The sequence below is a fragment of the Ovis canadensis genome, chromosome 20 (genome assembly GCF_042477335.2).
Source record: "Ovis canadensis isolate MfBH-ARS-UI-01 breed Bighorn chromosome 20, ARS-UI_OviCan_v2, whole genome shotgun sequence".
Classification (NCBI taxonomy): Eukaryota; Metazoa; Chordata; class Mammalia; order Artiodactyla; family Bovidae; genus Ovis; species Ovis canadensis.
In genome coordinates this window covers 63,070,458-63,142,546 of record NC_091264.1, presented here as the reverse complement: position 1 = coordinate 63,142,546, position 72,089 = coordinate 63,070,458, and the positions used below count along the sequence as shown (strand labels likewise).

At 46.2% G+C, this 72,089-nt stretch overlaps 2 non-coding genes across 2 annotated transcripts; both read left to right on the top strand.

Annotated features, from left to right (window-relative positions):
• Positions 1-46,261: 46,261 nt before the first annotated feature.
• Positions 46,262-46,333, top strand: TRNAC-GCA (transfer RNA cysteine (anticodon GCA)). The gene has a single exon. It is a non-coding gene; the product is annotated as a tRNA-Cys (tRNA).
• Positions 46,334-69,014: 22,681 nt separating this feature from the next.
• TRNAY-GUA (transfer RNA tyrosine (anticodon GUA)) lies at positions 69,015-69,087 on the top strand. The gene has a single exon. It is a non-coding gene; the product is annotated as a tRNA-Tyr (tRNA).
• The last annotated feature ends 3,002 nt before the right edge of the window (positions 69,088-72,089 follow it).

The following is a 72,089-nucleotide window of genomic DNA, read 5'->3' as shown; positions in this document are numbered from 1 at the left end:
AAAGACAGATACATAAATAAATACATAAATAAACAAACCCCTTGCAAACACATGGATGTATGTCACGTCCAAGCATGTGGCCATCCAGGAACTTTAGTTTAGCCCCTCTGACTGGAATGTAACAAATGGCTTTTTTGTTTTGCTTTGTCATGTCTTTCTTCCTAATGCAGACAAGAAACATATTCTTGAAAAGCAGCTATTAATGGATAGTGACAAGTGGTTTCCTGTGGTCTAAGAAAAAGCCATCAATTACTGCCTTCTGCACTCTTAAATTCCAGGGGCAGAGGAAGCTCAATAATGCGGCACTGGCTTCATGGTTATTGACTGAAGAAAAGGAATCGTAAGATAAAACTTTTTTTTCCATTTTAAATGAAGCTATGAATAATTTTTAAACTTGAATAGTACAAAATTTCAGGGAATCTCCAAGCTCCCACTTGGCTCCCTATATTCCTGTGGACAAAACTGAATGACAGAAATGATAGAACGAGGGTCAAGTGTGGACTTTCCCAGGAGAAGGTCAGTAACCCAGCTCCTTGGAGACCCTTGCTTCCCTGGTGGCTCAGCTGGTAAAGAATCCGCCTGCAATGAGGGAGACCTGGGTTCGATCCCTGGATTGGGAAGATCCCCTGGAGAAGGGGAAGGCTTCCCACTCCAGTATTCTGGCCTGGAGAATTCCATGGGCTGTATAGGCCCTGGGGTCACAAAGAGTCGGACACGACTGAGTGACTTGTTTTAGTTTTCAGGGTGGAGACCCTGGATCGGGCACTTGCACTCCATACCCGACCTCCGGCTCCGTTCCTGCTCTGGAGGCCTCCTGAAGATCCTTTCTGCGGTCCAGACTCTGATTTCATGCAGACAGGGCAGAACCCAGGGGCTACAGTGAGCATCTTGGAGAGAAAGAGCTGGAATTTTAGAAAGTAACATTCAGAGACGGGCATTTAATTCTTCCCCTTCTTTCTTCCCATCACCACTGCTTCCATCGTCAGCTCCCAGGACTTTAGGCCCAACCTCCCACCTCTGTCTACACCTGCCTCTGGGTCTTCTCACAGCCCAAAGCTATCAATAACTGTAACAGCATCAAACATGGCCCCTCGCTGGGAATTTTAACCGTCGCAGGGGAAAGCAAAGGCATTTCTATCTTTGGAATTTAAAGAGAAGGGAGAAGGGCAGAGGGGAGAAGGCTTGCAGGGGAGAGTGAAAAGCTGCAAGGAAGCCGCCAAAGCGGAGGAGAGCGAGCGGGTGTCCACGTGGCTGCAGCTGCTCCCGTTTCCTGTTCAGAAGGAGCCGGGCCTCCCCCTCCAGGGATGTGCTCCCAGGCGCTTCCTGGAGGAGCACTTGCCCACGCGGTCACAGCCTTCACTCTCCACCTTCGAGACTCCAGTTTCATCTTTGTCTTGGCACTATCACCGCCTGAAATTGCGTCTCGTCTTTATTTCCTTGTTTCTTATCTGTCTCCCTCACTGTCCATGAGGTAGCGTGTTTTGCTGGTGTACTGCCGACTCCCCAATGGCTGCACAAGTACCTGGGTGTGGCGTTCAGTAAATACTCACTGAGTTCATGAGTAAATGATGGAGCAGGTGGATGGGTGGAGTCTGGTTTCTGCAAGCCACCTGCCTCAATACCAGCTCCCAGGGAAGCACCTGCTGGGCCCAGAGCCCTGGAGCTGGGATAAGCCATGGATCTGGTGTGCCCAGGGCTGTGGGGCTTCTTGGGAGGCACGACCTTCAGTGCCACAGCTGAGAAAGCCCTAAGCAAACTGGGATACGTTGGTCAGTCTAACTAGAGACTCCTAAAAGCCAGAGCTTACGTGAAAGAGGCGTGAGGTCAGCGTTTACCCTTTCAAGGGCACCTCCGACTGGCTTGTTCCCTGACGGAAGGTCATTGCTCCTTTCAAGGTCTGTGATGCTCACCTCTTTCCTGGTGGTTTTCAGTCATCACTTCTGCTTTCACTGGCGCTGTGATGCTGCTAATCCTGAATAACCTCTAGCCAATATTCTTCCCCCACACCCACCAGCCGCACCTCAACTGTACTTTCAGAAATTAACCCTCCCCAAAGTTGTTGTTGTTCAGTCGCTAAGTCTCGTCTGACTCTTTGCCACACCGTGGACTGCAGCACCCCAGGCTTCCCTGTCCGTCACTATCTCCCAGAGTTTGCTCAAATTCATGTCCCTTTAGTCAGTGATGCTGTCTAACCATCTCAGCCTCTGCCGCCCCCTTCTCCTCCTGCCTTCAGTCTCTCCCAGCATCAGGATCTTTTCCAGTGAGTCGGCTCTTTGCATCAGGGGGCCAAAGTATTGGAGCTTCAGCTTCAGAATCAGTCCTTCCAATGAGTGTTCAGGGTTGATTTCCTTTAGAACTGACTGGTTTGATCTCCTTACAGAGAAGAGAAAGACACTAATTTCCACTGGGACTCTGACAGGAGGGGGGGAAAGGAAAGTATAAAAAATAAGCATTATGAGGAATCACTAATATGCAGAGAAAATGAATACCTTTAAGCCTCAGTTTTCCATCTAAGAAACTGAGGCCACCTCTCAGGGCCGTTATAAGAAGCAACTACGAATGTTTGCTTAAGGCTGTCTGTTAGTACATCAAGAGCACTCAGCATGTTTTTGCCTTGTCATTTTAGGCACTGCTCTTCATAACAGGACCAACCAGGAGGAGGGGGATTTAAACTTCAACCATACACCAATCACTGTTGCCTTATTATTGTACATTAGGGCTTTGAGTAATACCCTTAACAATCTCTATGTTTTCAGATTTAGTGGTTAAGCCTGATGTCTGTTTGGGGATAGGTGAAGTGAAGGGTCTTCCCAGGGGACACTAGTGGGAAAGAATCTGCTTGTCAAGGCAAGAGATGCTAGAAATTGAGGTTCAGTCCCTGGGTCAGGAAGATCCCCTGGAGGAGGGCATGGCAACTCACTCCAGTGTTCTTGCCTGGAAAATCCCATGGGCAGGGGTGCTTGGCGGGCTCCAGTCCACGCGGTCGCGAATGAGTTGGACAAGCCTGAGTGAGTAAACAACCAGGAAAAAGGAACTGGTGGTTATTTCTGCATATCTTTGTAGATACGCAGGAACCACTCCACACACACACACCTGCACGGGAGGGATAAGCCCACCTCCTTTTGGTACTAGGCTGCTGAAATACACAAGAAATCAATCGGCAACAAAATGGAAACAATTTTGAACTCAAGATAAATGTTCTCCTTTTACGGATTTAATGGAGTGTGACCCATCTGCAGACCTTGCATGAAAAGGCACCACCAAGAGCATCCCCAGGGGCTGCAGAAGCAAGCAGCCTGCACACTAAGAGCGAGATTTCTTTTCTCATTAAAAGAAAAAAGGTATATTTAGATTTACAGTACCAAGTGAAGTGCCAGCAAGGAAATGAGAATTCCATAATGAAATAAGACAATTTAGGAAAGACAGAGGGTGGGCAGAGCACTCAGCTTATTCCAAAACATGAGAACACACACACACACACACAAACACATACACATGCGCACACATGCACACACACACAAAATACATGTGCGCACACACACATGCACACATACACACACACAAACCCACACACACACATGCACACACATGCACACACATGCACATACACACATGCACACACATGCACTTACACACAAATACATGAGCACACACGCACATACATGCACACATACATACACACAAACCCACACACATATACACAAACACACATGCACACACACAAACACACACATGCACACATATACACATACACACATATACACACGCACGCACATACACACACGCACACACATACATATACAAACATGGAAATGCTGTGCATATAACTTTCTAAGAAAATTGGGAACAAAGAAGGAATATTCAGGAAAACAATGAGCACTTAGTTTCTAAGAGCAGGACCAAATTAAATCACTTCGAAGTGTATTAAATACAGTGTGTGCATGCATCAGTTCAGTGCAGTCACTCAGTTGTGTCCAACTCTGCAACCCCATGGATCACAGCACGCCAGGCCTCCCTGTCCATCACCAACTCCCAGAGTTCACTCAGACTCACGTCCATCGAGTCCGTGATGCCATCCAGCCATCTCATCCTCTGTCATCCCCTTCTCCTCCTGTCCCCAATCCCTCCCAGAGTCAAAGTCTTTTCCAATGAGTCAACTCTTCGCATCAGGTGGCCAAAGTACTGGAGTTTCAGCTTTAGCATCATTCCTTCCAAAGAAATCCCAGGGTTGATCTCCTTCAGAATGGATTGGTTGGATCTCCTTGCAGTCCAAGGGACTCTCAAGAGTCTTCTCCAACACCACAGTTCAAAAGCATCAATTCTTTAGTGCTCAGCTTTCTTCACATTCCAACTCTCACATCCATACATGACCACTGGAAAAACCATAGCCTTGACTAGACAGCCCTTTGTTGGCAAAGTAATGTCTCTGTTTTTCAATATGCTATCTAGGTTGGTCATAACTTTTTCTTTCAAGGAGCAAGCATCTTTTAATTTCATGGCTGCAGTCACCATCTGCAGTGATTCTGGAGCCCCCAAAAGATAAAGTGTGACACTGTTTCCCCATCTATTTCCCATGAAGTGATGGGACCAGATGCCATGATCTTCGTTTTCTGAATGTTGAGCTTTAAGCCAACTTTTTCACTCTCCTCTTTCACTTTCATCAAAAAGCTTTTTAGTTCCTCTTCACTTTCTGCCATAAGGGTGGTGTCATCTGCATATCTGAGGTTATTGATATTTCTCCCAGCAATCTTAATTTCAGCTTGTGCTTCTTCCAGCCCAGCATTTCTCATGATGTACTCTGCATATAAGTTCAATAAGCAGGGTGACAACATACAGCCTTGAAGTACTCCTTTTCCTATTTGGAACCAGACAGTTGTTCCATGTCCATTTCTAACTGTTGCTTCCAGACCTGCATATTCTTTCAGAATTTTCCACAGTTTATTGTGATCCACACAGTCAGAGGCTTTGACATAGTCAATAAAGCAGAAATAGACGTTTTTCTGGAATTCTCTCGCTTTTTCCATGATCCAGCAGATGTTGGCAATTTGATCTCTGGTTCCTCTGCCTTTTCTAAAACCAGCTTGAACATCTGGAAGTTCACGGTTCACGTATTGCTGAAGACTGGCTTGGAGAATTTTGAGCATCACTTTACTAGTGTGTGAGAGAACAGTGTGTGTGCATAGTCGGGTCCAATTCTTTGCAACCCCATGGACTGTAGCCCACCAGGGTCCTCTGTCCATGGGATTCTCCAGGCAAAAATACTGCAGTGGGTTGCCATTTCCTCCTCCAGGGAATCTTCCCAACCCAGGGATTGAACCCGCGTCTCTTTCATTGGCAAGCAGATTCTTTACCACTGTGCCACCTGGAAAGCCTTGTATTAAATAGGATTTCCCCAAAATTCGTGTCTACTCAGAACCCCAGAACGTGTCCTTATTTGGAAAGGGGGTCTTTGCAGATGTAGTCAGTTCAGCATCCCAAGATGAAATCTTCCTGGATTTAGGTGCCCATACAGGAGAAAGGAGAGGGAGGTTCAGACAGGGGGACACATAGAGACACGCGCTGACACACAGCCGTGGGAAGGTGAAAGCAAGATCGGAGCAGCTTCCAGGGAACAGGGAACTGCAAACCTCTGGAAGAAAAGTAGTGAAAGTGTTAGTCGCTCCTCCACGTCTGAGTCTTCGCCACCCCATGGACCACACCCGCCCGTGTGGCCCTGTCAACAACACCTTGTTCTCAGATTCCTAGCCTCCGGACTTGTGAGGAAACGTTCCCTTTGTTGTAAGCCACCCAGTTTGTAGCGGTTTGTTACAGCAGTTCCCGGAATCTGATACACATGCTCATGTTCTTTACCTAGTTTATACAGCAGGAGCTCAATAAGTACTGCTTGCTGAACAAATCATCTCGATAAATCTGCTCAGCACCACAATACACACACTGTGGTCTTGTCTCAAAGTGAAGACCCAGCACTTCGCGCTTCCTGTTTTAAATTTTGCAGCCGGGGCGTTTCGTGTAGAATGAGCACGGAACTGAGAATCCAAACAGTCAGGCTGAGATTGACGCGCCTGCTAATCAGGCCTGGCACTCTGTTTCTAAATGGCTCATTCCCGCAGAAGTCACTGAATAATTACCCCCAACAGGAGACGGGTACCCAGCACCACAGGGACGCGTGTGTTACCCTCATCTGTGTCAAGCAGGGCCCTGTTAGGGCACGCCATGACTGATCTTGGCCATGGTGTGTGCGCAACCGCAAGCCTTGGGTCATCCATCCATCCACCCAGGGTAGAACCTAACAGCTTGGGACCCGTTCACTGTTCTGTGTCAGAGTGGGGGAGGGCTGCCTGCACAAGGGAGACAGGGGGTCTGCAAGGGGTCTCTATTTCCTGAGGGGCTGGAGAGGGGCAAGGAGGAAGAGGAAGCGTGTGTCACAACACCCAGGGCAAACTGTCCCCTGGAAGGAGTCGGTTAGCCTCGCTCTGCTTCGGGCCCCTGCACGGGGAAGGGTCAGGATATTTTTCACCCCGTGTGTTGAGTGAAATCGCGGAGGTTCCTCTCTTCTGTGTTTACTGCCGGTGATTCTGTGGACTCTGCATCCGGGCTGCTCGTCCTGCCTCCTTTCCGACATCACGCTATTTGCTTCATCGCTCTACAAGTCTGATTTGGGCACAGTTGTAGCTGATTCTTCTTCTTCTCCACTTACCGCTCTGCTCTTGGCCCTCCTCCTGGGCTCCGGGGCATCTCCACCCGTGGGCTGCATCAGCCAAGTTGCTGGAGCTTGTGTTTACGTCGGGGGGAGGATGCAGGGTGGGAGCAGGGAGAAGGCAGCTCAGGGTACTCACCCCCTCCCCGAGGGCCCGCCAGGCCTCTTCTGGGCCACAGCTCAGTGTCTCTGCAGTCACAGTGCCTGCTCGATCACCTCTCCCGAGGCTAGGGCTCTGTGGGTCCTTCAGGCCTGGGGCTGGAAACTGCTTTCCACTCGCATATGAGCCCCTGAGCACTAGCCACTACTTTTGGCTTCCTCAGCTCTGTACCCACATCTGTAAACAGCGCTTCCCTTACACCCCTTTTCATTTAAACCTGGAAACAGGTGCAAATATTAATCTTGCTTTCCGTATTTAATACTTTGCCTAGCTATATGCATTAAACACACACACACACAGAGCATCTCGTGTTACATGCAGAGCACAGGTTCAGAGTAAAACATCCTTAGCGCAGCAGTCACGGCAGTGATCGCTGTCTGTTTGGACCATTTAGTCTCTGTGCTCAATCCCTCAGTTGTGTCCAACTCCCTGAGACCCCATGGACTCTCGCCCACCAGGCTCCTCTGTCCATGGAATTTCCCAGGCAAGAATACTGGAGTGGGTTGCCATGTCCTTCTCCAGGGGGGTTTCCCAACCCAGGGATTGAATCTAGTTCTCTGCATCGCAGGCAGATTCTTTACCATTGTGCCACCTTGAAAGCCTTTAGTCTCTATGAGTCTCAGCTAGTTCATCTGTGAAATGAGACCGTAATAGCTACCTCGTATGGTTATGATGGAGCCGAAATGAACTAACACTGCCCGTTTTTGTGTGTCTTTCCCCATCTCTTCATTTGGCTTCACACAAACCCTCCAGACTCCACCTGGTCATCCTCTCTGCTCTGTCTGACCCTGCCTGGTTGTCTGACTTGTGCCCACAAGCTGTCCTGGGTGTGTGGCCTTCACTGACCAGTCTGTTTTGGAGGCCAGTATTTGGGACTTGACGGGGAGAGGTGGTTCCTGTCAAAGTGTTTTCCCAAGAGTTCACTCAAGCCTTACCACCTCCACATGGATGGACATGTGATCTCCAGGGGGAGTGTCTCAGGCAGAGGGATGGATGAATGACCTGTCCACTTTCCCCGAAATTCCAGGGGCAGGGTCTCATCTCCTAGGCAGAGTCTCCGACTCCCTCACCCACCACGTCATCTCTGTTTGCCCCGCCAGTGTGAGATCAGCCTGAGAAGGTGATGACAATGATGGTTTTTGGTCTCCAGCCACCAGCCAGGGTGGGGGAGTTTGGAAGTGAGACTCTGGAGGAAGTCAGCGTGGGCACAGAACCAGCGCCCTCCACCCCCTGCCTTGCCTGCGGTGACTTGAGCGGAAACAGATCCACTTCTCAAGTTGATGAACTGGCAGCTGGACACCCAGCTGCTGGGTGTTCCCGGCCCGACTGAACACCCTGCGTGACATGTCCGTGCATGGCAGACGGAGGGGAGCACTGCTATGGAAGACCTTGTCAGTCCCCCGGCCCCCAAGGATCACGCCTCGGTGGGCACAGCAATGCACGTGAGGGTCAGATTAGACTCAGCAGAGAGGTCCTAGAGTCAGTACAAAGCTGTCACGGTAAAAGCAAGGGAAAAGTTGCAGACATCTGCAACATTTCCGAATAAAAGAGAAATTAATTCAGGAAATGTGAGCAAAGAAAACAGAAGGGGAAGAATTCTTACTGAGACTTCACTTTTAAGGTTCATTTCAGCAGAACAAAAAGGAAGGGAAACGTTAATATCTCTTTCACAAACTGTATAAACAGATGCATGAAAGGAGGTGAAAGAACGAATCCAAACCACTTTCTCACTAAAGGGTCTGTAAGGAAACGTGTGGCTTTTAACAATCCCAAAATATTCAACAAAAGGTTTAGAAAGAGTTGCTACCCTTATTTTGCTTAGAATTTAATTTTCAAATCAGATCCGTTAATTTAAAAAAAAAAAAAAAAACCCGGAGTTTACAGAAAGCAGATAAAATGGTGAGTAATAAAAACTGCAATTCGTGGAACATTCGGCAAACGGCCCTCCTCCGGTCACTCTGCTCACTTTACGGCTGGTCTTGACAGCTGGTCATTGGTGTTTGTATCATCACCCAGGCTGACAATTAAGAGTCAAAATGACCAGATCCCCTATGCCCTCTCAGCAGACAAATGTGAGGCTCTAGCTCATCAATAAAATCCACCCTGACTTTTTTTTTTCAGTTGTAAAAGCCAACAGACCCACTCCCCAAAATGGAGAAAAAAAATCACAAAGCAAATAAAATTAAAATAGTCAATAATTCCACGTTTCAGAGATATTCTTTGTTAAAATCAGGGAAGTGCCTTTCCATATTTTTCTAGTTCATATATCAATCAAATAAAGAAGTTTTAAATATAAATTATATGTGAATATAAATAAGAAAAAATATAAATAACTATAAAGCTCTACAATATGAACGCATTTTATTTCACGATATGGCAACCATAGTTTATTGGTCTTCTGCGGAGTCTTTTCAAATTTTTCGGTTATAAATCAAAGTGTTCTGTCTAATGTTTAAAATAAAAATTTAGTCTCCTAAATTTAACTAAAAAGGAAAGCCAAAACACTAACCAACCAAATCCCATACCTCACTGCTATTAACTTCCCATGTTATTTTAGCCCCAGGACCTTTGTACATGCCATGCTCCCCATGTGAGATGCTCCCTCCCTTCCATCCATCTTCCTACAAACCTCTGGCTTCTGGTGGAAGATGCTTAACGCCGCAGTCCCATCAGGGAGCCAGGACTTATGCTTCACTCCCAGGAGGGAATAGCGTGGGAAGCATAATTCCAAGACTCTCTCCCTTTGTGCTCAGTGCTCCGAAGAGGTGTCAGGAAAGGCAGGGATACTGTGAGAGTATTAGGAAGCTCATCTTCCCAGTGGAAGGACTTAACACTAAAGCCTCATGCTTTCCTGTGACTTCCCTCTTGTGGAACACCCTAATCTGAACACAGAAAGTCTCACAGTATCACTCTCTCACTCACCAGATATTAATTAGGTTATCTACTAAGTGAAAACCGGGCTTCCCTGGAGGCTCAGCGGTAAAGAATCTGCCTGCAGTGTAGGAGATGGGGTTCGATCTCTGAGTCAGGAAGATTCCCTGGAGAAGGGAATGGCAACCCTCTCCAGTATTCTTGCCTGGGAAATCCCATGGACAGAGGAACCTGGTGGGCTACAGTGCATGGGGCCACAGAGTCGGACACGATTTAGCAACAAAATAACAAGTGAAAACTACGATGGAGGCCCCAAAAGAGAAAAAGAAGCAAAATACCTAGTTGTCATCCAGAGGGATCTTATCAGCTGGTTGGGAACATAAGTAGATATATTTTTAAAAGATAGCTAAAATTTCCAAATAACAAATGAGAATTGTCCAAGGCTGTATAATAGACAGGGGAAGCTGAAGTAACTTGGAGGGTGAGTGGGATGGCTAGACAAAGCTAGAAGAAGTAAAGAGAAATCTGTTTAAGGGCAGCATCTGAAGACAGAATTTAGGGGCCAGACTCTGGCCAGAGTTAAGTTCCAACGAGATCTTGAGACCCAAGCCAATCGTAAAAGGAAAGTCCCGCTCATGAGGTGGAGCGTCTTGACTTCTATAGAGACAGTAAGGGTGCCTTTGTCAGTTAGCTATTGGCTCTCCTCTGTGGATGACATTGCTCTGGAATAGTACAAACGTGACTCCTCACGGCCATCTGGCATTTTCTGGCTCAGAACAGCTCCTGTGCTGAAATGCAAAAACGGCAGCCGTTAAAATAGCACAGAGAAAATGGTGGCCTGTGTTTACTGACGTGTCTCTGCATATAGACTGGAGGAGGAAATGGCAATCCACTCTAGTGTTCTTGCCGGGATAATCTCGTGCACAGAGGGGCCTGGCTGGCTACAGTCCCTAAAGCCTCTGCCAATTAAGGAGATTATTCCAAAGCATCTCAACAGAGTGTTTTAGGGAGAGATGGAAGGTCTGTAGCTCTCTCAAGGAAAAGAAAGCCCGTAGAAGTGCAAGGCAAGGCGTCAAAGAGCTAACTACATCTTGAAGGGAAACAGTACCTGAAGCTCTGAATTTCCTTTCTCAAAATACCCACAGTCAAGTGTGTAGGTTCGATCCTGGTGGGAGAGCTAAGATCCCACATGCCTCAGGGCCAAAAACACAAAACAGGAAACAGAAGCAAAATTGTAAGAAACTTAGTAAAGACTTTAAAAAAGTGGTCCACTTAAAACAAATGTTTAAATTGATTTTTAAAAGAAGGAGAATGTCAACATTTGTATAATGGATACACTGGCTTTTCCTTATATTCTGGGCTCTCCGATTCTGCCACAACCCAGAGAAGAAGGCAACAGTAACAGTGAGGGTCAGTTTCAGTTCAGTTCAGTTTAGTTCAGTCGCTCAGTCGTGTCCAACTCTCTACGACCCCATGAATCGAAGCACGTCAGGCCTCCCTGTCCATCACCAACCCCCGGAGTTCACTCAGATTCACGTCCATCGAGTCAGTGATGCCATCCAGCCATCTCATCCTCTGTCATCCCCTTCTCCTCCTGCCCCTAATCCCTCCCAGCATCAGAGTCTTTTCCAATGAGTCAACTCTTCGCATGAGGTGGCCAAAGTACTGGAGTTTTAGCTTCAGCATCATTCCCTCCAAAGAAATCCCAGGGCTGATCTCCTTTAGGATGGACCGGTTGGATCTCCTTGTAGTCCAAGGGACTCTCAAGAGTCTTCTCCAACACCAAGGTTCAAAAGCATCAATTCTTCAGCGCTCAGCCTTCTTCACAGTTTACTGGATCCTAATTAAAATAAAGTTTTAGGGTCAAAATTTCATTCATGGAAATTAATAAATACAGTAGAAAGTACACTTTCAAAAACTGAACATGGTAAGGTAGTCAGTGAGACTGAGGTCTGTCAGTGAGATTAATAATGAGGGTTATTTTAACTGCTTGTGAGAAATGTTTAAGAGACGGTTGGTGCCCCTGGGTTCTGTGCGTGTCTCTTTCATTTGCTTGCTTCCTTTGGATTCTGCCTTTCTCCTCCCTTCCCTCTTTCCCTTCCTCCTTCCTCCCTTCGTCATTCTGCTTTCTTTCTAAACAAGATTCTATTCTTGTCTCTAGAATGCTCATGTTAAGCAGAGGAATGTAGATAAGAGATGAGGAGACTTTTAACAAGGAAATTCATTTTCAAAAACGCCGTCCTGCAGTTGAGGACGTGACCGGTGTGAGATGACCGATCGGAAGTGTGTGTGTTGGCCTCGTTGCCAGAGATTCCACTAAAATGACAGTGTTGGGGCGAGGAAAGGAATAAATCTGCAGCAGTGAAGAAACTGGGAAGGAAGGTCTTTGTAGATGAAAGACTTCCACACATTTCTTGCGTATGAAAGCAGACGGAAATGCGTGAGTGGATGATGGAGAGCAGAGGAAGCCAAACCCCAAAAGTGAGTTTGGGACCCTCAGCGGAGCAACTGCCAGTTACCCTCCCAGGATGCACTGAGCGTCTAGAGGAGGGTGACAGGTCCCCCTTCCATGCAGGCTCTTACTTCCGGAAGACAGAGGAAAATAACCGGAGACTCTTCCGTAAAGGAAATGAACCAGCTGAACAGGGATCTTGTTTGGACTCTTCTGAGTGTCGGTCTCCTTGTTCTGCATTTTTCAGAGATGAAGCGGAACGTCCAACCCTAGGCTGGTCGTAAACAAAAGCTACCAGTTGGTCCTGAGCACTTACATGGAGTTCCTTCTCTGCTTTCTCATTCAGGAGACCTGACCTGAAAAAAAGGACCTGAAGTGAAGTCGCTCAGTTGTGTCCGACCATTTGCGACCTGCACCAGGCTCCTCCATCCATGGGATTTCCCAGGCAAGAATACTGGAGTGGGTTGCCATTTCCTTCTCCAGGGAATATTCCCGACCCACGGATCAAACCCAGGTCTCCCACATTGATAGACAGACGCTTTACCATCTGAGCCACCAGGGGACCTGTCCAAAAGGATGTCAATTCAAATCCAGAAGAAACCAATGCTAGACAATTACCATTATGAAACTAATTCCCACTTACCAATGTGAACATACAAATATGATCACCAGATATTTGAGGGCAACACCCAGAAGGAAATTAAAAGGTCTAAACATATAAAGTCTCATGAGAACAGAACATAGTTTGAAATATTTAATGAATATATTCAAAGATATTTGAGAAGATGTCTTATTCATAAAACACAATTAGTGCGATTAGAAAGGGATCAGCTAGAGAACAGGGAAAATTCTTATAAAATAGAAATATAATACTTAAAACATGAAGTTTAATAGAAGGGATAAAATATAAAGCCCCCAAACTCCCTTAATGTTTAAAGCAAATGGCAAAGAAATAGCTAATTTGAGGAATAAGATTCATAGATGATTAGTGGCAGAAGTTGTGGAGGTCTACCAGCTAGCCAAGAGAAACTGCAGGAAAAGGGATTAGAGACTATGGATGGAGTAGGTTGTTTTTTTTTTTTTTTAAGAAACAATAGAACATTTCCTTGAACTGAAGAAAGGCAAATCGTCACATCTGATAAGTCTATCGAGTTCTGAGCAGGATGAACTTGAAAATAGCTGCATGACTAGCAGCGGATCCTCTTGAAATCTCAGAAAGCCAATGATACAGAAAAAATCACAGAGGCTTCCAAAGGGAAATGCAAGGGAACCACCCAAACTCTTCATTAGTCACATTAGATTCAGAAGATAATAAATCAATGCTCTAAAAGAAGCAAAACAACAACAACAACAAAAAAAAAAACATTCTGAGCCCATAATTCTATACCCAGGCAAACTAGCAATGCATTTTGAAAGTAAGATAAAAATATTTTCAGACATACAAAGACCCGCTTTAGATACCATTTTGTCTGTCTAAAGTCTTCTGAGTATATTTTCCTATAAAACCAACAGGACCAAAAAGATGACACAGAGTCAGACTGGCCTTTCATCCAGGAGGTCAGTGAAGAGAAGCCCAAGGCTGATGAAGGTACGCAGGTCTGGAAAGCAACAGGCCCAGATTAGGGCACCCTGAAAGAAAGAAAAAGAAAGAAAGAGAAGTCGCTCAGTCGTGTCTGGCTCTTTGCAACCCCACGGACTGTAGCTGACCAGGCTCCTCCATCCATGGGATTTTCCAGAAAAGAATACTGGAGTGGGTTGCCGTTTCCTTCTCCAGGGGATCTTCCCAATCCAGGGATCGAACCCGGGTCTCCTGCACTGCAGGCAGACTCTTTAACCTCTGAGCCACCAGGGAAGTGACTACTGGAAATCTGGATACCTATGAAGTTATGGTGGAGACCCCAGATTCTTTTTAAGTAAGAAAAAAAGAACTCCAATTAGAAGCACCCGGTAGACATAAGGAAAAAAAAGTCAGAAGTCCCAAACTGAGGGCAAGAAAAACGTGACTTCATTTTGAACGAAAAGTGTAAGAACAGAAAAATCCGTATGACCTTGAAGCTGGGAACATTCTGTTTCAAGTGCACAGAAAGCAGGACACTGGACCTACAGGGCAGAAAATGCAATCATGAGCTTTCCCCTCATCTCTGAAGTCAACATTTATAGAGTCTTAATAATGTCAATGCTGCTTATTAGCTTCCCAGTTTTAGGATCCACCGAGAGATAAAGCACACAGATTTAATTCTGATTATAGAATAGAATTGAAATATCAGCTTGGACAAAGTAAAAACACAGCTGCAGCTGAGGGAAGAAGGGAGGAAAAAGGGTGATAAGAGATAGAGGGAAGGGTCATTTCAGTTCAGTCACTCAGTCGTGTCTGACTCCTTGTGACCCCATGGTCTGCAGCAGGCCAGACTTCTCTGTCCCTCACCAGACTGACCCAGACTTGCCCGAGAGTGTCCAGGAGCCTCTGGCAGAGATGTGGGTCGGCGGTGGCCTGGTGCCGGGTTGGGGGCGTGGAGTGCAGCGTGTGCACCCTTTTGAAGGGGGTCTCCATTATCTTCATTACCTCCACCATAGTTTGGCCTCAGGTCAAACAACAGGAAAGGAACACAGTCCCACCCATCAACAGAAAATTGGATTAAAGATTTACTGAGCACGGCCCCACCCATCAGAACAAGACCCAGTTTCCCCTCAATCAGTCTCTTCCATCAGGAAGCTTCCATAAGCTTCTTATCCTTATCCATCAGACAGAATGAAAACCACAGTCACAGAAAACTAATCAAACTGATCACATGGACCACAGCCTTGTCTAACTCAATGAAACTGTGAGCCATGCTGTGTAGGGCCACCCAAGACGGACGGGTGATGGTGGAGAGTTCTGAAAACACGTGGTCCACTGGAGCAGGGAACGGCAAACGACTTCGGTGTTCCTGCCTTGAGAATCCCAGGAACAGTATGAAGAGGGAATGGTGGGAGAGCTGAATCAAGAGGTAACGCTGATGAGAGAGCTGGTGGTGTTACCAGTGGCTGGGGTGGGGGCCATATTGATCAAAGAGTACAGACTTTCACTTCCAAGATGAGTAGCTTCTGGGGAGCCAGTGCACGGCACAGGAGCTGTGATTAGTACTTGTTTAATCATTTAGTCGTGCCTGACTCTTTGCGACCTCATGGACTGTAGCCTGCCAGGCTCCTCTGTCCATGGATTTCCCAGGCAAGGATCCTGGAGTGGGTTGCCATATCCTTCTCCAGGGCATTTTCACAACCCAGGGATCAAACCCGGGTCTCCTGCATTGCAGGTGGATTCTTTCACCATCTGAGCTACTAAGAAAAGTCCTTAAAACATCCATCTTTTTAAAAGTCTGTATTGAATTTGTTACAATATTGCTTCTGGTTTGTGTTCTGGTGTTTTGGCTGTGGGGCTTATGGGATCTTACCTCTCTGACCAGGGGTCAGACTGACACCCCCTGCGTTGGAAGGCGAAGTCTTAGCCCCTGGACCACCAGGGCAGTTCCTTGATTTTATTTCACACATGCCTGTGTCATTTGGATGAAGATCTAAACTTTTGATATTAAACCTCACCCTTGATATAAATTCGCTTCAACAATGATATAAATTCAAAAGTACCCAAAACCCTACCAGTGTTAACTGCCACACACAAATTTCTACTTAAAAAACAAAAAAGTTTTCTTATATTTACACATTACCCAAATGCAATTTGGTACTGAACTTATCAGAAACCTTTTCTTCTCCCATAAATGCTGATTTTCTTTTATTTCAGAAGAATTTTGCGTAACCTGTTGTCCTGAAGGAACTACAGGTGAATGTAAGGCATCCTGGCAAATGGTGCTGAAGCCGGGAAGGTTCTCTCGTGAGTCAGCAGCTTATTAAAGTAGCATGAGAGCCTGACCTGCAAAAACAGGGCGGGGAGCCCAGCAAGCTCTGCTCCGTGGAAAGCTGTCTCCCAGGTTCCCAAGCAGTGCAGACCACTTCCTGCTTCCTGCATCTTCCCTGATACGTTTCCAAAGAGTCTATGGAGAAACCAAACTGATGCTATCTGACTTTCCTTCCCATTTTTCTGCTTTGCTGTGTGTTAGAGCTGTGAAAAAGTCATAGCTAGATTTCTCGTGAGCCATCATTACCCAGGCAACTTTTCATCCTTTCTTTCCTTTATTCATTTATTCAGCCAAGCTCCTGAGCCCCTGCTGTGTGCCAGACAGTGTGCTAAGTCCTGGGAGTGCAGCAATGAGCAATACACACTGACCTCCTGTGGGCACTGCAGCTGTGCAGGACACCCCCGTGGTTAAGCCCAAGACCGCAAGAGGGAGACCCACATGTTCAAGACCCACGCTGTCGCTAATGAGTTGACTGACCTTTAAACCGCTTACCTCACTTCTGTTCTTCGGTGTCCTTGTTCTGAAATGGGAGTATTATTTCTCTCAAGGGATTGTTGTGAGGATTAGATGACACAGATGTAAACAGTTGGTGCGCATTATTTCAGCGAGGGGCAGGGACTGTCTGTTAGGACAGAGTTATACAGCAATGAGCTCGAGAACAGGTCATAAACGGGATCCACAGAGGCCACCTATTTTGGTCTGGGTGAGTCAAAGAAGGCGCCCCAGAGGGAGCAGGATGTAAGAGAAGGATGGACACGCGAGGATGACTATTAGGCAAGAAATGGAGGAGAATGTTCCAGCTGGAGAGAACAGGGCCAAGAGGGTTTCTTAAAATATGAGGCTTTCAATTACATTCATCGTGGTTGCACATGGGCCACGAGTCAAAGACTAGCCAGAAAAAGATGCAGAAACCAAAGCAGAGACCTGTAGACATTTTAAAGGTTTATCTTTCTTCTAAGAGCCCTGGGGAACCATGAAAGGGCATTCAACAGGGAAGTATTTTGATCAGATCTGCTTGTAGAAATATCACTCAGGTTGCAATGCAAACTGCGGACAGGAATGAGGAAGAGGCTTGACATGAGGAGACTCCTGAGAAGGCTTATACTGACCTAGAAAAAAAAATGAATAATTGTGGCAGGTACAAAGTGTATTAGTGGAGACACAGGGAGGGAGAAACCGCAGGTCTGGTGAAAGATTTAGTGTGAGGGCGAAGGAACACAAAGGGGTCAGGATGATTCAATTAGGTGGACAAGGACATATTCACTGAGTCAGACAGCACAGTAAGAGGGGCGTGTTTGCGGGGAAAGCAGCGATTTTAAATTTGCACCTCTGGTGTCTGGGGTGCCAGTGAGACAGCCAAGTGAAGCAGGCAATCAAAGGTGTGTTCAAAGCCCAAGAGAGACCTGAGCTGGAGACAGAGGCACCCTAAGAGCATCAGTCACCAGAGGCTTTTCTTTTCCCTGATGAGATGAGTTGCCAGCAACTTCATGGTCCTGGGACAAAGAGAAAGTCATCTTAAGGCAGATCTTTCCTGTTCAGTGGAGAATATTTTGGTTGGTTCTCTCTTTAGTTAGGTTAGTGTGGACCTCACCATCTTATTAGAGGGGTATAATGCATTCTTTGTGTTTAAATGTCTCTTAAAAGTTGCCTACATGATTCAAGAGTATGTGCCCGAGTGGGAAGGGTCTGTATTAGTCAGGATAAGCTAGGTTCTGCTGTGGTAACAAGCAGGGAATAAAGCCAGCAAAGATTCTGTTTCACTCTGGCTGTGTGTCCATTATAGGTCAGCAGAGGGCTCTGCTCTCATGTATCCATAGCAACAGAGCAAGCGCATCACTAGCCTTGTCACTGCCCACGACAGGGAAGAGAGAGCTCTGGATGATCCAGGACCCAAGGACCCACCCCTAGAAGTAACCCCTAGTGTGACTTCTGCTCACACGCCATTGGTCAAAACTAGTCACATAACCCCACTGGACAGAAAAGGACCAGGGAGTATGACAACGACCTTTGTCTCATAGTGGAGAAGAAGAACCGAGTTGAGTACCATCAACTTTCAAACAGAGGGGAAGAAGGAGGCAAGACACCAGAGATTGAGAAGCATCCACAGAGGGGGAAGGAACTATCAGTGTTCTTCAAAGCCAAAGGAAGGAATGCTCCACGATAGTGAAAGCGGTCAGTACTCCTGAGACGCCTCCTAAGACAAGGAGTGATCTAGCAGCAGACGGTGCTATGATCTGGGCACAGCGCTTCAGTGGAAGGATGGAGGTGGGCCCCACGTAAGAGGATGTGGAAGGTAACAGGGAGATGAGGCAGGAGAGATGGAAAGGCGACCAGCATATTCTACGTAACCTCAGCTGGGGACTTCCCCGGCAGTCCAGTGGTTAAGACTGCCTGCTCCTGCTATGTGGGGTGAGGGTTCAATCCTTGGTTGGGGAACTGAGATCCTGCATGCTACACCATGCAGTCAAAAAAAAAAAGTGATTATTAAAAAAAAAAAAAAATGACCCCAGCCATCGTATCAATCCTGTAAGCTAAGTGCTCTTTTCTACATTTTAAAGCATAAGAAGTAGAGTAAACCAAGGAAATCCAGCGAGGAGACAGCAGAGCTGAAATTTAAACACACACCACTGCCTTCCCAAGCATCCTTCCCACCCATGCATCTGTAACCACATCAGCACATCCAGTGGCAAATACTGGAAAGGATTCTTCCTACTTCTGATGGAGACAAACACCAAGCAATGAGGTGGAGGTACCGGGCACACGCTCGTCTGTTAGTCAGAAGCGGAGTTAGACGAAAACTGGAAAAAGCAGCAGCTCCCAGCCCCCTCACAGCAAAGTGTGTGTTCGTTGTCGCAGGCCCTGCTCACGAGCCCCTCCAGCACATCTCAGAATTCCTTGGACTCAGATACCCTTTGCTGTGGTGCAAAGAGGCTCCACTGCCAAAAGCATGTAACAGGCTGTGTCTCTTTGAAGAACCAGCTTGAACTGATTGTTCTTCAGCTTTCCACATAAATTACAGAACATGAGGCCTGCAGCTTTGCCCAAAGTTGTCAACAGGTTTTAATTGTCTCTGCTTTTCCGTACACACAGATGGCTGTGCTAAGCTGCTCTGCAGACCCCTGGGTCTTCACGAAGGAAAATCAGACACCACAAACGGAAATTCGTTTAAAAAAAAAAAGTTTCGGTAAAACAGAGTCCAAGGTAAACCACCATTGTTTCTTCCAGAAGATAAATGCTACATAAAGGAAAATAGGAGAAGTGAAGAAACAGGCATAGGCAAGGCAAGAAAAACTGTAATGAAAACATGGGCATTCACAACACAGGTGCGGAAACTATTAAGAAAAGTAAGAAGCATTTGAAAAGAGCAGGAAGTCCTTTTTATTGGCAGCATCTATAATGGGACACTGAGTTCAAGTTTCTTTTTCTGAGTTCATTCAGAGAAGCTAGAGGTTCAGCAGTTTCACTCATAGGAATCAGTCCTTCAGAAATAACAGGACTAGACTGTATCAGTTCAGTTCAGTTCAGTTCAGTCACTCAGTCGTGTCTGACTCTTTGCGACCCCATGAATCGCAGCACGCCAGGCCTCCCTGTCCATTACCATCTCCCGGAGTTCACTCAGACTCACATCCATCTAGTCCGTGATGCCATCCAGCCATCTCATCCTCAGTCGTCCCCTTCTCCTCCTGCCCTCAATCCCTCCCAGCATCAGAGTCTTTTCCAATGAGTCAACTCTTCACATGAGGTGGCCAAAGTACTGGAGCTTCAGCTTTAGCATCATTCCTTCCAAAGAAATCCCAGGGCTGATCTTCAGAATGGACTGGTTGGATCTCCTTGCAGTCCAAGGGACTCTCAAGAGTCTTCTCCAACACCACAGTTCAAAAGCATCAATTCTTCGGCGCTCAGCCTTCTTCACAGTCCAACTCTCACATCCATACATGACCACAGGGAAAACAATAGCCTTGACTAGATGGACCTTAGTCTGCAAAGTAATGTCTCTGCTTTTGAATATACTATCTAGGTTGGTCATAACCTTCCTTCCAAGGAGTAAGCGTCTTTTAATTTCATGGTTGCAGTCACCATCTGCAGTGATTTTGGAGCCCAAAAAATAAAGTCTGACACTGTTTCTACTGTTTCCCCATCTATTTGCCATGAAGTGATGGGACCAGATGCCGTGATCTTCATTTTCTGAATGTTTAGCTTTAAGCCAACTTTTTCACTCTCCTCTTTTACTTCCATCAAGACGCTCTTCACTTTCTGCCATAAGGGTGGTGTCATCTGCATATCTGAGGTTATTGATATTTCTCCCAGCAATCTTGATTCCAGCTTGTGTTTCTTCCAGCCCAGAGTTTCTCATGATATACTCTGCATAGAAGTTAAATAAGCAGTGTGACAATATACAGCCTTGACGTACTCCTTTTCCTATTTGGAACCAATCTGTTGTTCCATGTCTAGTTCTAACTGTTGCTTCCTGACCTGCATACAGATTTCTCAAGAGGCAGTCAGGTGGTCTGGTATTCCCATCTCTCTCAGAATTTTCCACAGTTTATTGTGATCCACACAGTCAAAGGCTTTGCCATAGTCAATAAAGCAGATATAGATGTTTCTCTGGAACTCTCTTGCTTTTTCCGTGATCCACTGTGTATTTATGCTAAAATGTTACCTTACAGCCTTATTCATAGTAGCAAGACTCAGGGAGCAAGTTAGTTAACTGTAGTTTACCCAGGTGACCAAAGCACCATACAGTTATGAAAGTTAATGACTTAGTAACATAGTGGCTGTGATTTATTAAGTGAGAAAAGTAGAATAGCCAAAAATGATTCAGTCTGTGTACACGAGTCCTACCTATCTGTTCTCGGTGCTTAGCAGGCAGTCTGATAGTTCACTTGTCAAAATGTGAACCGTACTCAGGTCTTAGTGATGGGCTTTCAGGTTATTTTCATTTTCTCTGCTTTATCACTCTCTGTTGTCTGCCTCTTACTCTTTAAGAAAACATATTATCTTTAGAATTGAAAAGATGAAGCCATTTTCAGTTTGAAAAAGCAAAAGCATATCATGAGGTGGATGAGAAGAAAGGGATGCCTCCTGCTTGACAGAAACACACGTGCAGCAGCAGCCCTGGTCCACCTGGCAGCCCAGGGCAGAGAAGGGGGGTGAAGGGCACCCCCCAGTGTGGGGGATGGCTCCCATGAGTATTTGTCCTCTGGCGATAAGAACAGCTGCTGTAGCCCAGCTCTGTGCACAGAACCTCGCTCGAGAAGAGGCGTAGACTGGCGGATATTGATCACAGCGTTTCACCTGCGGGATAGGGACGTGGACGAGGGATAGGAACGTGGACGCAGGATAGGGACGCGGACGCGGGATAGGGATGAGGATAGGGACGTGGACGTGCCACCAGGTGCTCATTTGAAGAATCGTGTGTGACACCTGCAGAAAAGGGAAGAGACCCAACGCTAAGCGAGCCGGGGCTCAAACCCTGCTTTAGATTCCTACCGCTCGAACTTGTACAACTTATTTAACTCTCTCAGGCTCAGCTTTCTCCTTAGAGAAATGAAAGATGACAAATATACAAAAGAGGTAAAGAAGGTAAAGCATAACACGGTGATGAAACAAGTGGACTGCATGGCATAGTATATTCAGGTGTCTGGTATATAGTAGGTGCGGGCTTCCCTGATAGCTCAGCTGATGAAGAATCCATCTGCAATGCAGGAGACCCTGATTCGATTCCTGGGTCAGGAAGATCCCCTGGAGAAAGGATAGGCTACCCACTCCAGTATTCTTGGGCTTCCCTGGTGGCTCAGATGGTAAAGAATCCGCCTGCAGTGTGGGAGACCTGGGATCCCTAGGCTGGAAGACCCCCTGGAGGAGGGCAGGGCAACCCACTCCAGTATTCTTGCCTGGAGAATCCCCATGGACAGAGGTGCCTGGCGGGCTACAGTCCTTGGAGTCGCAAAGAGTCAAACATGACTGAGCAACTAAGCACAGCACATACAGTAGGTGCTCAAATGTCACTATTATTAGCATATTATCCATCATATTGGATAAAATAGTAAGGGAAGGGAAACACAGATTTGTGTCCTGATGCTGGTTTCAGCGATGACTCACTGTGGGACTCTGGGCTCACCACACCTGGACCTGTGCCTGGATCATTTCTCATATCTTTCTCAGCACTGCCCTGAGACCAAAATGGGATGTTCATGAGGATGTACTCTGCATGAATGGAAGGATTGTTTCTGAAACACTTATCATTGTCCTTTAGGAACCAAGATAAAACGTCTATATAGTCAATGAAAGCTATAGTTTTTCCAGGAGTCATGTACAGATGTGAGAGTTGAACAGTAAAGAAGGGCGAGCACTGAAGAATTTGATGCTTTTGAATTGTGGTGCTGGAGCAGACTCTTGAGAGTCCCTTGGACAGCAAGGAGATCAAACTGGTCGATCTTAAAGGTGATTCGCCCTGACTATTCACTGAAAGGACTGATGCTGAAGCTGAAGCTCCAATACTATGGCCACCTGATGTGAAGAGCTGACTCAGAAAATATGTTGATGCTGGGAAAGATCAAAGGCGGGAGGAGAAGAGGGTAGCAGAGGCTGAGATGGGTGTATGACCTCATCAACTCAATGGACATGAGTCTGAGCAAACTCCAAGAGATGGTGAAGGACAGGGAAGCCTGGCATGCTGCCGTCCATGGGGTCGCAAAGAGTCAGACATGACTGAACAACAAAAACGAAAAGAACAAAGGTATACTCATTTCTAGTATAGTCTTTCCTACTTCTGGGCAAAGGAGAGTATGAGTTCTGGGGAAGCCATGTTGAGACCAGGCCATCTTAGAAGTTCTCCAAAACAATCATTAATCAGAGCCATTAAAAAAATAAGTAATCCATTCTCACGACAAAACACCCGAAAGAGATCAAAGAGAAAGCCGTCAAAGCCATATTGCTCCCTTTGTCTCCTGCAGGCTCCTAGTTTACCTTCCATGAGGCAACCACTGTAACCAGTTTCTTCTTCCAGAGACACTTCCTATGCCGACACGTGTCTGCACGTACATATACACACTGTACATGCAGGCACACACGCACACAGGCATACATTTCAACAGGAACATGCTGTGCTCACTGATCGGTGTCTTTTTCTCAACAGTGTATTTCTTGTATCAATATGTAAAGAGCTGCCCCATTCTTTTCAACAACTGTGTAGCATTCCCTAATATGGATATAATACTGCTTTCTTTACGATCTTGACCAGATTGTAAATTGTTTCCAACACAGGATGCTCTGCTAGATACATACATGTGGGCAGAGTGGTGGTAAAGTCACTAAGTCATGTCCAACTCTTGCAACCCCCTGGACTTACCCTGCCAGGCTCCTCTGTCCATGGGATTCTCCAGGCAAGAATACTGGATTGGGTTGGCATTTCCTTCTCCAGGGGATCTTCCCAACCCAGGAACTGAACCCTGGTCTCCTGCGTTGCAAGCAGATTCTTTACCGACTGAGCTACGAGGGAAGCCCACATGTGAGTATATTTGAGATAAATACAGAGAAGCTCCAAAGGTAAAAACATTTTACATTTTAAAAGGTATTGCCAAACTGCACTTCATAGAGACTGCACTCAAATTACATTCCCAGCAGCAATGGAGGACAAAGCGTACGTCTGTACTTTGTCGCCAGGGCAGCATGTATTATTAATGCAATAGGGACCCAGAACGATGAGTCATCATGGGTTTAACCGCTATTTCCCTCATAAATAAAATCGAATGCCATTTTGTCTGTTTGAGAACTGTTTCCTTTACTATGATTTCTCCCTCCACGTCTTTTGTCTGTTTTCCTGTTGGGAAATTAGTTTTCCTATGAACTTGAATTTATCAGTCTTTCCTTTATGGCTTTTTTCAGTCTTAGGGAGGATTTCCCTATTTAATTTTTAAATTTTTATATATTTTTCTAAAGCGCTTAATTCCCATTTGTAACATCTAAATTTTAATCAATCTGTAGATTTCTGTGTATATAATATGAAGAATGGGAATCCAGTTTTTTCCCAGATGATTATCAAGGTGACCCTAAGCCATTTACTCTGTACCCCTATTTGCTCCCCCTATGTCCTGGATGTGTTTGAGCTGCACGTGTGTATAAAAGGGCTTCCTATTCTGTTTTAGTCATCTGTTTTTCTAGCCATGCACCAACATCACATTGTTTTAAATTTTGTAGCTTTAGAATATGTTTTGATATCTGACAGAGATAGTTCCCCCACTTTTTTTTAATTTAAATTTTTATTTTTACTTTATTTCACTTTTTTTTTAAATCAATGTTCCTGGACACTCTTTTTTTTTTTTTCACATGATGCTTACAAACAATTTATCTGGTTAAGAGATTGTTAGAAATTGCATTACATTTATGGATTAACATTTATGAAATTGAGTTACTCTGCTCATGAAAAGACCATGCTTTTTTCAAGCAGAGTTCTTTATGAAATGAAGGTAAATAAAAATCAGTCTTTATGTGTCCAGGATGTCATAATCCTAATAGAGAGTTTTATTCAGGCCCATTTATTTCAAAATGATTCTTTGTCTTAGATGCTGTTTCCATTATTATAGAAAAAGATACTCCATCACTTACACAAACTGTCTCCAAATGTCACATTTGCACACCAAGGGCAGAACCAAGACAAAATGAGTCACCCACATGTGGAATGCTTCTCTTTAATAATGCATCAATCTCCAAATGCTCTAAAATTAGGTATGCCTGCCCAACCCAAAACACAGCTTAGTTCCATGCTCTCATCTCTAATACCGGCTGATACATCACTCAACAAGAAAACATCTAAAGTTATTTCATTTGGAACTGCTTCAGAAAATAAGCATTATTGACTAATACCCTACAGTTAACTTTGAAAGATAAATTTCTTTGAGAACTGGTGGTCTCAGAAATTTTCATTATTGAATATTCACACTATCTGGCAATTTAATAGTATAATTTTAACCAATTGCCATCAACTTCCTAGATAAAGAAGGAGATCACCCACTGACTATTAGCTGCTTTTTCTAATGTCACACTGAGGGTCTATCAATGAGTTGAGAGTAAAAGAGGAAACATACGGCATTATCACACTAGTGAGTTAACTCACCCAGCACGCTTCCCAGAAAATGTTGTTCCTGAAACAGTTTGTTAGTTCTGGGTTCACTGCTTGCTTATCAGCTGTTACCTCCCTGATACAGTTGGCCTTCTGTGTCCATGGGTTCTGCATCTGCAGATTCAAACAACCCTAGATTGAACACTGTTTGATCCGCAGAACTTGGATTATCAGACACAGAACCCACGGATACCAAGGGCCAGCTATAAGACACTTGAGCATCTGTGGCCACTGGCATCCCCAGAGGGTCCTTAAATCAACCCCTGATGGATCCCAAGGGACAGCGGTACACAGTTCCAAGGTGGGCCTGAAGCTAACTAACTAAAGTCCCCAAATTAGGCTCCTATTCTCGCTACTAATCTGTAGTTTGATGTGGCGGAGGGAAAAGGGATAGACATTGTTAGAGATAATAGTCTCCTCAATCTGAAGCCTGTCCCTAAACCCTTTAGCCTTGAACAAGTTATTGAAATATGTGTTTCTGACAATGTGGTCCATGAACCACATGCAACAGAATCTCCTGGGTGTTTTTTTTAAATGTGTATTCCTGGGCCTCATTCCTAACACCACCATGGGGTGGTCAAGTCATCTTCATCAGCAGCAAACTTCTCAGGAGATTCTTGTGCATGCATATCGTTACAATTTTTTTTGCTCACCTGTAAAATGTCACACAGGTCAAACTTTATCACAGGGCAGTTTTGAGGGTTTCAGATAATTATATGTGCAAAGCACCGGCACAGAGAAGTAACTGAACGACACTGGTTGCCTTCCTCTCCTTTCCTTCTGGTCTATCAAATAATAAGGAAAACTGGAGACAAATATAGTATTCTACTGTAAAGTTTTGCTTTGTTCTTTACTAGGAAAGCATGGGGCTGCTATTCTCTTCTTAGAACTGAATAAATCTTGGGCTTCCCTAGTGGCTCAGACGGTCAAGAAACCACCTGCAATGCGGGAGACCAGAGTTCCGTCCTTGGGTTGAGAAAGTCCTCTGGAGTAGGGAATGGCTGCCCACTCCAATATTATTGCATGGAGATTTCCATGGAAATAAATCTCAGTTACCTAAAACTGTTGCTACTGCTGCTAAGTCGCTTCAGTCGTGTCCGACTCTGTGCAACCCCATAGCCGGCAGCCCACTAGGCTCCTCCATCCCTGGGACTCTCCAGGCAAGAATACTGGAGTGGGTTGCCATTTCCTTCTCTAATGCATGCAAGTGAAAAGTGAAAGTGAAGTTGCTCAAGTCGTGCCCGTCTCTTAGTGACCCCATGGACTGCAGTCTACCAGGCTCCTCCGTCCATGGGGCTTTCCAGGCAAGAGTACTGGAGTGGGGTGCCATTGCCTTTTCCATACCTAAAACTAGAGCTCAGAATTTTTCATGGAAAGCATTTAATTGATGTTATAGATCTAAACTTCTCAGATGGCCACATAATTTTGAAATACTGATAGACAGCAACCTTCAATTTATTGCCTCTTAGCTCTAAATTCATACTTCATTATCCGCTCTAGGAAAATGGATATGGGCCCCTTAAAATATTTCTCTACCAGATGGCATGATATTAAACTTTGTCAGTAGAGGGCACTGGAGAGAACTTACAGGAGGAACGGCTTTTCTTCCCGGTCTGGAGCGCTTGGTGGCCGAGCTCTGCAGTGGGCACTTTCTCTGGAACCCAACTCGGGTAGTGTGCCTGGCTTCCCAAGTGCATGGACGCCTTTAGCGTGGGCTGCAAGCTTCCACTTCCACACAGTGGATTAACAGGAACCTGATTTACCTTTCTACCTTAAACAACTGGACAAAATATATGAGACAGTGGTTTTCAGTCACTGACTGGTAGACATCCCAGAAGAGTAATCTCTGAGAGAAGGGAGACAAATCAATGGCCAGCTTAGTGTTTGCGGTACGCTTGCGGCCAGAGGTACAGAGAAGGGGACCCTCAGAGCCCAGTGGACTTCCTGAGTGGGGGAATAAAGTTCAACATTTGGTGAGTCCAAAGCTGCTAAATTTCTCAGGGCAGGGTACTAGGGGACAGAGAGAGACTCAGGAAATCTTCAGAGAGTCTTCGTAAGCGCCTAACTATTGATGCAGGCATGCATGTGAAATAGCTACTGGTGTCAGAGGGGAAAACACTGAAAAGAAACAGGTGCAACACTCCCCCGGGACAGAAGTTATTTGCACCGCATCGGCTCTGTGAATACGTGTTGCACGGAGTGGAGTCACCTCTGTAGCGGGGCAAAGTGCAAAGGCCATTTTGCTCCCACTCTCTCAGCTCAGGCTGCAAAATCCCACCGACTGGGGGACTTAGGACACATCCATCCCTGAGGCCTCTGTAGGCTGGGAAGTCCGAGACCACGGTGCCAACAGCATCGGTACCCAGTGTGGACTCTCTTCCGGGTCTGCAGACCTTGCCTTCTCACTGGGTCCTCAGGTGGTAGAGAGTGAGTTCTGGTCTCTCCCTTCTTTTTTTTGTTTGTTTTTATATTTTTTAATTCACTTTTTAAAAATTATGCCTTTTAATTGAAGAATAATTTCTTTATAAAATTTCATTGTTTCCTGTCAAACCTCAACATGAATCAGCCATAGGTGTACATATGTCCCCTCCCTCTTGAACTTCCCTCCTACCTCCCTCCCCATCCCACCCCTCTAGGTTGATACAGAGTCCCTGTTTGAGTTCCCTGAGTCATACAGCAAATTCCCGTCGGCTATCTATTTTACATATGGTAATGCAAGTTTCCATGTTACTCTCTCCATACATCTCACCCTCCCCTCCCCTCTCCCGTGTCCATAGTCTGTTCTCTATGTCTGTTTCTCCATTGCTGCCCTGTAAGTAATTCTTCAGTACCGGTTTTCTAGATTCCGTATGTATGCGTTAGTATACAATATTTAACTTTCTCTTTCTGACTCACTTCACTCTGTATAATAGGCTCTAGGTTCGTCTACCTCATTAGAACTGACTCAACTGTGTTCCCTTTTTTGGCCGAGTGATAGTCCACTGTGTGTATCTACCACAGCTTCTTTATCCATTCATCTGTCGATGGACATCTAGCTTGCTTCCATGTTCTAGCTTGGAGGACAGTTGCTTTACAATATTGTGCTGGCTTCTGCCATACAACAATGTTCCTTCCCTCTTGAATCTCCCCCTCAACCCCAAACATATGGATTTGAGGGAGACGCAGACACAGTCCCGCAGAGCTGCGGCCAGCCCCCTAGGGCACCTCCTTCTGGCTCCCCTTCTTTCTTGCTCCTGCTGCTGGTCCCTCACTTGTGTGCTGAGTGTGTCATTGTTGTCAAGTCACTTAGTCACGTCCAACTCTTTTGTGAACCCATAAACTGTAACCCGCCAGGCTTCTCTGTGCATGGGATTTCCTAGGCAAGAGTACTGACGTGGGTTACTATTTTCTTCTCCAGGCGGTCTTCCAGACCTGGGGGTTAAACCCACATCTCTTGCTTTGGCAGGTGAATTCTTCACCGTCTGAGCCACCAGGGAAGCCCCTGCTCTGAGTTTACTCCTTGGTAAAGCAGTAGCACAAAGGGGAAATCCAGACAATGAGAAAGAATCCCAGCTAGGAATTTTATATTCCTTATTACATTACTCTAGAAAAAAATCACCATTTTATAGCATGGTAACTAGTAGTATTAGAGAAAGTTATTATGTTACAGTTTTTGTGATAAGCTAATTTGGGGCTAAATGGCAATGTAGAAGCAAAATCTAATGGAAAACACTCTGGCTTTCTTTTTGTTAACATGTGTATCACTGAGCCGTAAGGCTCTATTGCCCACTTGTCCATACCTCCTAATTACAGGAGAGGTAGGCAGTAGCCATTGAACTACCTCCTGAGTGCTGGCCTTGCAAATCGAAACCTATAAAGCAATGATAAATGTTACATTTTGTAACAGGGCAGGACAATAACTGAATTTAAAACAAAACTGACTAAAAAGCTTTTTTTTTTCACATTGCACCAAACCTATAATTCATTAGCACACCATTTCTCACTTCCCATAAGAAACCAAAAATACTGATGATGTATATTACATGTCAGCATTCAACAAAATCATCTAAGAACCATACATTTGAATGTGTGCAGAAATTTTGTATCTTTTCTTGCATGAGAAGGTGCTTTCCCCTTTTGGAGGAGTTATGCTTTAGATGGATTTTGCCAACACTGACTCTGAACTCAACACTTTCTGGGGTGTTTCAGAATTTATGCCCCACTTCACATTTTTCAGCCCCATTATTTCTTTATAAGCTTTGCCACTGGGAAGTAACCAAAACAAGAAGGAAAAAAAAAATTATTTTTTTCCTTACCCAAGAATCTTAAAAGTCGAGTAAGAAAAATGAAATGACCAACAATGACTCCCAAGGGGACTCTGAGAAACAGGGAAGATTCATGGGGGTTTCTTAATGCAAGAGCTTTTCCTCTCTGTATTCACAGCCCACGAGGACGTCAGCACCCACGGTCTGGAGGATGCGGGGGTCTGAGCTGTGCTTACACTCCTGTGGAGACAGCTAATGGGATTGGGCATCTGCCCAGAGCCCAGGGGAACACACCATGCCGTCCCCCCTAGTGCAAGCGCCACCAAAGGTTCTCCACACCCCCGCCAACTGGCTTAACTGCCCCGAAACGGGATCCAAGTCAACACTGGTTGAGTGTCAAGGACACGGCAGAATATATTCCATCACTGTTTCCCTGAGAGACGATCCACAAACAAAGATGCGCCCTGCAGGGGAAGATGTCGGGGCAATAGCACTGCAGCGCTGAGCGCACTCTGCGCACACCCTGCACGATGACCGCGCACTCTGCCTTGACTGAGCCAGCTGCTGTCTGTGCATGCCCCTGCCCAGATTCTCCTGCTGAAAGCCTGACCTCCCACGTGATGGAATGAGGAGGCGGGGCCTTTGGGGGGCGATCAGGTCGTGAAGGTGGAGCCCTCCTGAACGGAATCAGTGCTGTCAGGGAACAGGCCCTTCTTCCTTGGGAGGACCGACGAGAAACCTGAGGCCCAGGAGAGCCCCGGTCCAGCTGCGCCGGTACCCTGATCTCAGACTTCCAGCCTCCAGAACGGGGAGCAGCAAGTCTCGGCTGTTTACAAGCTCCCTGGTCTGCGGCGTTTTGTTGTAGCAGCTGGAGCAGATGAAGACGGAGCATGTAACGGCGAGGGCAGAACGAAGACGGACGCTTGGATCACGGAGCATTTGTAATCCAGGGCAGCAAACTGCAAAACAAATCACCCTCGCACTCTTGTAACAATATAAATCCATTACTGAAGACCATGGGAGCTGAGGAAAAGAGGGAGAGAAGCCAAGAAGGAGTGTGTTACAGCTAGGAAGAGGTGTCCAGGCAAGCAGGGTACTGCGAATTTATCACATTGGCCCAGGGACCAGCAGGTGGATGGGAAACGCAGGGCTAAATTTACTTTTAAGAAAAAAATCATTTCCATACAGTTAACCTTTTGTTTAAGCATGATATATAAGTGAAAAAAAAAAAAAACCACACCCAAGACTCCGCTTCATCATGAAAAGCTGCTGGTAGAATAGCCTGAAGAGTGAGCAGTACAAAATCTGTCTCCACGTTCAGGGTTTGGAATTAGATTATACACACAGACATGCGGCCTTTCTCTTTAGCACAAGGGACCTCTTCTCTTTCGCGTTATTCGACCTTAATCCGAAAGTTCTACTGGCCTTTCATGAAAAGAAAAACCAGCCACAGAAGTCATTTGACAGAAGGTTGGCTATTTTCAGTGCTATTGTTATGACAACTCTGACTTCCAAAAGGATTATTAAGAAGGGGGTGGGGGGTGGGGAGAGGGGAGGAAGGCCATCTCTGAAATCTACATCAAGTTGTTAAGGCAACAAGAACGAGATTAAATCTAGAAATGTTCGATCTGCCGCCCCCTCCCTCCCCCCTATTAACCACCCCGCATGTTCTCGATGGCCTTGCCAACTACTGAAATAAATCATCACTACATCTCTGCCACCCTGTCCCAGCAATCAAGGAGAAGTGTGGATCTGAAGAATGGGATGCTGTATGGATTTATGCGTAGGTTAGATTAGTATGTCTGTGGGCTCGGGTTCAATTCTGCAAACAGTTCATCACATTTCCCCCTTAAATTCTGTTTGTCAGATTTAACCAAGGAGGTGGTAATCCTTTAACTAGATTGAAAAAAAAAAAAAAAAGGACATCAGGGGAAACTCTGGTGGCGTTTGTTAGGTTTCAGGAGGCAAAGACTGGAGGAGAGGCAGCCCAAAAGACAGGCAGCACTCACAGAAGCGCAGAGCTGAGGGGTTACGGAATGCATGAGTGTTCATAGAGACGCCCAGGAGAAGGGGAGGATAAGGCTTGAGAAATACCGAAGACATCTGACATCTTGAAGGGCCTTGCTGTGAACGGGGAAATGAGGAGCAGGCAGAGGGGAGCTTTCTTGGGAGGAAAGCAGCATCCGTGAGAAGGGGTGGGGCTGGCTGGAGCAGTGGCAGTTAACCGTCATGTCTGTAGTCGAGGAAACAGCCTCGAAAGGGTGAAGACTCTGACCCGAGGACGGCGCAGAAGGCAGAAAGGGGCCCGTGCCCATGGCAAGAGGATTCTCCGCAGTCGGGGAATGATGGTGATGGGAGCCGGGCTGGAGAGGAAGGAGGCAGGGGAAGGAAGGATGGCGGGAGATGGAAGTTCAGAGTGAAGAACAGTTTAGGGCTGCAGGTGACGTGTTCTAGTTTAAGATGTGTTCAGCAGGCAGTGTGAAGAAGGCAAGTGCACCCCCTCCAGTGCTCTTGCCCGGAAAATTCCATGGACGCGGGAGCCTGGAAGGCTGCAGTCCATGGGGTCGCTAAGAGTCAGACACGACTGAGCGACTTCACTTTCACTTTTCACTTGCATGCATTGGAGAAGGAAATGGCAACCCACTCCAGTGTTCTTGCCTGGAGAATCCCAGGGACGGGGGAGCCTGGTGGGCTGCCGTCTATGGGGTCACTCAGAGTCAGACACGACTGAAGCGACTTGGCAGCAGCAGCAACAGGCAGTGAGAAATTCAGGTCGGGGATGGGGGTGGGGGGCTCTCCAAAGAGATGAGGGCTGGAAACTCAAGGGTTATCATGACCCTGGAAGAGATGAGCCCCTGGCCGTGCGACGACGAGAGGAGAGAGAAGGGAGCCTCAGGTCTGACTTCAGCCTCCCATCCCCTCTCTAACTGGTGCTACTGTTGGTCTGGGGACAGCAGGACCTCACCCTGGTGAGCCAACTAGAAGGGGAACAGCTCACCCAAGACCGAGTGTGTCTCCCAAAGGCCGACGCACTCTGCAGGATTCCAGCAGCCTGCAGGGGGGTTTCCAGCAGTTTCCTCCCGGCGACATGGGAGCTAAGAGGTGCTGGAAAAGCCTCTGAGCTCACACACCTGCTGACCCAGTTTCTCTCTGCCTGCCAGAAGCTCTTCCGGCCTCAGGTGACAGGTCTGGAAGCAGCTTAGTAGAATGGATGGTGAGTCACGCGAACACACTTTCACATTAATTCAATTCTCCTCTGTTGGGCTTCTGCAAAACGAGCTTTTTCTTAAAGTGCTACATTTTATTTCACTAACAGGGACTCCGCTGGGTGGAGGAGGATGGCTGGTACCCGGGTGGACTTTCCCTAGAGGGCGGGGCTAGGCTTATAGGAGGCAGACGGAGGAAGGGCCCCTGGGAGCGAAGGTCATGTTTTCTCCAGAGCATTCTCCATTACTGAGGCCACTGGCTCCCACATCTGGGCAGATCACCTTGGGAAGCTCTTTACTTAAACAGATTTCTTAGACCAGCCAGCCCAACTCAATTAGAACCTCAGAAAAGAGCACCCAGGGATTCGATTTTCAACAGTCTCACCAGGCATCCTGTCCAAAGACCCTTTCTTCAAGAACCACTGCCTTCAAGCATTCCGCTCATGCTCTGTAAGAAATATCCAGCCATTTTCAATAGTTGCACAAGAAAGAAATTTGCTTGGCAAGGCCTAAGAGAATGGGGGTGAGAGCTTGCTGATCAGAAAAAAAAGAAAAAGTTCTAAAATCATCCTTTGTTTTCACTGTGATATTTATCTGTAATATCAAACCACACAAAACCTTTGCCTAAGACTGCTGTCATTAGCAAAAGAACTTTGGCTCAGAAGCGGCTGAGAAACTTCACAGCCTGAGATGGCGCTACGGTTTGGCTCCGCAAAATTGATCTTAGCAGTTTTACCAGGGTGCTGCCTCTCAAAACCCTAGTCCATTCCTGACTGAGCTCTGGAGAAACACAAACTCTCAGGCTATGAGCTGTGCCTGCAGAGACTGGGGACCCCACACTGATGAAGAAGAACACACAGCATCCAGGTCAGAGCCGTAGATTCCCTCGAGACACCCAGCAGAAGAGGGCACCTCCTTCCCGCCCATCTCCAAACCCCAGAGATCCAGGATGCTCATGGCCCAGGGAAGAGAAGAGGGTCAACATCTCGGGGAGACCACCTCAGGAAGCAGTTCTCTTCCCTCCAGCAGCGAAACCAAACATCAAAACCCCAAACCAGCCTACTTTCCGGTGCCTCCCTCAGTGGCTGTCTCAACTTTTGTAACTCACAGCCCTCTGCTCCTGATGAAACCCTGGGAGATGCAGTGAAGAGTTTGGGCAGCGAGTGGGGAGATCCGGTGTCAGCTCTTCTTCTCCTCTCTGCCTGTTTCCTCGTCTCTGAATGGGAACGGGTGGTCCTGCTCGCTTAGCAGAGAGGGTTTGGAAGATCCGAAGGCTTCAGCAGGTCTGGCAAGGAACAGAGCAAGGGGCTGGAGACCAGGAGCATCTCTGCCCTGTCTTGGGGCTTCACGAGGTCAGCCCACCGCCCCTGCTCTCACTCTGTTCCTTCTCATACCTGTTGGGTTGCCAGGAGAGCTGTGGGCAGCCTTTGACTCTTGGAGACATAAGAAATTTCACAAGCCCAGCTCATCAGCAAAAGATCGTAGAGACCGTGTCTCCTTCCCCTGTCTAACTTTGGGTTTTTTAGATTTGGGTTTGTAGCTGTTAGTCACTCAGTCGTGTCTGACTCTTTGCAACCCCATAGACTATAGCCCACCAGGCTCCTCTGTCCATGGGATTCTCCAGGCAAAATACTGGAGTGGGTTGCCATTCCCTTCTCCAGAGAACCTTCCTAACTTGCGTCTTCTGCATTGCAGGCAGATTGTTTCCCACTGAGCCACCATGGAAGTCTGTGTGTTCCAACATTTTGTCTCGGGGAACACAGCACAGATTCAGTTTTTACCAGGGTGAGACCCATCTGAATGTGAGTCTTGCCTTAGAGTGTTAGGGGCAAAGGAGTCAGGATTCCAGGCAAGGTCACCTTTCCCGGGAACACCTGGGAAGCCTCCCCAGGCCCAATGCCACCCCTGCTCAGGTCTGCACGGTGCCTGCTGGCTGGCCTGGTCTCCGCAGTCCTTGGGCTCCAATCACTGGTCCCCACACTGCAACCAGCTCTGCCTGAGCCCAGCCAGAGTGTCTTCTCCTGCTACACACAGGAGGCAACAGGGCAAGGTCCTTCAGGCAAGCGCCAGCCCTTCCTGTTCACCTTTCTTGATGTCTTTTCCAAGAGACTCCAGCTCGGATGCACAGTGCTTTCTGCCTTGTGCCCAGGTTCCAGGAGCTGCCACGTCACTTCGCCTGCCCAAATGGATCCTGAGGCTCTGCTCTTCCTTCTGCATACATTGCCAACTTCCATGGAATTCCCACAAGTGGAAGACCAGCCCCATTGCTTCATTTGCATCTCCCCCTTTTTAAAATTTTAAAAATACTTATGGAACTGCCTCTGTGCTACAGACTGACAATCATTCCTTTTTACGCAGAGTGTGCTGAGGACAGGGGAGCTCCAGTCCGATGGAGCAAGGCGGTCTTGCCTTTGGCGCTTAACTTGCACACTCTACGTAAAAAGGTCAGAGAAATCAGAGACCCCACACAACAGTGGTGAGCGAGGTACAGTTTACAAAGCGATGAGAAGCCCTAACCTGTTCGAATGCCAAAACCTAAAATTTCACCCCCCTCCCTCAGCATCCTCAGAAGGGAGCATGGTTTGCTCCCTGGGGCCCTTGTTGTGGCTGCTGCATGGAGTAGGCCTTGAATCACAGAGCATCTGTTCTTGCATCTTCTTGCCTCACTGCTGGGATCTGTGGTCACCAGTCCCTGGGCAGATACTGCGACCAGAATGAACCCTTGCAGGCCCTGGCCCTGGCCATCGAGAAACCGCTCCTGCATCACTCATCCCCAGGGTTGGGTGGAAGCCGACAGATGCTCTCTCTCTCTTTACCCCATGCCAAGCTGACTTGGGCTCACAATCTTAGGGCTGTGTTAATACACGCAGACTCAGACACACACGTTTTTCCCAAGACCTGCCTCCCTGCCCCCCAGCTTCCACATCTTTAGAATTTCAGAAGCTGAGACTTTTCCCTTCTAACATTGAAAGCTAACTGCTTCTTGCCCTAGGACAAGTCATATTCCTCTTAGGAAAAGCTCAGCATTCTAATAGGTTTCATCCTGCTTTCCAAGGTAGACAGGTCTTTTACATCAGAGACAAACATCAGAAGGCCTGAAAGGATAGAGTAGAGTTTGGGTGACAGGGTATTAAAGGATGAGCTGGCTGAACTGAAGAAAACGACACCCTAAGATTACAGAGATCTGGCTTTCTGCTTTCCTTTCCTGGACAATTCAACTGAGAACTAGACGGTACCTGGCTATTTCCTGGAATGACGGACTTGGGAGGTTAGACAAAACCGTCTGGTGTCTCCATGTAAGCTACACACCGATGGAAAGGAATCTAAAGATCAAGACCTAGTTTTCCCTCTATTTTCCAAATTCTGAAACTCACACTCTGAAATTCAGTTTGAACATATTAACCTGGGCATCCCAGGCGGCGATAGTAGTAAGAATCCTCCTACCAAGGCAAGAGACACAAGAGGTCCAGGTTTGGGTTGGGAAGATCCCCTTGAGTAGGGAATGTCAACCCACTCTAGTATTCTTGCCTGGAGAATTCCATGGACAGAGGAGCCTGGTGGGCTACAGTCCATGGGGCTGCAAACGGACAGACACAGCTGAGCACATATTAACCTAAATTCCATTTTCATACCCAAGGAAAGTTTGTTCTGTGAAACCATGGGAAAGAGGAGAGTTCTAATTGGACTTTCCAGAAACAGACCCTAAGATGAGGATTCAGGTGCAGATGACTCTTTGAGAAAGCGCTCCTGCAGGAGGCTGGTAGGGGCTTGGGGGTAGAACCAGGACAGGAAGGGAAGAGGGCAGTTAAGGCAAATGTGGGCAGGGTCCTGCAGGGAGCTTGGGAGCAGGGATCAGTCTGCAAGACGAGGGAGCTGGCGCTTTTATTCTTCTGTACCCACCTGCCCCTCAATGAGGCCACAAATCCCCCCAGCACTTCCTACTTCCAGACTATGTGGGCTGGGAAGCACCCTGTAACCAACAGACACACCAGAAAGAGTAGGGGTGATCTGAGCAAAGCCTTGACATCATTTGCCACAAAGAGCAGAGACTCTAGTTGGAGACTCGGCTCCCAACACCCAAAATTAGGCTACTTAACACTCTGCACCCCTGATTCCTTACCTGTAAAATGGGGAATGTTATCATACCTGCTTTATTGGATTATTGTAAGGATGAAATAGACAACGTAGGAAGAACACATACTCAGCATTGAGAAAGATCAGCTATTGCAATTATTTAGAGGCAAGCATAACAGTAATTCCAACTGGGAATGTGGCTCTGGTTAGGTTTTGCAAAAAAAAAAAAAAAGAAAGAAAGAAAACCAAAAATATTTGTATCCAAAAGTCTCAGAGATCTCTGCCATCTCTCAGCAATTTGGCAATGGAATCTGACTTACCTGGAAATTATAGGTCTCCATTAGGTGAAATGAACATGGACAACCTCTATGAGGAGTTTTAAAAGCACCTTGAAAAGCAGAAACCCACTTGTTTGGATTGCACGCAAAGCATTCCTTTAGCTAAAACTCACCTCTGGGTCTGTATGGTGCTTTCTGCCCTGTTCATCTCTCAAACACAATTATAAGGAGAGCTTTTAGTTCCGTAGGTTTGGAGCATCAACGTACTATTAGACTAGCCCACAATGAGCTAAGTTAGGAGCCACGAGGGAGCTGTTTTTGACATCTGAGTAGCACAAAATGTGATTTTTCTCTGGAGAAGAATTTTGAGAATTAGAGAGAATTAGTCATATTTCCAATGGGGATTTTAACAGTTGTGAAATTATGAAGAAGACCTGACTCAACAATTCCTGTATTGCAATATGTCACCTAGCTGTCTTGTTACTTAAAATTACATGATTTAGGAGACAGTGACTTTAAAAAGAACCCTACTGAGTCTGGAAAGAAAAGGCAGATATGCAGACAAAGCAAGGGAAAAGTATAAAACTGCTGAACATTTATGGAGCTAAGTTTAACAATTCTGGGCTCATTTAAGACATTTCTTTCTTAAATAGCACATTGAATAGGCATGTTTATCCTCTCAGTGAGTTATATGTTCAAAATGCACTCATTAAACAGTGTGGTTTTTTTTAAAACCTACAATACTGACTCTGAACTAAATTTAACATGTTGCTAAATATTCAAATGGTTCACCCCTTTGACACTCTTTAAAGAGTTAAAGAAAATGAATAGACTCTTACTGGACAAAGATGAGTAAGCCAATTTATGACCACCCTTGTGCTATATTTTTCTAGCTTCTTCACTTTTCTGCTCCTCATTAACTCTCTTAAATGAGCTACAGCTAATGATCAGGTCCTGTCCTTTATACATGAAAATTAGGCCATTAGTGAGCTTGTGACTCTTGAGGTGTTTTCCAGGAGTGGTGAAGAATTTGAACTTTTTCAAGCACACTCTCTAAGTTTCCCTGGTCCTCAGAAAGCACATTTGCAAGATGGTTGGCCAGGGTTAGTGGGAAGTGAAGAGATTCTGGAAGAGATGATTCTAATGAGCTTTGGACTCATTAACACGGCGAGATAATTCAATAACCTCGCCAAACACAGGCAACACTGAGCGTGTCTGAAGAGATATAACTAGCTCCACTAAATGATAAATACAAAACTAGCTGTGGTGTTAAGCTTTGAAAAACTAAACAAACGGCTGAATAGGATAAGCACTTCACTCATAATCAGAGACTGTAAAGACAGTGAGTGTTCATGCTAAGGAATTATTGCCACCTACCACTAATGACACCACCCTTATGGCAGAAAGTGAAGAGGAGCTAAAAAGCCTCTTGATGAAAGTGAAAGAGGAAAGTGAAAAAGTTGACTTAAAGCTCAACATTCAGAAAACGAAGATCATGGCATCTGGTCCCATCATTTCATGGCAAATAGATGGGGAAACAGTGGCTGACTTTATTTTTCTGGGCTCCAAAATCACTCCAGATGGTGATTGCAGCCATGAAATTCAAAGATGCTTACTTCTTGGAAGGAAAGTTATGACCAACCTAGACAGCATATTGAAAAACAGAGACATTACTTTGCCAACAAAGGTCCGTCTAGTCAAGGCTATCGTTTTTCCAGTGGCCATGTATGGATGTGAGAGTTGGACTGTGAAGAAAGCTGAGCACCAAAGAATTGATGCTTTTGAACTGTGGTGTTGGAGAAGACTCTTGAGAGTCCCTTGGACTGCAAGGAGATCCAACCAGTCCATTCTAAAGGAGATCAGCCTTGGGTGTTCTTTGGAAGGAATGATGCTAAAGCTGAAACTCCAGTACTTTGGCCACCTGATGCGAAGAGTTGGCTCATTGGAAAAGCCTGATGCTGGAAGGTATTGGGGGCAGGAGGAGAAAGGGATGACAGAGGATGAGATGGCTGGATGGCATCATGGACTCAATGGACGTGAGTTTGAGTGAACTCCGGGAGTTGGTGATGGGCAGGGAGGCAATTCATGGGGTCGCAAAGAGTCGGACACGACTGAGCAACTGAACTGGACTGAACCACTAATGCTCAATTCCAAAATATATACATGCCTTCTTGGGTGTTTTGCTTCTATCAAGGTAATCCAAGTCAAGTCCACTGAGAGACTCAGGCTTATTCCAGACAAGTAGGAAAGACTGTCCAATTCAACCCAAAGAAATTTGCTCCAATATGTTGATTTCAGATACTGTTCATTCTTCACACGTTTTCAACAGACTTGTTTGCTGTTGCTGTTGTTTTTTCAAAGAGTTTGTTTCAACAAAACAATTCTTCCCAAATCAACCTATAAATTAAATTTATAAATCAAGTTCAGTTCCAATCAAAATTCCAATAGGATTTTGGATGACCTTGACAAATTCATCTGAAAAGTTATCTGGCAGAACAAAGCAGGGGAACTTGCCCAACCAGATATTGTTTTACCTCAAAGATGAAGTAGTTTGAAAGAAAAAGGGTAATACTGGTATCAGAAAAGACAGATCAATGAAATAGAATAGGGATCTCAGAAATAAAGCAAAGGAAGTGTGGGAACCCATTCTGTGATAGAGATAGGCTTATAAATCTGTAGGGAAGGATGGAATTTTTAGTAACTGATGTCGAGAAAACTGGTTCACAGCATGAAGAAATATGTCTACCTAATGAAATGTAAAATTACAAACCTAAATTGATTGAAAACCTAGATATGAAAAGCAAAACAGCAAAGCAATATTTTTAAAAAATATTGTGACATTAGGATGTGTGGGAGAAGTTCTAACATTCACACTCCAAACACATAAGGTGAAAAAGATGGTGACGACAAGAAAATTGAAGATTTCTGTTCAGTGTGGAATACCACGAAGTATATTTACAGGGGACAGAATGGGAGAAGAGAAAGGCAACATCTAAAATGAATTGGGGGTAATATCAGTAGTATAGAAGGAATTCCCACAAATTAACAAGAAACATATAAGAAACAATTTTGAAATGCCCAATAAATGTAAACAGGTAATTAGAGAAGGAAACTCAAAAACTAATAAGAATATTAAGAAATATTCAAATTCATTCACCAATAATCAGAGACACATACATTAAAATGAATCCATGCCCATTCTGTTGGCAAAAATGTGGCCTTCAAGTGTTAGTGAGTATGTTAAAACATAAGAAACTCATGCACTCCTGGTGTGAGAGAATACTGATTTTAGTGTGTTAGACTGGCCATGATGGTGGTTTGGCTGCTCGGTCGTGTCCTGCTATTTTCCACCCCATGGACTGTAGCCCGCCAGGTGCCTCTGTCCGTGGCTTTCCCAGGCAGGAACGCTGGAGGGGGCTGCCAGGGAGCCCGTGCTAGACTGTACTTCCCACGTGTTTGCCACCTCTCCACCCCTTCCACAAGCAGGATATATTTTGTCTCCCCTTGGACTTGGCCATGTGACTCAGTTTGGTCTCACAGTGGCTTCCTGGGCATGTCCCTGCCCCTGGCCTTTAAACATGGCTATGTACTGACTCCAGTAATCTTGCCTGGGAAATTCCATGGGCAGAGGATCCTGGAGGGCTACAGTGCATGGGACTGCAAAGAGCTGGACATGATTGAAGTGACTTAGCTCGTACATGCAAATATTAAGAAACAGGAAAAATCATGGCTTTTTTTTTTTAGGTGAATAATAATACAGACTCTATTGAGCAAAACAGCTCCAATTCAGATTTCAAGTAAAAAATACTGTGTGCTAAACTTCTTTGATGTAGGTTCAGGTAATTTTAAAATGGGAGAAGACTTTCAACATGTCCTCACTTAACAGGTGGGTGATCAGAGGCCTGGACGGCCAGTGACTCAGCTCAGGCCATGGCAGCCACCTCTGTCTTCGGCCAAGAAACTCTATCCAGCAGATTCTCCTGCCGGAGTATAAAAGTGATCATTCCCGTCTCCAAGGAGCTGCTGGTCTGACCCTAAGTAGGCTGGACTTGGCACAGCCTTCCTCCCTTCCCCAGGAAATTCTCACCAAAGAGCTAATTGCATTAAGATGTTCTGTGTTTAACTTCCGCCTCTGCTAACAAGCAAACTTTCAATGGCAGTCTCCATGTTCTTTCTTGGGCCAGAGCAAGACTCCTTTTATTTTGTTTCAACACTGTTTTCCTAAAGCTCTCTCATCGTTTTCAAGCTCCTCACCACAGTGTAAGTCCATGAAAAATTAACACCCCTGTTCAGCGGGGAAGCTTGTTCCTTTTAAAAGAATGTTCTGGCAAACCCAACACCAGGAAATGCCTCTCCAAGCAGATCTGCCTTCGAAAGGCACAGTGTGTTAGGGAAGATTCTCCCTAGAGTGAGCGGGTCGCCAAGGCTCAGGCAATGAGATTAGATTTCCTTTTCCTCTACTGTTCTTAATGGAGTTCTTTTCATACAATCACATATTTTTGATCCATGAGTTTGTAAAATTAAGGTAAACCACTCTAACAATGGACAACCCATTGTACTTTTTAGAACTCCACAGCCAGTGAAGGAAAGCTGAGGTCTCAAAGTCCAAATTCTACCAACAAAATGGCATTTGCAGGTGCTTAAAAAAAAAAAAAAAAAGGTTTTTATCAGTAAGACATTTTGTTCTCAGTAAAAAGTTTAAAACATTAGCATTGACTAGAAAGCGTGCAGTGGAAGAAGCCGAGGCAAGAGCTCACCGTGTCATTAAAGTTCTCACCAGAGAGCACGGTTACTGCAGCGTTTAATAAAAATTAAAATTGCACTTCTTAAAAGTTAAAATTATTTTTTTTTAATTTTAGTTCAAAGTACCAGGCTGTTTCTATTCCCAGTCACAAATAACCATTTGGATTAGGATTTTTTGCCGAGGAACAGATTATATAAAGTCATAAGTGTATCATGTTATGAAATAATCCCTATGTACGTGATACGTAAGTAACCCCACTGGACCTCACTTGGTGAGTTTTGGCCCCATGGCTGAATTCAATCACACTTCTCCCTTATCACGCTCGTCCCTCTTTCCTCCCCTATTCTAGGCTTCTTGAAGGTCTCTCATTCCAGATATGAACCTGTTATACCCCAGTCATCTCATAAAATCACAAAACCACCACATGACTCAACGGCTTTAAAGTAGAAGAGGGTGTGGTCTTAGGAGAAACTGGTTGACCACCACGGAAAACCTTGGCGAGAGAATCTGTGTTTCAAATGCCTGCATGTGTTTCTCTTATTCTTCAGCACTTGAGCCCACTGGACTGTCTCCTCTATTTCGGCTTCCCCTCTGAGATTCAACAGACCAGACAGCTCTTAAAAACCTTAGTTTTCAGAATCAAGCCAGATACTCAGTTTAGGAAATAGCCTGTCATTCTGCAATCCCTACTTTACAGTAGCCCATGTTCAGTATTTTGCGTCTCATTATTCAGTTCCCAAAACAACACTCAAAGGAAACAGGCAGTTCTTGGTTCTGATACATGGGCTCTTCCTTCAAAGCATTCACAGAGGTCATAATAACTCCCAGACCTTAGAATGAATAGGATAAAACACATCGGAATTTGTAAAGCACCTTCACACATAAATGTGGAATGTTACCTTCTCTCAAGATTTCAGTGACCCACCACTTTCTTCCTTAAGCTTTGCAGGTAGTAAAATGAATGACATAGGACATTAATTTCACAGAGAAATGTGTATGCAGGTCAGGAAGCAACAGTTAGAACTGGACATGGAACAACAGACTGGTTCCAAATAGGAAAAGGAGTGCGTTAAGGCTGTATATTGTCAACCTGATTATTTAACTTTTATGCAGAGTACATCATGAAAAACACTGGGCTGGAGGAAGCACAAGCTGGAATCAAGATTACCGGGAGAAATATCAATAACCTCAGATATGCAGATGACACCACCCTTATGGCAGAAAGTGAAGAAGAACTAAAGAGCTTCCTGATGAAAGTGAAACAGGAGAGTGAAAAATTTGGCTTAAAGCTCAACATTCAGAAAACTAAGATCATGGCATCTGGTCCCATCACTTCATGGCAAATAGATGGGGAAACAGTGGAAACAGTGGCAGACTTTATTTTTCTGGGCTCCAAAACCACTGCAGATGGTGTTTGTAGCCATGAAATCAAAAGACGCTTACTCCTTGGAAGAAAAGTTAGAACCTAGATAGCATATTCAAAAGCAGAGACATTACTTTGCCAACAAAGGTCCATCTAGTCAAGACTATGGTTTTTCCAGTGGTCAGGTATGGATGTGAGAGTTGGACTATAAAGAAAGCTGAGTGCCGAAGAATTGATGCTTTTGAACTGTGGTGTTGGAGACGACTCTTGAGAGTCCCTTGAACTGCAAGGAGATCCAACCAGTCCATCCTATAAGAGATCAGTCCTGGGTGTTCATTGGAAGGACTGATGCTGAAGCTGAAACTCCAATACTTTGGCCACCTGATGCAAAGAGTTTGACTCATTGGAAAAGACCCTGATGCTGGGAAAGATTGAAGGCAGGAAGAGAAGGGGACAACACAGGATGAGATGGTTGGATGGCATCATCAACTCAATGGACATGAGTTTGGGTGGACTCCGGGAGTTGGTGATGGACAGGGAGGCCTGGCGTGCTGTGGCTCATGGGGTTGCAAAGAGTCAGACACAACTGAGCGACTGAACTGAACTGAATATGCATTTTGAAAAGCCTCTTTGATAAGCCCAAAGAGCAATAAGAGAAACTTCAGAAAGTCTCCTCTCCCCCTTTCCAAGGTGGTTTGTTGGCTGAATCAAATCTCTCAGAATCAGATCCACCAATCTTTATTCATCTCATGCCTGTCTCTGCTGCTGCTGCTGCTAAGTCACTTCAGTTGTGTCTGACTCTGCGCGACCCCATAGACAGCAGCCCACTGGCTCCTCTGTCCCTGGGATTCTCCAGGCAAGAACACTGGAGTGGGTTGCCATGTCCTTCTCCAATGCATGCCTCAGTCATTCTACAAAGAATGCATTGACTATCCACTTTGCAAGATGATGCAGAATGTAGGCAGGATGCTAACACAGCTAACACAACCCAGTGCTACCCTAGAAGAGGCGTAGAATCAGAGCCTTAAAGATAACAGTTACACCATGCGATCTTCAAGCAGCAGAAAACGAGAGAAAAAGTCATTTAAAATACAACTTTCAAAAATAATCCATCAGCCAAAAACTACTCGGGTCCAGATTCATTCTAAGTCACAACAAGACTCAATAGAAATGGGAAGGGAACTGTGCAGCAGGGGGTTCACGGAAGAAAAGCACATTATAATTGAACCATCTTATCCCTTGGCACACGTAGCAGCCGGTCTGACCACACGTGGAAGACTGTGCTTGATTCTGGTGCCATCTTTTAAGAGGAACAAGGACAAACTGGAACACATTCTGAATAGGACAAACTATTCTGGAACCTATTTCATATGATAAATGGTTGAAAGAACTGGTGATCTATATCAACCAGTGAGGGAATAAGATAGCTACCTGAAATAACAGGGGTGACTAGCAAGTGGGACTAGAATTATAGAAGAGTGGGCTAGCCCATGAATCAAGGAGAGAACCCTAGTCAAATAAATGCAAATTAAAACAACAGTGAAAGACTATTTCCGCATTCCTGTACCTCGGCAAATTGGGAGATACACACACATATATTTATTTTTCAGTGGAAAGGCCTAGTGTTTTGCTGGTAGGAGAGGTGAGAAAAGCTTTTCTCATAGTTTGGAAATAAGAATCAAAAAGCTTTGAAACTGCACATACTTTTTTAACCAAATGTTTTCATGTCTAAGAATTTACCTTGAGGAAATAACCAGAAATGTCTTCAAAGACTTTTGTAAATGAATGTTCATCAGGACATTAATTGTGCTCACAGAGAAATGGGAGCAATACCTTGCTGTTGTTCAGTCGCTCAGTCGTGTCTGACTCTTTTCTACCCCATAGACTGCAGCAATACCTAGATACCCAGTAAAAACCCTGGAGTTATCTACACTAATAATTGGGCTGCCCAGGTGGTACTAGTGGTAAAGAACTCGCCTGCCAACGCAGGAGACATAAGAACCAAGGGTTCGGACCCTGGGTCGGGAAGATCCCCTGGAGGAGGGCCTGGCAACCCACTCCAGTGTTCTTGCCTGGAGAATCCCATGGACAGAGGAGCCTGGCTGGCGACAGTCCATGGGGTCGCAAAGAGTCAGACACGACGGAAGTGACTCAGCAGGCACGCATACACACTAATAATTACAGTATTTACAATGAGCAGGACACTGCTAAATATTTTTCTCATAACATGTGTAACCCTCTCCATAGCCCTATGAAGGGGACGTTATTATCCACATTTTATAAGTGAGGAACTTCAAGTGCAAAGATGTTGTATTACTTAAGGTCTGACAGACAACACGAGATAGAACAAAAATTCCAAAATTATCAGCCTAGCCCCACCTCTGCGCTCGTAACCACCACACTGAGTGCCTGCGGGCGTGCTAAGTCACTCAGTCGTGTCCAGCTCTTTGCAGTCCTATGGACTGCAGCCAGCCAGGCTCCTCTGTCCATGGGATTCTCCAGGCAGGAACACTGGAGTGGGTTATCATGTCCTTACCCAGGGGATCTTCCTGATAAAATAGATAACTATTAAGGACTTACTGGGCTTCCCTGGTGGTTCAGATGGTAAAGAATCTGCCTGCAATGCAGAGACCTAGGTTTGATCAAGAGACTCTTGGCCAACCAACCAAAAGACTAAAGATTTGCCTGCATCAAATGGAGAGATTGAAAACTAGGAGAGCCCAGCCTCCGATGGAGCAGGAAAGAAAGAAGTTATGTGTGATTAATATCACACACCCGAGTCTACCAGCGGTCCCTGTCTATACTCTCATACAATCCAGAGGGATATTCTCATCAATTATTTTGTAAATGCAAGTTCTTTAGTAACTCTAGCGTATTTTTAAGAAGGTGGAAATCCTACCTCATCCATTTTTAAAGTGCAGGTGCTTTTCTTTTAATTGGAGCATAGTTGATGGACACTGTGGTGTTAATTTCAGGCGCACGGGAAAGTGAATTAGTTATATGTATACCCACTCTTTTTTAGATTCTTTTCCTATATAGGCCTAAACCAGAGTATTGAGTAGAGTTCCCTGTTCTACACAGTAGGTCTTTATTATCTTTTTGATATACAGTGTGTGTCTTTGTCAACCCCAGTTTATCCCCCTTTTCCCCCTACCTGGCCTTCCCTGCTGGCTCAGTTGGTAGGGTGTCTGCCTGCAGTGCAGGAGACCCAGGTTTGATCCCTGGGTCGGGAAGGTCCCCTGGAGAAGGAAATAGCAACCCACTCCAGCATCCTTGCCTGGAGCATCCCCTGGACAGAAGAACCTGGTGGGCTGCAGGCCATGGGGTCGCAGAGCCGGGTACAAGCGAGTGACTAGCACTGAACACAAGGACCTGCTGTGCAGCACAGGAAACTCTGCTCCAAGCTCTGTAATGACCTATATGGGAAGGGACTCTAAAACAGAGTGGCTATTTGGGTGTGTGTAACAGATTCGCCTTGATGTACCACAGAAACTGCTACAACACTGTAAATCAACTACGCGCGCGCCAATGAAAAAAATTTTTAAGTCATGGATGTCAAGGAATGGACTAATGTGTTCCAAAATGAAGGGAGAAAGGACTGTGATGAGCTCACTGGCATGGGGTAGGAATCCGTCTCAGCCCCCTTTGGGAGAACTTTGAAGACTTCCCCTGCCCGGCTCCTCTCTGGCCCCTCCTCACCCTGATGCCCACCCCCCAGCTCCTGCAGAGGGAGTGCTTCCAGCCCAGAGGCTCAGCCACAGGAGCCGCTAGGAGCTTGCTCACCATCGTCACTTTTCATCTCCTCTTTCAACTTGCATTGTTCCGCAGAATCAGTGGGTAGAAGTTACTAGCAGAAGTATTTTTGTTTTCACACTCCTCACACACACACACACACAAATGTTCAGACAAATTCAAAAGTCAGTTATTTTTTCCTTTTCATTTTGGAGCAATTAGGGGAAAATTGGATGGCAGATATAATTACTAAGAGGAAATTCGAAAACAACTTAGGTCACTCTGGAGCACCTTTCAAACGAGGTCAGCCTTTTCACTTCTTTCCCTCTTGATGCTGAAGAGGTCTTTGTTTGCTGGAGAGAAAAACAAAGAAACAGCTTGGATAACAAAGACCACAAGTGCTCTTGCTGCTTCCTCTGTACTGGAAAATATCTTGTCTTAACATTTGACTCACTTGTAAATATAAGCACACATTTTAAACTCAGGCTATTTTTCTCCAAAAACTCCATTAAGACCTATACAAAAACGCAAATGACCACATGAAAGATTTTATAAATCTCTTTACTAACACCAATCAGAAATTTTAAAAATACATCTGTGGAATTGCTTCAAATACTGCAAAAATGTTTCTTCATCACAAAATAAATATTATATGAAGTACTCTTCTGTTTACTGAGTAATCCTCCAAAAATCAGCAAGTTTGATGAATAGAGAGGCAGTGAGAACTGGCAAGAACCTGGGGTCACCCTGATCTTTTCATTCCTTTGGCTTGAATAATATCATGATTTGTAGACGGTGATGTTCTGCCAAAGATTTATGTGACTTCCCAGGGGAGCCCTATCTTCCCATGGTTACTCTTGGCTGTGAGGCCCTCATTCCTACTGAATTAGTTGTAAATGTGAATCGTATCACAGTGTCCTACATCCTCTTTCTGTTCTGCCTGAAATTATTCCAGATATAGAAATGGTGCTTTCCTTCATTTTCAAAAAAAAAAAAAACAACGAAATTCACCAAGCAAGCAATAAAGTTCACAACAATATTCAACCCGGCAGACTTTACCCAAAGTTAGGGAAGCTCAAAGAAATTTACATCACAGCAAGGCAAACAACAGAAACCAAACCGAGTATAAGCCTGTTCCCAAACCACTTGCTTATGGAAAGCTCACCAGTCACAACAATACAAGCAAAGCTCCGCCCTCAGCATCCTTCCAGCTTCCCCTGGTCCTCCACCCCTGCTGCCAGCCCTCTCTCACAGCATCGGTACCAAGAATGGTTTATTTCTAGCACAGCACATTTAGCTCTCTCTCTCCTTTTCTCCTGCTAACCCCATGTGATTTATGATGTTATTGTTTAAAGCAAAGGCATTTGCCCCTAACAGGAATACTATTGCTATTAATAAATGTTTTATGCAACTTTTGTTGTAATACTTTGGCCACCTGATGTGAAGAACTGACTCATTGGAAAAGACCCCGATGCTAGGAAAGATTGAAGGCGGGAGGAGAAAGGGGTGACAGAGGATGAGATGGTTGGATGGCATCACCGACTCAATGGACATGAGTTTGAGCAAGCTCTGGAAGTAGTGATGGACAGGGAAGCCTGGCATGCTGCAGTCCATGGGGTTGCAAAGAGTCAGACACAACTGAGCGACTGAACTGAACTGAACCTCACTGTAATCACAGAATCTTAGGAATCAGTTGGGCCAAGACCCTTGTCTTAAAAGGTGAGAAATACCTAAAAAATAAAGACTAACTAAATGACTTTACCCCAAGGTATTATATCTTAGTAGTAGCAGAGTTAACAGGAAAACCCTACTCTTCTGAATTCTACCTGACGTTTGTCATTACTAAAAACAAATACAAAACCTTCCAATACTGGCTGATAGTAACCAGTAGGGAAAGCCTAAAATCCTGTTTGTTTTATACATTATAAGAAAGTAGGATGACTAATGAAAAACCAGTCCAAGAGACTTTTCATCATCAAATATTTCTGAGCTCACATTTGTGCTAAACATCAACGCAGGCATGATGGAGCCAAGACTGAGTAAAATGTCTTTGTCTGGCATCTAGTTAGGTGTTTCCCTGGTGGCTCAGATGGTAAAGAATCTGTCTGCAATGCATGAGACCCAGATTCGATCCCTGGGGCATCTAGGTACCCTGTGTCGTGACCCCAAACTACCTCCCCTTACCCTTGGCTATAAATGCCATCTGTATGCTGATGACAGTCTGAATTTAGGTCTTTCCACTCCTGACCTCAGCAGCAAGCTCTGTGTTTGTACACCTAAATGCCTTCTTTAGCCTGCTGTCTGGTTGACTAATCGGCAAAATAGAACTCTCAAACTGTTTCTCAGCCACTCCTTAAATAGTTCTTTCCTTGGGTTCTCTGTCTCAGTAAATAGCATCACAGCTGCCCAGTTGCTCAGGCCCAAAACCCTCGGAATTTTCTTCTATTTGGCTCATTCGATTATAATCTACGCCTACTCTCTCCACTTTTCTCCCTAACTATGTCTGAATCTCTTCCCTTCTGTCTCCACCACAGTCACCCCATCCAAGATCTCCTGACAAAGACTGCTCTAATAATCTTCTCACCAGCTCCCTTCCTCCACTCCTGCCCTCTATGGTCTATTTTCCACAAAGCAGCCAATGGGATTTTTTTAATATAAATCACGTCATAATAATCTCCTACTCAAAACCCTTCAGTATCTTCCCACAAGGCTCAGCAGGACCACCAACTTTCCTTCTAGAGGCTACGATGCTCTGCTTGATTGGCCCCTGCCTGTCTCTTTGTGATTAAAGATATCAATCTCTTACTTTATGGTTTTCATTTTATTTTATGTATTCCTTTACAGCCTTGATTAATAAGTTCTTCCTATTGCAAGAACATATGGACATGCTTTTCAATTTTTCTAATCCAAATGCAGTTGATGTCGGCATATGGTGTGATGAAAGTACTCAACTTCATCTTTTCCGCATAGATGAAAATCACCTCGATCCCATTAACTGGTATTGACTCCCACTGGAAATCGCATTTCTGTGAATGGGTTCATTTCTGGCTCTCAATTCTGTTTCATTGGTCTGCCCATCTATTGATCTGAACAAACACTGCATTATATTAATGAGTATAACTTTACAGTAACCTTGGAGTCTGATTTTCTTCTGCAGGGATGTCTTGGTTATTGTTGGATCTTTGCTTTTTCACATACATTTCAGAATTAGTATTGATTATAAATCAGCATTGATTTAAACCATAGTACTGCATTGAATTTATGAATTATATTGGTTGTAAGCTAGTATCTTTACAAATTGGGTCTTCCTATTCATAAACATTGTATACCTCTCAATTTGCTTCTCCTACTTAATAACTCTCCGTATAGTTTTATAATTTCTCCCATAATCTTTTGACAGATTTATCATTAGAGCTGACTCACTGGAAAAGACCTTGATGTTGTGAAAGGCTGAAGGCAAGAGGAGAAGGGGGTGACAGAGAATGAGATGGTTGGATGGCGTCACTGACTCAATGGACATGAGTCTGAGCAAGCTCTGGGAGCTGGTGAAGGACAGGGAAGCCTGGCGGGCTGCAGGCCATGGGGTTGCAAAGAGTCAGACAAGACTTAGCAACTGAACAAAAACAACAAAATTATTGCCTGACAAGACTTTATAGCTATTAAAAGTATTATCATTCTAAAGTGTCTTCAAGGTGTTTACTGCTGGCCTCTTTATACTGATTTTAAATCTACCCAGTTTTTGACACATTTTCAGATCTCATAATTTGTCCATAGTTGTGTCTTTTGGAATTACCCTGTAAGAAATTCTACTATGTGAAAATAATGCGTGTGCGGTTTCTTTCCTCCTTTTCGGTTCTTCCTGCGTTCTCCTTCTCCTTTCATCCATCTCTTCTCCTCTGGCCGTCTCCGCCCCTCCCTCTTCCGCGCTCCCAGCTCCTTTTCCTGAACCAGCCAGGATCCCCAGAACGAGGTTAAAGACCAGAAGCGCTTACAATAAGCAGTACTGTGTGAAACATGATGCTGAAGGACACTTCTCACATTTCACCATTCCATATCGCATTTGCGGAAGATTTGTGGGAGATCCACTCTATCAGAACAATGGTTTCCGGTTCCCTAATACTTTGGCTTCCCGGATGGCTCAGTGGTAGAGAATCTGCCTGCCAATGCTGGAGACACAGGAGACGCGGGTTCGATCCCTGGGTCGGGAAGACCCCCTGGAGGAGGAAATGGCAACCCACTCCAGTGTTCTTGCCTGGAGAACCCCAGGGACAGAGGAGCCTGGCCGGCCACAGTCCATGGAGTCGCCAAGTCGGACGCAACTGAGTCACCGAGCACTCACGCGACAGTTGATCAAGAAGAGACGTTGGGGGAGTCTGCTGGGCATCTGCGTCTGTGGAGGCAGCCTCAGCGTTTTCCTCAGAAATGAGGAAACACCTTGAGGAGAAACTGCATGCCGACTCATCGTCCACTCCCTGCGGTTCTGCTTTCTCCGCCTTAACGGCCCTTCCAGCCCCAGCAGCTTTGCACTCTGGGCACCAACCGGCCCGCCGTGGCGCGCCTGGAGCGGCCACTTTCTGTCGGCGTCCACTCCCCGTGGTGACCGAGCCTGGGCAGCAGGTACTCGGGGGAGAACAGCCGCTGGAGAGGAAGGACTCGGCAGAGCGCTTCTCTCCTGACTGCTTGGCCCTTCGAATCCTGGCAACCCTGAATCTCCGGGGCTCTCAGACTCCTCTACATCATATTTTATCCAGCTTCACAGTTCCTCCCCACACAAGGTTATCCTGATGTAAAATACTTCTTCACTGCCAAAAATGGAAATCTCCTTCAAGGACATTTTTCCCCCTAGAAATGTACCAGGTGGCATATTTTCTGACTTAATGGAAATGTCTTTCTGTTGGCTTTAAGCGTGGAAGATAATTTGACATAGAACACAATTTTTGGTTCACAAACACCTTCTCCTAAAAATTCTGTAGATGTTGCTCCATATTCTCTTTGCATTTAATGTGTCCGAGGAAAACGCTTAGGTGAGTCTGATTTTCGTTCCTTTGTCACAAGTATTAATTAAATTAATGTTTCTGGCAAGACACCAAAAAGAATGGTATCTGTTACAAGGCAATGGCTGCATAGATTTTCCGAGTGGGTAGATAATAAGGAATTTCACAAGTGGGGCCCTCCCACAAACAGGATGGGAAGTTGGGATAAATTGGAAGGAGGACATTTGTGTGTGGGGGGGGGGGGGATGGGGGAGGTGCCTTTGGAGTGTGTGAGTTCCACACTCTCTCACCTCAAGTGTGAGTCGTTGGGAGAGCTCAATGGAACCCTCAAAACCACCGAGACGCCACCTATCTTGAGATTAGGCAACACTTTCCACATCGCCTTCCATAAATGTTTGTATATTGACCGTGTCTAAAAATTCGTATCATATGGTTTCAACGAAATGAAGCATGCACAGTAAAAATATTTTAAGAAATCATAGCAAAGGGATTATAATGTGCTTGGAGTCTGGGCGATTTTTATTTTTATCTTCATTTACTTCCTTATTTTCCAAAACATGTACATACAAGTTTTTATAATTAGAAATCGTGTTTCTAAATATCTAAATACCAAAAAAAATTCTGCCATACACCATGTATGCATGCATCTTTAATATACAATTATGTAAAAAATATTCATATGGCCAAAAAAACCAACCCCGGACAGAACTTCTCTCCTCAAAAAACGCGATGTTCTCCGGATAGTGATTTCTCCGTATATATCTGTATTTTTATGTAGTGGGGGGCGGGGGAGGGCATCAGGAAAACGCGGGTTCCATGCCTCCGGTGGGTCTACCTGCGCGTCAGGGGGTCTGAGGAGCACCTGCCGCGTTCTCCCCCGCCCCCCTCCAGGTGAGACCCCTTCACCCCGCCCCTCGCCTCCCCCCCTTCCGTTCCCGCGCATCCCACCGCCTCTCCCCTGGACCCCCATGCCGCACTTAGCTGGCCTTTGCTGGCATCCTCGCACACTGCCGCCCACCTGTCGGGCCCCTGCTTTGCGGTCCGGTCATGCCTGCAGCCCGCAGAGCCCGCAGCGCGGGGGTGTGACCCCAGGCCGAGCTCGAGGTGCGCCTGGGGTGCGCTTGGCGCCGTCGCGACTCAACTGACAGGCGCCCCGCTCCCCGCGCCCCTGCCCACCCTCCCTGGCCGCCCGCCTGCCCCCCGGCCTCCGCGCTCCCCAGCTGTGCCGGGACATCAGAGGAGGAAAGGGGGCGAGGAAACGCAGTGGCTCTCCCGGGTCAGCAGCAGCGCGGCGGGGCGGAGAGCGGCGGCCCCTGGCGCGGTCCGGTCCAGGGTCGAGGACCCGCAGTCGACGTCCCGGCGCCCCCACCACTGCCCCCACCCGAGACGCCTTCAGATCCGCAGCCAAGTGAACTGCGAGGAAAAATGCATCCTCGGCCTCCGCTCGTCCGCGGCCCAGATGCTCAGGGTGGGGGCGGGGGCGGGGAGGCGTAGGCCCACCCAACACTTTCTTCTTCAAAGGACCGTGGGAAGCGCTCCCTGCGCCCCAAGACCCTCGAGTGTGTAACTGGGCCCCCGACCAGGGCCTGTTCGCTGGCCACCAGCTCCCGCAGCCGGAGCGCACGGCCCCTCGGGGCGCGGGGGTGGCCGGAGCCCGGCGGGTGCTGCAGCCCCCGGGCCCGGGGTGGCGAGGGGGCGCGGGCCCCAGCGCCGCAGGCTTCCGGAGGCCGCCGCTGCTCCTGCCATCTGCGCACCGCGCGGACAGCCGCTGCGTGGGCCCCCGGCGCCGGCCTCCCCCGCGCGCTGCGGGCCGGCTCCACGTCGGGGCTGCGGGGAGGGGCCGCCCGCCGGGCTCGCTGCCCCGCAGCCTCGGCATTTCCAAGTCATTTCCTAAAATCACCCTTTACACTGCTGATCTGCTGCAGGCCGCGCAGCACCGTGGCATGCGACTCCCTGGCCTCCGTGGGATGCGCCACGTGTCTCCGCCGTTTCGCGGTGGAATCGCGGCGGCGATCGGGGCTGTTTCGGATTTCGGTCTGGCTCGCGCGGCCCCTCCGGGCCCGCAGGGCGCTGGCTCGCGGGCCAACACCGCCATCTGGTGCTCGTGGTCAGCATGTGCGCGCCTTGCCGGGAGACCGGCCGGGTGACGTCAGGGTCCGCGTTTGCTCGGGGGCTGGCTCTGCGGCAGGGCCCGCGTGGCCCGGAGTCTTTACCGCAGTTTGTCTTGTAAACGAGTCATCGTGCCAGAGGCTTCTCCATAGGACCCAGGTTATATATATCGCCACGGAAACTTCCCTCTTTGACTGCAGTCTCTTCTAGGGCTGCTGGATTTGAAACTGAAAGGGACAGAGATGAAAAGCTAACCTTGACTCACAGCTCTGAAGCCCGCTGGTCTCCCAGGCACAGGCCCGTCAGGCCCCCGCGTGGTGACCTTCTCATCGGGCCTGGGCCGAATCGGGTGCCAGACAAGGAAGCAGCTGAGGGTGTCAGCTGGGGCTGGGGTAAGGGGTGGAGAGGAGAAGAGACCACAGGGAATCCTGGTCCCTTGACCCCAAGCAGTTTTTTCCTTCTCGCAGGACTGCAGGACAGGCAGCTCACCTCCTGAAACGCTGGGGGCAGGATCTCCCTCCGGCACATTCTGACCCCTCCACTGCTTTTCCCCTCTTTGCCCCTGACCAGAACCCCAGCTGACATCCTCCGCTGCTTCATGTCTGGCACCCAGTTTGGCCAAGGCTCAAGGAGAAGGTTTCCCTAATAGCTTTCCTGGTAGCTCAGGTGGTGAAGAATCCGCCTGCAAGGCAGGAGAAGCCGGCTCGATTCCTGGGTCAGGAAGATCCCCTGCAGAAGGGAGAGGCTACCCACTCCAGTATTCTTGGGCTTCCCTGGTGGCTCAGCTGGTAAAGAATCTGCCTGAAATGCAGGAGACCTGAGATCGATCCCTGAGTTGTGAAGATCCCCTGGAGAAGGGAAAGGCTACCCACTCCTGTATTCTGGCCTGGAGAGTTCCATGGACTGTATAGGCCACGGGGTTGCCAAGAGTTGAACACGTCTGAGTGACTTGCAGTTTCCGGGTTCTTGAGCTTCCCTGGAGGCTCAGACAGTAAAGAATCCACATACAATGTGGGAGACCCGGGTTCGACCCTAGGTTGGGAAGATCTGCTGGAGAAGGGATAGGCTACCCATTCTAGTATTCTGGCCTGGAGAATTCCTCGGACTGTATAGTCCATTGGGTCTCCAAAGAGTCCAACAAGACTGATCAACTTTCACTTTCATTCAATGAGAAGGTCACCATTCTGGGGACTGATTGGCTGGAGGCGAATTTAGGTGATTGGACTTGGGAGCCCTCCCTGCAGTTCAGTGCTTTCAACATCTGTTGATTCCTGCAGTGCAGACACGCCAAATGTTTCCTTCTGATCTTCAGCTCCTGCCCTTACAGTACTTCACCATGTGAAAAACAAATTCTCCCATCTTCCAGAGATGAAGTTCCCCGCACAGGGGCTTCCTCCATGTTGCCTCTTTTGCCTTTAAAATATTTATATCATCTCCTATCTTCTCTTTCTCCTGTATGTCAAGGGAGGAAAAAAAGTCCTTTGTCTTTTTCCAAACCAAATATCTACTTTTACCTCTAACATAAAATGCTGAGCCCAAACAAAACAGGAAGGAAAAATAACTCAAAAGAGGAAAAAATCAAGAAGCTGAAGGAAACTTTAAGAAACTATCAATAATATTCTCAGGTGCATGGAAAAAAAAGATATTGCATGCCTGAGAAAATGATGCCACAAGAAAAGGAATGTTAGGAGGAAAGGGGAAAAAAGCCTCTTGGAAATTAAAAAGTACAATTGAAACAATGACATATTCAAAGGAAGAGTTCAAATCAAACTCTAGGGAGGCCCCAGAAAGTTGAACAAAAAGGCGGAAACATACATGATTAAAAAATAGAAACATAGCAACCACATAAGTCGGAGCCAAAATCAGCGCCATGATTTCAAAGGCTCAGTGCAAAATGATAATGTGGGTTCCCTTGTTTGAAAGTGACTAGGATTTTCAAGAGTGTTGAAGCCAGCTTGGGGCAGGTCCAGTGGACACAGTCCTTTGGACCCTTCCCCATTCCTCACAGTTCAGGGATTTCAGGAACCTGTGACGTGGGGAGTCCTGATCAGAATTCTGAACCATGAGAGCACTGCCTGTTAGACTATTTAGGGGTTGGTGGAAGGCAAGAGGGCCGTATGGGCCCTGGGGACCTAAAGCTGAGTTATCCAACACAGTAGCCTTATTGCTGTTCAGTCGCTCAGTCATATCCAACTCTTTGTGAGCCCATAGACTGTAGCCCGCCAGGCTCCTCTGTCCATGGGATTTCCCAGGCAAGAATACTGGAGTGAGTTGCCATTTCCTTTTCCAAGGGATCTCCCCGACCCAGAGGTGGAACCCTTGGCGTCTCCTACAGCTCCTGCGTTAGCAGTCAAGCTCTTTGTCACTAGCGCCACCTTGGGAGCCCTGGTAAGATGCAGTTGCTAGAAAACTATGTCAATGTAGTTTGTGCTGTGTTTCTATGGGATGGCACTGGTCTGAAGAGGTTTAGTACTGAGCCAGTCACTAGCCTGGTTACTTCTATGTTTTGGTCCTTTCTTTCTTATCACAAGGTTTTGGGACAGCAGGCTTGGCCCTGGCTGTATCCTTCAGGGTCCAAGATAGAAAACAGAAATCACGTTAGGTATTCTGAAAGGCTGAAGATTTGATATGGGGAGTTCAGTTGCCAGATTGTTATAAAGACCGGAAGAGCAAAACAGGAAGATGGTGGGTCCTGAAATCCAGAGCTGCAGAAAGCTGCTGCCCCCGCCCCCCACAGGAGCCAGAGCTCAGGTGAGCCCACTCCACTGTTCAGCAACCCCGAGAGCTCACGGTCAAGCTCAGGCCACCCAAGGCCAGAGCCTGCCCACCTGGAGATGCTGGTCGTGTTGAAGCCGTTGGCACCGCAGCAGCTGGCAGGCACCCTCCACCATCACTGAGCTGGAGTGCCCAATGCTGTTGCTGAGACAGGGCCTGCCAGAAACATAACGGCCTCGATCTTTGCACTCCTCCTAGCTTGCCTGGAAAATCCCATGGACTGAAGAGCCTAGTAGGCTGCAGTCCATGGGGTTGCTAAGAGTCGGACACGACAGAGCAACTTCACTTTCACTTTTCACTTTCATGCATTGGAGAAGGAACTGGCAACCCACTCCAGTGTTCTTGCCTGGAGAATCCCAGGGACGGGGGAGCCTGGTGGGCTGCCGTCTATGGGGTCGCCCAAAATCGGACATGACTAAAAGGACTTAGTAGCGGCAGCAGCTTCTGCGGATGCCTCCAACTGTCAGACTTAAGTAGCATTCAGCTAGTAATACAGTCTGAAAAAGGTAGTTTGCAAGCTTCCAGTCCTGGAGGTGAGAAGGAAAGGAAGGTAGACTAAGGCACAGAGATTTCCCATAGAATCTCTTCTAGAAGCTGACAAATGTGATGGAATGTACTGGGAGGAAAGTCTTGGCTGAATGGGAGTGAATCACTGATGCTGTTGTTGTTCAGGTGATAAGTCATGTCCAGCATCAGTTGGCCAAAGTACTGGAGTTTCAGCTTCAGCCACAGTCCTTTCAATGAATATTCAGGGTTGATTTCTTTAAGGATTGACTGGTTTGATCTTGCAATCCAAGGGACTCTCCAGAGTCTGAGAGTCTTATTGATAGTGACACAATAGTCTTATTGATAGTGACACGGAAAACTAAGAGAGCAATAACAATGTAAAAATACGTCAACTATAAACTCCAGGAGAAGCAAAAAGTCCTACAATAAAGGAAATATAATCACCATGCTTGACTAGGTTCAACTGTGAATTATGTGTCTGTGGTCAGAATAATATAAATTTCTAATATGAGTTTACTATATATATATATATATATATATATATATATATATATATATATATATAATTGTATTGGAATGATGGGGCATGTGAAATAGGCAGGTGTGAATTTGAGCTCCAAATCTTCATCCCCCCATGGTAGAAATTCAACACATAGGCTTAAACCTAGGAGAGAAAAGCAAGACGTAGCAGCATAAGGTGGTCGTGTGTGTGTTTGAAGCTTTGTCCTCGAGGAGACAGCTGAATAGTTAGAACAGGGAGTGGGGTCTAAATGAGGGTGAGGCAATGGCACTGCCCTTTGGGATGGTACGCTCTTGGGAATTATATCATCTGTTTTCCTTTTAAAAACAAAATGTAGCATGTTTTTGATTTCATATATAAGGAAACCTCCCCACCCCCAACCTTTCACTTCTCATAGAGTATGCATTGTACACACAAAGTTATGGTAATGATGAAAAGAAAATGCAATTACTGTCAGAGTAAAGCAATGCCTGACAGCCCTGAATGGCATGATTTATTTATGGAAGGAAAGTTGACTGGGCAGGAACTAATTATTATCTTTAGCCAGTATTCTTTACCATAAATTCATATCTGCTTAGTCGTACTTGGGGTGAGCAACGGAACTTCCAAACATGCAGCGTTCTGCTTCAGACTGCCTTGCCATGGCAAGACGGTTAATTAGGTAACTTTGAAATCTATGTCAATTCTTTGACACTAAATTTTATCTGGAGGACGACACTTACCGATCACCAAATGTCTACTTCTTATAATTAGGTAGGTCCGTGTGTCATTCTGGCCAATAGGCTATGTGTGGGAGTGATTCGAGTCCATTCAGAACGAAAGCATTTAGGAACCAGGGTTCAACCTGCGGGCCCTCTGTCCCCAACCTTGGTGACTGTGGAGAAGAGCATTCCAAGGTGGAGGCAGCATCCTGGGTTGCTGAGTCCACCCGGGCTGGGTGGATTCCCTGAGAGTCACCCCTGCCCCTTAAGTGGCTGAGAAATAAGCTGTTACTGTTTTACCCCTCGAGGTTTCAGCATGCATGTGTTACTGAAACAGTCCAGTCTAGCTGACACAATGTTCTTTTGATGCACTGTTTATAGTAATCACTTCCTAATCCACCATCATAAATCCATCACCCCGTGTTTTAAGGCATAATTCTAATGGGAGCAATGTGTCTGGGCTGAGTCCCACGCACTCCCCCCTCCCCAGGGCTCCTAGGATGACTGTCTTTAAGGTGGTCTCAGGAGGAAGAGGAGGAGGCAGGTGGTCACGTAATGAATCTTGGGTCTGTGTGACATTAACTCACCAGGGAGGGAACTGGGCCCGGAAAGGAGCATCCCTTGTGTTCTAGCTGACAGCCCACCAAGGAAACAGAACAAGAGACTGAGTCAAACATTTCAATCAATCAATCAATAACGTTAATTCAAAGCCTGCTGAGTTCAGTGTGTTGAGCCAAACACATCAGACTGAAATGAATGAGAGATATGTTTGTTTCCCCCAACAGAGGAAAGAACTGCTGTGAGAAAGGAATGTTCAATGTTTCTGTAAAACAGCATCTCAACAAATATCCAACAATATACTTCAAATTTCCACACCCCTGTATTTTTAGCTAATTTGTTTCTTGATGCTTCATCTCAGCTAACTACATTGTAACAGTTTGATTGTGGAACCCATGGCTCACCTGTTTCTTTAGGATTTTTTTTTTTTTAAGTTTCTGCAGGGTCCACAGTAGAACCTGGTTCTACTGAGCGCTTCCCTGTGGAGTGCAGTTTCATCCTTGTGAGAGCTCATGGAATGTCAGGGCAGGAGTGGAAATCTTTTTTAAAAAAAATTTTTAATGTAATTCCAGGAGATGGGGTGTGGGTGAAATGGGGAAAGGGCGTTGAAAGGTACAAATTTTGGGTTATGAAATAAATAAGTCATGGGGATGTGATGCACTGCATGGTGACTAGGGAAAAAAAAAAGTAATTCTAGACTTTTGCATTAAAGTTCATGGGCTATTTGGTCTCCACTTCAAATTTATAGTACACTAATTATGATTCATTCAGCATCATAACAGCAGACTGTGGCCCACACACACAGCACCAGACACAGCCAGCTCTGCCCCAAGCTGTTAGAAAAACACCAGCTCTGAGGGAGGGCTCCTTGATGTGAGCACTCCTGACTATTCCTGAGGAAACACTGAATGACTCATCCGCTCCCCTCCAACTCCTCCAGCTCGCCATCCTGTGCTGGGTCCATCTGGCTTCCCAGGGCCAAAATAGCATCCTGAGATGACTGTCCCAGCGCGTACCAGAATGGATAGACAGGATGGCAAAGCCTCTCCAGAGGCCCTCGGATGATCTTCTGGAACAGAAAGCGTCAGCAGTTCTTTTCTGCACCGGCATCCTTTGCTTGACCCTGGGTACCAGAGGTCCTCCGCTTACGCCATCTGCTCTGCCAAGTCCTTCCGGGTGCATGGTTTTCTGGTAACAGTAAACTCTGCCATATGTCCAACAGATGTGGCATTGCTCAGGGACTTCAGCCCGCCTCCCCGAGCGCCCCTCTCCAAGGCTGAGTGGATTGCCACTAGGCAGCATGGTGAAGAGACACCCCCATGAACAGCATAGCTGCGCGGCTTCTCATTCTCACGCTGGCGCCCCGACTGAGGACGCTTACACCCTGGAGCCCCAGGGTCTGTAAGTGCCCAACCTGCACGGACCAGGTGCCAAAGAACAGAACAGGCTCCAGCCTCACGATGTCTGTGCAGAGGGGAGCCCCGGAAACCTGCCTCTTGACTCGGGTATGCTCTGCACTGAGTCGTGTCCGACTCTCCGGGCCCCCATGGCCTGTAGCCCTCCAGGCTCCTCTGTCCCTGGGATTCTCCAGGCAAGCATGCTGGAGCGGGTTGCCATTTCCTTCTCCAGGGGATCTTCCTGACCCAGGAATCAAACCCACGTCTCCTGCATTGGCAGGCAGACTCCTTACCACTGTGCCACTTGGGAAGCCTCTTGACATCAGTTATTTCAGTTCAGTTCAGTCACTCAGTCGTGTCCAACTCTTTGCGACCCCATGGACTGCAGCACGCCAGGCCTCCCTGTCCATCACCAACTCCTGGAATTTACTCAAACTCATGTCCGTCGAGTCGGTGATGCCATCCAACCATCTCACCCTCTGTCCTCCCCTTCTCTCCCACCTCCAATCTTTCCTAGCAACAGGGTCTTTTCCAATGAGACAGCTCTTCACATCAGGTGGCCCAAGTGTTAGATTTTCAGGGTCAACATCAGTCCTTCCAATGAACATTCAGGACTAATTTCCTTTAGGACGGACTGGTTGGACCTCCTTGCAGTCTAAGGGACTCTCAAGAGTCTTCTCCAACACCACAGTTCAAAAGCATCAATTCTTCGGCGCTCAGCTTTCTTTATAGTCCAACTCCATCCATACATGACCACTGGAAAAACCATAGCCAGGAGCCCTGTGAGAAGCTGCAGAGCAGCCTAATGGCCACTAGGGGGCTCCCTGTTGGCATCTGCCAGCGCCAGAGGGCTTAGTCCCTGAAGATTTCTGGTCAATTCCACAGAATTTATCAAACTGTTTATTTTTTCCTTCCGCAGATGTTTAGAAAGCAGTAATAACGTGACGATGCCAAGCGAAGAGGAATAGTCATCGTTTAACGTTCATTTGCTTTTGGAAAGGAACTGAACTTACTGTTGGCCACAGTATGCCATTGGGGAGTGGGTGGGAGGCAGCAAGGGGCCTCCCGGCGGGCGACCCTCCCGAGAAAGGCAGGAGGGCAGCCGCTCGACCCCGAACTGGGGAGCCCTGGGCGCCCTCTACTTATAGTATGTATATTTTGAGGACTGGGGTTTTTTTTGTTTTTTTTGTTTTTTAGCTGAGAAATTCCCTGGAGGTTTATCCAAGTCAGAGTTTGCATGCACCAGTCTGCTTAATTTGATCTCTGGTTCCCCTGCCTTTTCTAAAACCAGCTTGAACATCTGGAAGTTCACGGTTCCTGTATTGCTGAAGCCTGGCTTGGAGAATTTTGAGCATTACTTTACTTAGCTTGTGAGATGAGTGCAATTGTGCGGTAGTTTGAGCATTCTTTGGCATTGCTTTTCTTTGGAATTGGAATGAAAGCTGACCTTTTCCAGTCCTGTGGTCACTGCTGAGTTTTCCAAATTTGCTGGCATATTGAGTGAAGCACTTTCACAGCATCATCTTTCAGGATTTGAAACAGCTCAACTGGAATTCCATCACCTCCACTAGCTTTGTTCGTAGTGATTGATGGTCCTAAGGCCCACTTGACTTCACATTCCAGGATGTCTGGCTCTAGGTGAGGAATCACACCATCATGATTATCTTGGTCATGAAGATCTTTTTTGTACAGTTCTTCTGTGTATTCTTGCCAACTCTTCTTAATATCTTCTGCTTCTGTTAGGTCCATACCATTTCTGTCCTTTATCGAGCCCATCTTTCATGAAATGTTCCCTTGGTATCTCTAATTTTCTTGAAGAGATCTCTAGTCTTTCCCATTCTGTTGTTTTCCTCTATTTCTTTGCATTGATCACTGAGGAAGGCTTTCTTATCTCTTCTTGCTATTCTTTAGAACTCTGCATTCAGATGCTTATATCTTTCCTTTTCTCCTTTGCTTTTCACCTCTCTTCTTTTCACAGCTATTTGTAAGGCCTCCCCAGACAGCCATTTTGCTTTTTTGCATTTCTTTTCCATGGGGATGGTCTTGATCCCTGTCTCCTGTACAATGTCACAAACCTCTGTCCATAGTTCATCAGGCACTCTAACTATCAGATCTAGGCCCTTAAATATATTTCTCACTTCCACTGTATAATCATAAGGGATTTGATTTAGGTCATACCTGAATGGTCTAGTGGTTTTCCCTACTTTCTTCAATTTACATCTGAATTTGGCAATAAGGAGTTCATGATCTGAGCCACAGTCAGCTCCCGGTCTTGTTTTTGTTGACTGTATAGAGCTTCTCCATCTTTGGCTGCAAAGAATATAATCAATCTGACTTCAGTGTTGACCATCCGGTGATGTCCATGTGTAGAGTCTTCTCTTGTGTTGTTGGAAGAGGGTGTTTGCTATGACCAGTGCATTTTCTTTGCAAAACTCTATTAGTCTTTGCCCTGCTTCATTCCGTATTTCAAGGCCAAATTTGCCTGTTACTCCAGCTGTTTCTTGACTTCCTACTTTTGCATTCCAGTCCCCTATAATGAAAAAGCAAGAGAGTTCCAGAAAAAAACATCTATTTCTGCTTTATTGACTATGCCAAAGCCTTTGACTGTATGGATCACAATAAACCGTGGAAAATTCTGAAAGAAATGGGAATACCAGACCACCTGACCTGCCTCTTGAGAAATCTATATGCAGGTCAGGAAGCAACAGTTAGAACTGGACATGGAACAACAGACTGGTTCTAAATAGGAAAAGGAGTACATCAAGGCTGTATATTGTCACCCTGCTTATTTAACTTAGATGCAGAGTACATCATGAGAAACGCTGGGCTGGATGAAGCACAAGCTGGAATCAAGATTGCCAGGAGAAATATCAATAACCTCAGATATGCAGATGACACCACCCTTATGACAGAAAGTGAAGAGGAACTAAAAAGCCTCTTGATGAAAGTAAAAGTGGAGAGTGAAAAAGTTGGCTTAAAGCTCAACATTCAGAAAACGAAGATCATGGCATCCAGTCCCATCACTTCATGGCAAATAGATGGGGAAACAGTGGAAACAGTGTCAGACTTTATTTTTGGGGGCTCCAGAATCACTGCAGATGCCGACTGCAGCCATGAAATTAAAAGACGCTTACTCATTTGAAGAAAAGTTATGACCAACCTAGAGAGCATATTGAAAAGCAAAGACATTACTTTGCCAACAAAGGTCCATCTAGTCAAGGCTATGGTTTTTCCAGTGGTCATGTATGGATGTGAGAGTCAGACTGTGAAGAAAGCTGAGCGCTGAGGAATTGATGCTTTTGACCTGTGGTGTTGGAGAAGACTCCTGAGAGTCCCTTGGACTGCAAGGAGATCCAACCAGTCCATTCTGAAGGAGATCAGCCCTGGGATTTCTTTGGAAGGAATGATGCTGAAGCTGAAACTCCAGTACTTTGGCCACCTCATGCGAAGAGTTGACTCATTGGAAAAGACTCTGATGCTGGGAGGGATTAGGGGCAGGAGGAGAAGGGGACAACAGAGGATGAGAAGGCTGGACGGCATCACTGACTCAATGAACGTGAGTCTGAGTGAACTCCGGGAGATGGTGATGGACAGGGAGGCCTGACGTGCTGCGATTCATCGGGTCGCAAAGAGTCGGACACGACTGAGCGATTGAGCTGAGCTGAGCTGAGTCTGCTTAAACCATTCACCTACCAAGGAACATCTGGACTGATTTAAGATTCAGCCTTAAATGAAATTGCCATGACCGTTAGTGCAGTGTTGTTCATGCTGCTGGCTACTGATGTTGGACATTTTCATGTGCTTCCTATCTAATCCCCTGGGGAAGGAAATGGCAACCCACTCCAGTACTCTTGCCTGGAGAATCCCATAGACAGGGGAGCCTGGCGGGCTACAGTCCACGGGGTCGCCAAGAGTCGGACACGACTGAGCACCTAACACTCACTATCTAATTGCAAATCCTCTTTGGTGAAGTGACTCTTCTTGTCTTATGCCCATTTTCTAATTGGGTTGTTTGAGTTTTTTTGACTGTTGCATTTTGAGTACAGTCAGGCATGACGGAAACAACTTACCACAGCACACACGTATTCTTTTTCAGAATAGTTTTTATGGCAAATCCCGTTTCTTTAATCAGTTCAGTTCAGTCGCTCTGTCGTGTCTGACTCTTTGCGACCCCATGAATTGCAGCACGTCAGGCCTCCCTGTCCATCATCAACTCCCGGAATTTACTCAAGCTCACGTCCATTGAGTCAGTGATGCCGTCCAACAACATCCAACCATCTTATTCTCTGTCGTCCCCGTCTCCTCCCTTCAATCTTGCCCAGCACCAGGGTCTTTTCCAATGAGTCAGCTCTTCACATCAGGTGGCCAAAATACTGGGGTTTCAGCTTCAACATCAGTCCTTCCAATGAACACCCAGGACTAATTTCCTTTAGGACAGACTGGTTGGATCTCCTTGCTGTCCAAGGGACTCTCAAGAGTCTTCACCAACACCACACTTCAAAAGCATCAATTCTTCGGCATTCAGCTTTCTTCATAGTCCAACTCTCACATCCATTCATGACCACTGGAAAAACCATAGCTTTGACTAGATGGACCTTTGTTGGCAAAGTAATGTCTTTGCTTTTTAATATGCTGTCTAGGTTGGTCATAACTTTCCTTCCAAGGAGTAAACGTCTTTTAATTTCATGGCTGCAGTCACCATCTACAGTGATTCTGGAGCCCCAAAAAATAAAGTCTGACACTGTTTCCACTGTTTCCCCATCTATTTGCCATGAAGTGATGGGACTGGATGCCACGATCTTTGTTTTCTGAATGTTGAGTTTTAAGCCAACTTTTTCACTCTTTTCTTTCACTTTCATCAAGAGGCTTTTTAGTTCCTCTTCACTTTCTGTCATAAGGGTGGTGTCATCTGCATATCTGAAGTTATTGATATTTCTCCTGGCAATCTTGATTCCAGCTTGGGCTTCATCCAGCCCAGTGTTTCTCATGATGCACTCTGCATATAAGTTAAATAAGAGGGTAACAATATACAGCCTCGACATATTCCTTTCCCAATTTGGAACCAGTCTGTTGTTCCATGTCCAGTTCTAACTGTTGCTTCTTGATCTGCATACAGGTTTCTCAGGAGGCAGGTCAGGTGGTCTGGTATTCCCAACTCTTTCAAGGAAATTAGAGATACCAAGGGAACCGTTCATGCAAAGTTGGGCACAATAAACAACAGAAATGGTATGGACCTAACAGAAGCAGAAGATATTAAGAAGAGGTGGCAAGAATACACAGAAGAACTGTACTAAAAAATCTTCCCGACCCAGTAATCACGATGATGGGATCACTCACCTAGAGCCAGACATCCTGGAATGCAAAGCCAAGTGGGCCTTAAGAGGCATCATTATGAACAAAGCTAGTGGAGGTGGTGGAATTCCAGTTGAACTATTTCAAATCCTAAAAGATGATGCTGTGAAAGTGCTGCACTCAGTATGCTAAAAAATTTGGAAAACTCAGCTTTTTTAATGGTTATAAGTATATTCAAGTTTTCTATTTTTTCTTGCCTGTGTTTTGGTTGTTCATTACTTTCAGGGAAATTGTGCGTTTCTTTCAAGTTTTCAAATTTACAAGCATAACGTTGTTCATAGCACTCATTTGTTAGCTTTCACAGGGTTGGAGGGTCTGTAGCAACAGTCTCCATTTTATTCCTTGTGTTGGTGCTGGGGGTCTTCACTCTTTTTATTTTTGTCAGTCTTGCTAGAGGTTTTTCAATTTCATTGATTTTTTTTTCAAAGAACCAGTTTTTTCTTTCATAGATTTGCTCTATTGCCCTATTTTCCATTTCTGTTCTTTATTATTTCCCTCATTATTCTTGGGTTTATTTTTCTACTCTTTTTCTGGTTTCTTGCAGTATGTATGTAGATCATTGATTTGAGACGTTTCCCACTTCTCTTGTGAGCACGTCCTGCTATAATTTCCCTCTCAGCGCTGCTTTAGCTGCACTGCACGTTTTTGGTTCCTGGCGTTTCGTTTTAATTCAGTCCTGTATTGTTTCTTAAATTTCCTTTGAGGCATCTCCTTTGACAGTGGCTTATTTGGAAGCGTGTTGCTTCATCTCCACGTGTCTAGAGATTTTCCTCTTGTCATTCAGTTATCGGCTTCTAGTTTGATTCTATTAGGGTCAGAAGACACACTCTGTATAATTTCAACTCTTTTAAATTCACAGTCCAGTGGTTAGTACTCTATTAGGTTAGGACTGCCAAGGGCCCAGGCTCAATCCCTGATCAGGAAACTAAGATCCCACAAGCAGTGTGGCTCATCCAAAAATAGAAACAAATTTTCTGAGGTCTGGGTCATGGCCCAGAGTATGATGTACCTTGATGAATATTCTAGGGGAGTTTAAAGTCTATATGTGATCTCTGGTCTGTGGGTAGAGTGCTCCGTGCATGGGGGTCTGTTGGTTGATGGCGTTGACCAGATGTTCCATTTCCCTCCTGATTTTCTGTCCTCTCATTTCGGTCTGCTGCTGAGAAGGTGAAGGCTTCAGCTGTAATTGCAGATGTGTGTTTCTCCACCCAGCTCTGTCAGTTCTGCCGCGTGTATTTTGAAGTGCTATTTTTGGTGCAGACCCCTTTGAGATCACAATGCCTCCCTGGTGGACTGATCGTTTATCAGTATGCAATGCATTCTTTTTCTCTAGTGATTTCTTCTTGCTCTGGAGTTCACTTTATCAGAAAGTAATGTAACTACTTGTGATTTCTTTACTAATATTTTTATGATATATTTTTTCCTATCGGTTTAATTTCACCCTACGTCATCAAGTTTGAAGTGATATTTTTGGAAGTAACATATAGATTGGATACATATATATATATCCTCTACCAGCCTCTGACTTACGGACTGGTGTATTTAGATCATTTACAGTTAAGGTAATTACTGATATGTTAGTGTTTAAATCTGCCACTTTCGTTGCACTGAGAGCAGGTGGCCCAGTGCATGTCTGTGTGCTAAGTCGCTTCGGGCATGCCTGACTCTGTGCAGTGGCTATGGACCATAACCCGCCAGGCTCCTCTGTCCATGGGATTCTCCAGGCAAGCATACTGGAGTGGGTTGCCATGCCCTCCTCCAGGGGATCTTCCTGACCCAGGGATCGAACCTGCATCTCTTATGTCTAACCTGCATTGGCAGGCGGGTTCTTTACCACTGCCACCACCCGGGAAGCCCAGGTGACCCAGAGCCCCCACCATAAACCACTGCCAGCATAGACTCTCCGCTGTGACTCAAGGTCCCCAATAAACAAAGCCGCTTCTATCAGAGAAGCTATTCCAAGGGCATAGAGTTTACCTCCCAGGAGCCAAGGGCGAAGGCCAGACCTTTCTTTCCATAAGCTTCATTCTTTACTCCACAGTTTGCAAATTGAAAAGGATAGTCCATGTACACACCTCTATTTCTACCCTTTCCATTAGTCCCTCTTCCTTCCTGTTGGTCTTTGATGCTCCTTTGTATCATTTTTGTTGAAAGCATTTCCATTTGTTAGCCTTTAAGGGTGGGTCAGTAGCAACATGCTCCTTTGTCTCAGAATGTCATTTCCTCTTCATCCCTGAAGGACAGTATCACCTGATAAAGAATTTGATCGAGTTCTTTTCACTCAGCACTTGAAAAATATGATGCCACTTCCTTCTGGCCTCTGAGGTTTCCGAGGAGAAATCCACTCTTATCTGAACCAAGTTTCCCCCACAGATAACATGCTGTTCATCTCTGCCTGCGTCCAAGCTTTTGTCTTTCATTTTCAGAGTTTAATTCTGACATATCTCCATATGGATTTCTTTGGGCTTATCTTGTTTGGGGTTCTCTTATCTTCATGGGTCTGTTATTTTTGTGTCTTATGCCAAATGAAAGGAGTTTTCAGGCGTTATTTCTTCAAACCCTCTTTCAGCCCACACTCTTGCTCTTCTTCTCAGATTCCAATGATACATATGATGAATCCTTTTTACTACCCCATAGTCCCTGAAGCTCTGTTCATTTATTTTCTGCCCGTTTTTCTTTCTGTCATTTATATGGGTGAGTTTTATTGTTCTGTGTTCAAGTTGACTGGTTCCTCTGTCAGGGAAGAGTGTTCCCCTACTGCTTTTTGGAAGGACTCCCAGGGGTCTGCTGAGGATGGTGGGTGTCGACACTTGGACCCCTGTTGGGTGTCGGGGAGGGGTCAGCCCTCCCAGGGCTGCCTTCACTGATGGGCTGGGATGGGAAATGCCAGGTCTGGGTGGTATTCTCTTGGTGGAGAGGACATAAGATGTCAACCGCTGTTACTCCTCTAGTCCCAGGACCCCGAACAAATTTGTCTTCTTCCTTTCAGGGTTTTCCTGCAGTTTTCCTTGCATTATTCCCAGGGTTCCTAGTTGTGCTTCCGTGATAAGGAGCACAGAGAAAAGAGGGTCCAGCTAGTCCTTGAAGTGCCCCCTCCCCAGTCTGGGAAGCCTACAGAGGGCTGAGTGGGGATGCCCCAAAGTCAGCTCGAGGGTCTACAGGTGTGAAGAGCTGCTGTACTTGTGAGATGCAGGGGGCTGTGGCCACGCTTGGAAGAGACGAGGTTGGGAAAAGAGAGGAATTAGATGTGAAACAACAGCCAAAAGTCTTCCCTGGTGGCTCAGATGGTAAAGCGTCTGCCTGTAATGCAGGAGACCTAGGTTCGATCCCTGGGTCAGGAAGATCCCCTGGAGAACGAAATGGCAACCCACTCCAGTACTCTTGCCTGGAAAATCCCATGGACAGAGGAGGCTGGTAGGCTACAGTCCATGAGGTTGCAAAGAGTCGGACACCACTGAGCAACTTCACCTTCACGCTCAATGGCCAAATAGCACAGTGTGACCTATGGGCTATTGTAATAAAGACGTGAACCATGACAGCAACAGGGAAACTTGGGTCAAGCGGGGGAGAAGGGGCTATCATCATCTGGCTTCACTCTTTACAGACAGGGAAACTGAGGCTCAGGGAAGCCAGAGCTGGGCCTTGGAAATGGGTCTGCCTGTCCCTAGAACTCACTTCCCCATGGGTCCAGACCTCTGATTTTTATTTTTTTTATTTTTTTACACACACCTCTTAGCAATGGAGCTAAATTGGCCTTGCTTCTCGCCTTCAGAGCTCTCTCCCTTGTTCAGACTTGGCGGCATCCAAGTGTGGGTACTCATTCGTCAGTCGTGTCCGACTCTTTGCAACCCCATGTCCTATAGCCCACTGGGCTTCTCTTGTCCATGGAATTTTTCAGGCAAGAATGCTGGATGAGCTGTCATTTTCCACCTCCAGGAGGTCTTCCCAACCCAGGGATCAAACCTGCATCTCCTGCCTTGGCGGGCTGGTTCTTTACCTCCAGCGCCACATGGGAAGCCAAAACTCCAAGTATGAGAAAACTCTAAACACTCTCTGGAAGGAGCAGGGATGAAGCATCCTGCGTGAGCAGGACTGGCCAGGCCCCTCCTCTCACCCTGCCCATGTGGACCCATGTCTCTAGTCCTGTATGGGGCCTGGGCTCCTCCCCACTGCCCACCTGCCAGCCTCCCCCTCCCTCAGGGAGGGTCCTCACCTTGGTAAATGCAGGTAGGTAAATGTGGTCGGAGTTGGGAGGCACCTGGATGGCTCAGGGTGAAGAGCGCACTAGACATATGCTACAGGGTTGGGGAGAAAAAAGAGGCTGGTCCCGAAAGGTCCTTTGTTTTGTTCCCTGTAGTTCAACCCTGAAAAAGGCTGAAATGCACAGAGACAAATTCTCCTCCGTTCTCATCTCCACTAAGCCCAAACTGAGACATTTATTAGAGCTGAATTTAAAGTTTTTAAAAATCACTTTCATCCTAAAGGGAAAAACTGTGTACCTGGTGTGCCCTGTAATAATGGCTGTAATTAATCCTTTGAAGGTCTGTGCAATGCAGTAGATGGGGCGCCGGCTGCTCCTGGGCTTTGCAGCCTGTGGCTTGAGGACAAAGACTGCAGAATGGAGAGCTCATAGCGCAGCAGGAGACCCAAGGGCCTCCTTCTGTCGGCTCCTCTGTGACACCCTCGCCCGCTGTCTCCCATGGATGTCAGCTCTGGGGGGAAACGTTACAGTTTGAAAATCAACTCTCCCACGCTCGGCTATAAATCTTGTAGGGAAAATTGAAGACGAAAACACATTTCTTTTTCATCTGTCTCGTTTGTCTAATAAATGCCTCAGGGACTCACAGCTCAATCAATGCTTCCAATCTCCTGAAATTAAATTATCTTCTTTTCGTGAGCGAGATAAAAATGATTGAAGTAGGTGGAATAATTTGGGTCTTATCTTAGCATTATTGACTGAATGGCGTTACCATCAGTGATTTTTCCCCTCCTGTGTTATTTATTTCAAGGATTACCTGAGATTGCTGAATACACACACACACACACACACACACACACACACACATATGTATCTGGCTTCCCAGGTGGCACTGGGGGTGAGGAACCCTCCTGCCAGTGCAGGACATTTAAGAGATGCAGATTCAACCCCTGGGTCAGGAAAATCCCCTGGAGGAGGGCATGGCAACTCACTCCAGGATTCTTGCCCAGAGAATCCCATGGACAGAGGAGCCTGGCGGGATACGGCCCATAGAGTCGAAAACAGTTGGACACGACTGAAGCGACTTAGCGCACACGCACGTATGTGTTATTTCACTAAAGAGTGTGCTTGCAAACCAGCCATGCTCATTAAAGAGAAGGTGCTGCCATCTATCTCCTGGAGCAGAAGTGGAAACTGGAGGCCAGTCATCTTCCTTAAGTGAAAGTGGATTTAATCCCCTCCAATTCAGACGATTCATACTAAATATAGAGCATTCTTACATAAGACATACAAACACCCAATTTAGAACTACAGAAGAAACGCAGAGAAACACCTCCATCCTTTGATAAGAATAGCTTGTCTTGGAATGTTTTAATGCTTTGTGTATTATACAAACGTTTATTTGGTAACCACTACATGCTAGACTGAAGGCCGGTTTTTATGAATAGAAAGATGGATACCGGAGGCCTGATATCCCACAAGCACACATAGAAATAAACACTGTTAACAGAGTGTGTAAATACTATCGTGGGGCTATATAACTGGGCCCTGAATGGGAGAGTTTGGGATGGGGAAAAACCTGAAGGACATGTTTTCTAAAGCAGCGCTGCTCAGCAGCAGTTTCTGTGACGATGAAAACGTCCAGTTTCTTCACTAGGACGACAGCCACCAGACACACGTGGCTCTTGAGCACGGGAGATGTTTAGTTTTGTTTAGTTTTCATCAGTTTGAATAGTGGCTCCCATGTTGGCTAGCACAGTTCTGAAGCAATAATTCTCAAACCTTCAGTCTGTATCAGAGCCATCTAAAGACCTTCTCAGACCTGATTTAGCAGGGATAGGGCCCAAGAATTTGCACCATTACAAGCCCAGGTGACTCTGATGCTTCAGGTCCAGGGATCTCACCCTGAGAAGCACTGCTCTAAAGGACACACGTCCTTAGAGGTCAGAATAAGACTGTCTGCCCTTTGCCTGTAGACTTGCTGTGAGGCAAACGAAGTTAGCCATGACCGTCATCGGAAGTGCTTCAGCAATGTCTTCAGGTGGTCAGAATTTGTAAAACTTGTAAAACCCGGGTTGGTTAAGACCTCCATCGTCTACTTTGGCAAACTCTCCCTCACATTCCCCCCTTCTGTCCAGTGTGTGGA